Consider the following 71,136-nt stretch of genomic DNA (forward strand, 5'->3'; position numbering starts at 1 on the left):
TTTTGCCGTATCTGCACCTCCAGTATTCTGGGGAGGGCAAAAAGGCATGAGATGTAGGCTGAGCCTGACGTGAGTATCTGAGGAACGAGGGGGGAACCAAAGGAGGGGTGACCTATCCAGAAGCATCCCACCCCACATTGCGAGAGCAGCTGTCCTTGATCACTACCCAAAATGGGAGGGCAAAACTCTTTATCACAGCCTTTCTTCATTCCTTCAGGCTACAGAAAGATTTTTAACTGAAAGGAAAGGAGAATTTAGGACCAAATCCCTTTGTGGTCACTGAAACTGGCTTCTGCTATCGCAGACAAACCCCTTCTCAAGCGCTTTTCATAAAGCAATGAAGCTCCCTTTTAACTCAGACTAGGATTTTTGGCCTTTCATCTCCTGACAGAGATACCACTTTTCTGACCGTTAAAAAACCTGTTCCCATCCCCAGTGTAAATGTGTTCATTTCTCATTAACACCCATTTGTTCTTGTGCCAGTATAGTTCACACGCTTGGATAGCTGGGGGGATTTTGCTCCTGCGTGGCACTGACACCTTTCCTGAAATACTCAGAGACAATCACATCCCCTCTCAACCCTCATTTTGTTACCCTATATCAGCCAAAGTCTTTTAATCTCACACTGTAAACCACCACTAGCATTCCCCTTCCCAGCATCTGTTCCACTTTAAATTCACCATTCTGGGAATTATCGAGAACTACACACAGCATTTCAAAGGATGCTCCTAGCTGAGTTATTAGCAGTGGGGACCTGAGCTCAAGCAAGCCGGACATAAAAGCAGAAGGCTTTCCTGCCAGAGCTGGAAACATTTCCAAGCTCTGGCAGACTGAGAAATCTTTACGCCGTCTGGATACGAGATAGGGGCAGGGAGCCACACATCACCTGTACCCCCAGTTCGGCTGACAGATGTGTCAGACCAGTGAACGGGATACCTGGATGAATATTCTCTCCTGAGTTTGTAACCGGTTCCCTTATCCATGGCAAGCGGCACAAGCGTGGCTTTGCTGTGTACCTGGAAGAGTACCAGGCAGACCGAGGAGTAAGAGATTTATAGGAAGGCCAGAGCACTGAAACAGTACAAAATTATGTCCCATTAGTACATGCTTTGAGTGTGCCTTGAATACATCAGCGCCAGAACTACAGTGCTTTAAAAACCCATTACACGGGAGACACAGCCATTAATCCTAAACTGCGATCATGTGTATTAGGTAGAAATCTGGGGGTGAGGGGATGGAGACTTTAGCCTCTTCTTTAACTGCAGTGGACATTTGTTCTGGGAGCTTTTAACCTCTTTGAAATCATGTTTGAGATGTAATCGCTGTTGCTGGGGCAATAAACATGATGGCACATGAAGAAAAAACCGCTCTCAAGTGGGGAGCAGGCAAGAGGAGATGAGCCCTTATGAAACAAAGGACTCTCTCGCTCTCCAAGTGTCGTCTCTAACAAAACAAAATATGAAACAGAGTGACTGAAAACATCTTAGAAAAATTGACTGTGCTTAGCTACATTATATAATAGGGCATCAGCGAGTCTTTATCTAAATTACACAATCTGAGGCATTTCACCCATTCTGTGTCTCTAGGCTTCATAAATGATTTTTTTTTATCTTCCTCCCATTACAACAGCTGAAAATGTGTGCCTAAATCCTCGTGTATGTATTCACCATTATTGACTTACAAAGACTAGATTGCTCCCCAGTGTTCTTACTTAATCTCCTGTGGTTCGGGGAACACTAAAACACAAAGATTATTGTGCGCTTGATATTACAGATAATATCTTCATCTTTGAGGCTCTTGACTCTCCCGGGGCCCCTCCCTCAGGAAAATTGAATTGCTGCCACCGCTTTGCGACTCAAAACCAAAAAGCACTTTTCTTCTGTGTTCTGACCTTCGCTGTACGCATTGCAAAGGGCTGAAGCGAAGAAATGAAAGATCAGGAATCCTTCTGTGAGTACATGCTCTTAACCTCCACCACTGCTGGAAACAAGTCCTGCTTTAATCCGAGCAGGGACAAACACAAAACCAGCTCTCGTCATCAGACCTTGGGATAACAATTCCTGCAGCTGTGCAGTAATGACATTCTCGGCATGGCAGATCTCTATCTAAAACCCAGCTAATTGGTAGGAAGAGGAATGTCTGCACAAACATTCATGTCTTTCAGACATTCCTGAGCTCTACTGCAGCCCTGCCTTCATGTCATAAGCCCCAAATAAATGTCTCGGTCCTCCTGAGGGGTAGGGCACAACCGTAGGTAAAATATCAGGAACCTGACATGGATCCCAGGACAGCAAGAAAAAAAGGAGATCAGAAGAAAAAAACTTTGATCCAAATATTTGGCATTTGGACTAGATGATCATTGTAGGTCCCTTCCAACTGAAATATTCTATTCTGTTCTGTTCTGTTCTGTTCTATTCTATTCTATATTAGTGTAGGTAGTGAGAACACAGAGCAATACAAGCTAAGAGTGATTTGGAAGTAGCTTGTTCCACTGAAAAAGTTGCTTTTTAAGAGCTCAATCCAGCCAGGGCAACAATCCCCCTGAGCTTCAAAGCCCCATCTTCCAGCTGCAGTGGTGTTTCTTTCCATCCCTTTTGCTGTGGAAACATTGAACAAAAATAGACTTGCCATCCGCTCTTTTGCCTGAACCAAAGCAAAAAAATGGCCAGCTGTGGATTAGAAGAGAAAAAGTGGCTCATGGTGTAACCAAAGGAGAATTTGGTCCATGTGGTGGACTTCTATTTACACATTTCTCATATAATTGGCAGTGATAGCATGCACCAAGCAGAAATGGCAATTCAGAGAGATGTTCAACAGCACCTTCAGTGATCACACCCACTCCAGGCAGGCAGATGAAGAGCCCAGGGAGAGTTCAGCCTGCTTTTCAAGGATGAGAGGTGTCAAGGTGCAAAGGACACTGCAGATACAGGTCCGGGGAAGCACATAAGTTCCTGCATCCCCTCGGCCACATCACGTGTGCATCCAGCTCTGGACACACATGCACAATGTGGCTTTATCCCAACAAAGGAGCATTTGTGTGTTCACTGTTCACCCCCGCACTCATATCTGCTTCCATCAAAAGGGATTTTGGTGAAAATGAGGCGCATTTAGAATCATAGAATCATAGAATTGTTTAGGTTGGAAAAGACCTTTAAGATCATCAAGTCCAACTGCTAACCTAGCACTGCCAAGTCCACCACTAAACCATGTCCCTAAGCGCCTCATCTACACATCTTTTAAATACCTCCAGGGATGGTGACTCAACCACTTCCCTGGGCAGCCTCTTCCAATGCTTGACAACCCTTTCAGTGAAGAAATTTTTCCTCACGTCCAATCTAAACCTCCCCTGCCGCAACTTGAGGCCGTTTCCTCTTGTCCTACCACTTGTTACTTGGGAGAAGAGACCGACCCCCACCTCGCTACAACCTCCTGTCAGGTAGTTGTAGAGAGCGATGAGGTCTCCCCTCAGCCTCCTTTTCTCCAGGCTAAACAACCCCAGTTCCCTCAGCTGCTCCTCATAAGACTTGTTCTCCAGACCCCTCACCAGCCTCGTTGCCCTTCTCTGGACACGCTCCAGCACCTCAACATCCTTCTTGTAGTGAGGGGCCCAAAACTGAACACAGTATTCAAGAATTTCATTTTCTCTCCTTGCCTTGTCTTTGCTGAGCTTTGCTCCTCACTCCTACATGATGGTGAGAGCCTTTATAGCCCAGCAGTTATAATTTATCTTCCATAAGCAATTTTTAGGGCCATGTGTACTGTCCCCCTCATGTCCAGGTCAGAAAGCATGACTGCTAAGTGTCAAGCATTAGGGTAAGGATGTATAAAGCAGTGACACACGGAGGAAGGGGAAGAGCTCCCTCGCTGTCTTTTATCTGTCCCGAGTACGAGGTCACGGTGAGCTGCAGGTCTCCTGCACATAACACAGCGCACCGGCCTCCCTGCTACCCCATGGTCCTATAAACATAGCTGATAAGTGGATTAAAGGATCCACTGGCCGACTACCCCAGCACACACAGTCACCATGTGGGAGAGAGGCCACAAACCTGACGCTGAAAATGCCCGAAATGGGCTTATGCATGAGGCAGCATGAGGGAAGCCCCATGGGTCCCATCAGGGCCAGGAGCAAGGTGTCCTGCCTGCCTTCCGCGTGGCCAACCCCGCTCATGTACCAGGGCTGCCCCAGGATGAAAAGGGAACAGACAAAGGCAAAGAAGAAAAACGCACTCGAGTAGGAAAGATTTGGATTCCCTGTTCCTCTTCACACACCAAAGTAGCAAAAACTTGCAGAGAAGGGAAGAAGGCTAAAGCAAAAACAACAGCAGCAACAACAGCAAAAGACAATTACTATTTCCTAAATAACAAATAGCTCTTTCAAAATCAGGTTTATACCCTCAGAGAAAGATTCCAGGGGACACATCCATTTTTCCTGCTGTGTAGATTTGTAAAACAAATTATGTACCTAACCGAGTATTGCATAAGATGCCAATTAGAAACATTTATTTTGAGTAAAAGAAAAACTGATGAGCCACGCTGGTTAACTGCCATCCCTGAGAGATGCAGTCTTCTTTCATTTTTCTCCTCTTCCACTAAAACCAGAGGAGTGTTTTACGAGCAAACGGTAAAATCTCAGGTCTCATTTTCCAATTTGAAGTCTCAGAGATGCTCAGCACTGTGTTCTTACCCTGTAACTATCCTCCAGTCTCCTGTAACCACACTCAATGGTCTAAGCTCGGCTCTCACTGGCTTGCAGCAGCCCTTTGCAAAATACTTTATCATGATTTTTACGTCAGCTATCCCCCTCTCCCCCACCCATGATTTTCCCTGCCAGGTTTTCTCTCCGGATGGTGAAGCTGAGTGGCTCTGCCACCAGAGCCGAGCCCCTAATGCCTATAGGAGACAGCGCTCCTGACCCACGAAGGGAAACAAACTTTTCCACCAAACTCTCCCCACTCGACTGATAACATGTAGGCTTAACTCCACCGTTTCACTGCTCATCTGTAGAGCTGATGCGTTTTGCTAATGGTAAAGGCATCCCTCCCCTCTTGTCACAGATGCATAAAGTGAAGCGCTTAAATTGCGGAGGCCAGGGCGCAGGGTCCCTAGAGGAGGGCGCAGGGTCCCTGGGGTCTCTGACCGCCTGAGTGGCCTGTCCCCAGCTTTCGTGATTCCCCACTAACCTCCCAGCCCCGGGCCGCGGATTCAAGCCCCCTCCCGGAACAGAGAGGGACCCCTCGCCAGGCTCGGGGTGCACATGCCGGGGCAACGAGCAGCTCGGGCTGTAAGACGCCTCTTGCCGGGGCGGCAGGCAGCGCTTGCCTCCGGGATGCCCACGGGCGACAGGAGGAAGGGGGGATCCCTCCCGGGGGGGTCGGGACCCCTCTGCGGCGAGGGGGACGCAGCACGTTGGCTTCGGGGAGGCTCTGCCCGGACCTCTGCCAGGGCGAGCCCGGGGGAGGCGGCCGGGGCTGCCGTCGGGGTTACCCCCGGCTGGGCGCCGGGGCGGGGGCGGCGCGGCAGGATCCCTCGCCGGGCGGGGAGAAACTTCCCCGCCGGGGCCGATCCGGACCCCCCGCCCCGCCGCGCCGCCCGCGCTCCGCCCCGGAACCGGGCGCGGCTCCCGCGGGCGGGCAGAGCCCGGCGGCTGCGGGCGCCGGCGGAGGGTCGCTGCCCGCCGCGCCGCGCCGCGCCTCGCCGCCCCCCGCCCGCAGGAGGCCGCCGCGGTAAGGCTGAGCCCCGCCGGGGGCGATCGCGGGAGCGGGGTCCTCTCGGTCGGGAGAAGTTGGGCTGAATCCCCCCTCTCCCGGGGTTGCAGCCCGGCTGGGCATCCCCCCCCCGGGGGTCTCCCCCGGTCCCAGCCGGTGAGACGGGGTTGGTATCAAGGGAGGAAAGACCCCCGCCAGCTCCGCAGGCTGCTCGGAGACGTGGCTCGGCGCTGCAGAGAGGTGCTGGCTGAGCGGCAGGGGGGATTGCAGGTGCGACGGTAGGGAGGCGTAGGTGGGACCTGGGCTGGGCTGCAGGTGTGACAGTACAGCGCATCGCTGGGACGTGGTCCCGACTGCCGGTTTGACAGTACATCGGGTAGGTGGGAGTCGGTCCGGATTGCAGATGCAACAGTGCAATGTATAGGTGGGACGATGTCCAGATTGCAAGTGCGACGATGCAACATACAGGTGGGAGTTGGTCTGGATTGCAGTTGTGAAGATACCATGTACGGGCTGGATGTGGTTCGGATCGCAGGTGCAACTACGCAATGTATAGGTGTGACATGGTCCTGATTGCAGTTACAACGGACGGTATGACGTGTAGGTGCACCGTGGTCCAGATTGCAGGTGTGATGGTGTGATGTGCAGGCGGGATGTGGTCCTGCTGTGCCTGGGTGTGCCAGTGCATCTACTAGCATATAGCGTACGGCTGCTGTGTCTGCTCCTGGGGCTGGGCCGGTTTTAGGCTTTTATTTTGAAAGATTCTATTATCCAGTGGTTTTCAGACAAGGTCTCCCAAGTCCTGCCCGGGTTTACTCACATACTTCTCTTCTGCCTCATCCTCCCTTTTGCTCAATAGCTCTGCAATGATGAAGTGGCTTCTTGCAAAATCAGCACCCGGAGCTGAATTCCAGAGCTTGGGGGCAGGGAAGGAGTGCTCAGATACACTGATCTTAGGAGAAATGCCCCAAAACGGTGTTCATAGTCCTCCCTCCCCATACCAGATCAGCACTGTGAATTGTATCTTGTTTTTCTCGGATTCCTAAGACTGGGGAATTTCTCTGAGTAAACCTGCTGGCTGCAAAACACATCAGGCTCCCTGGTAGACTGTGAGGAAACTTCTGGCCTAAGTCAGTTAAAAAGAAAAGTTGGAGTCAGCAGAGTTACAGTAAGGTTGCAATCGTCCTACTGAACTTGCTCAGATTTTGGGCTGTCTGGCCACTAATCTCATTTCTCTTCCATCCACTTCAGCTTGTTTTTCCACTACATGAAGGAGCAGTGGCTGCCAAAATTGTGGGCAGGGGGGGGATTGCAGGAACCTATGAGCAGATGTGATTTTTTTTGTCCTGTTATAAGTTAATAATCCCATTCTAGGCTGTTGTCCAAGAATATTGCTTCAAAAATGCGAGCGTACAAGACCCATTGTGTAAAAGATAATCTAAATGTAGGACAGGAAGGGACCTGGCAGGTCAGCAAATCTAAGCACTGAATGATATTACGCCTTATTGCACACCACTGTAATTCATTTGTTCCTGGTCTCCTGGGAAGGGGAAGTTTCAGAACTTTACTGAACTGATACTATAATATTTTTTCCCAATATATGGCTTTCTCTTACTTTGTTCTTGCACTATGATTGCTTAGTTCTCCCAGTCTGATGCTTTTCTCTCTTATCAGTATAGAAATAGGAGTTGCATGCTTTTCTCTTCACTGAGCAATGCCAAACAAGCTAGAACTTGCCATCTGCTTTCATGAAGCAGGCTCCGGCTTCTGCTGATCCCTGGCAGTCCTACACTGGGCTTCTCGCTCTCTGACTTCACCGAGGATGAGCAGAGCTGCAAGGCGCAGAGGTCCATCCGGTGCCTCTCGTGCTTTGACACCTCACCTAGAAATAAATACCTCACCTGGTAGGTATTGCAATTAACCTCCTCCTCGGGCTCCTCCTGTCCTGTGATGAGGGTGGGAAATTGGGATTTTCATCCCCAGGTGTCCATCTGACTTTTGTTTTCTGCTGTCGGATCCGATCTTATTCCAGCCCTTTTGTTAATCCCTGTTTTATCGCATCCCCATGCTGGTGCGGTATTCTCCCAGCTTTCTCCCACTCGCTCTGTTGTGAAGGGAGACGTTAAGTAGGATGAGGTCTCCCTCACTTTTGGTGGTGACCCCTGCCAAACTCAGACTGACCCCTTCCGTGGGACTGGCTGTCCAATCCTTTTAGGTCTGTACCCTATTTATTACAAATTTTCATCTTTCATGGCTTAACTCCTGGTTTCACTGTGGGCTGCATAGCAAGTGGCTGCATTTCAAATGTGTTGGAAGCTGAATTCTACCCCCTTCTTGTGTGCCAGGTATGCTGGATAGGTTTCCCGGAGCAACTGAGTAGAAAATTGTTCTTATCAAAGCAAACTAAGCTGCATTTTGTCCCCCTTTCCCCTCCATTTACTTCCATGTCTTCAATTATTATTTTTTTTCCTGCAACAATTATTCTGTTGATGAGAGATTTTTAATCCTACCATTGTACCCTGACCAACCATGAGTAGAAGATGGGAGTAATTTGGCAGTGGGTAGCAACACAATGCCACAGATTAGGCAGTGAACAGTAGTTGTAGGGCTGAAACAGTTGGGGGAACTTCAGACAAACTCAGTGCTCATATCTGAGCTCAGATTTAACTCCCAGTTGAATATCTTCACTCTTAATATTTGCAATAAGGTCTATCAATAATGATTCAGAGGAAATACTACCCACTGAATCAACAAAGTCAACTCATAGGATCACACAGTAGCACTGAACAAATCCAGCTCTTCTCGGTGCAAAATACTGCAGTCGGTAGGTGCAGACAAACATATGACAAGAGTTATCCCTGTTCCATTCATTAACATTGTACATGGCTTTTTATCTAACTAGGTGAAAAATAGCTACATATTTTGCAGAAGGTAGATACAGCCCTGCAGCGTGATACCCCTGGTGTTCAGTGCAGGAGGGAGGCTCGAGAATGACTATGTGCTTCTGACCTAATATATTATAATCCCTTTGGTATTATCCGCCAAACTCAAGTTTATTCCAGTGTTTGTCAGCATTGCATGTGCAGCAGTTTATCATAAAGTGCTTGTGAGCGTTGTGCTGCAGAGGCTGCCTTCATCTCCCAGTGGATAGAAAAAGCACTTGGCGCTCTCAGTGGCAAACAATCTGTATTTTAATTACACAGAGAGCTCTTGGGTCCCGTGCTGTCGACCGAGATGCTAAGACCAAATTGGGAGAAGGAAAAAAAGTTATGTCAAATTTTGAGCCTCGGCTTTCTCCTAACGGAGGGCGGCATCGTGCTGGTAGGTCTGGTGTAGGGTTGTCATGGCATTCCAGTTGTTCCAGTTCTTCAGGCATGCTGTACGAACTGGAACGAAGTGCCATACAGGAATGCTTCAAAAAAGGGTTCATGACATTTGTGCGACTTCTCAGTGCCACTCAGGATCCTCATCAAGGCCAAGTATCGTCTGGTTCCTTTTTCCTAGGAAAAAATAACTAGTGAGCAATGGCCAAGCCTTATGATTGCTACCAGATGTTGTCAGTGGTAGACGAGGAGCCGATTTTACGGAACTGAATGTGCAAACAAATAGGAAGAGGGTGTGTGGAGCTCGTGAGCCCCTGAGTCATAGCCTGGCATCTGCAAGAGTGGCTGCAGTTAAAAGTAAGTGGTTGTACAATGTGGCAGGTGAACATTTGTTGCCGTTTTGTCAGCCTAGCCTTTCACATCTGCTGAAAGCATCAGGAGAGGGTCTAACAGCGTGATAGTTTTTCTATTTGATGTAATGAACAGGTATTGTTCACAGATTCAGTTGTTTCTACTAGTTTGATACCTGAGCTGACATTTCAAACTGCTGGGAATGTTGAAAACACAGATCAATGAAAATCTTAAGCAAGCAATAGTGTTTGCAAAAAGCTCTGTAGCATTTAATGGTGTACTTTGAGGTGCTCTGGGAAACCTACTGAGCTGATACAGGAGGTTGGGCAAAGGCAGAAGGAGGACTGAGAGCCAGTGGATGAAGTCCTCATCCCAGCATTAGAGTCACTCAGCCAATTCCAAAATGGTTTAGTATCCTAAAAGGAACAGCTCACTTCAGAAGGGACATTGCTCCAGCACTATGTCCAATAAAAAAAGTAAAGGCAAATGAAGAACTGCCGAATTTTGTAGTTGGTACTACACCAACTACTTGTTGGTGCCAAGTGTTCAACTTGGCATGGTTATAGTAGGTGTCACCAGGTGGTGCTATTTTGCATTGTCTTCCCATTTGTTTTTCTTACCATGACCATTATTTTGCCTCGGCTGAGGTGTATATGGTATTAATTTGGGGGAATGTTTAAGGGCAGAGGAGGAATTTGCTCTTTGCATTGCTGCTCCATTAGAGTCTGTTGTGCAGGTGTCCTCGTGCTGCTCCCTTGTGTCAGCCCTTGGTGCTAGGAGGACTTTCCCAAAAGGGACATGAGAGAAACTCCAGCTGATATGTTGCATAGCTGCTCAGAGAGTACCCACAGATTCAATAACACTGATTTCTCCCCAGATCAAACTTGCAAAGCCTTCTGTTGCCTCTGCTGCTCCCAAGCTGATGGTTAATGCCGAAGCAGGATACCACTAATGGCAGCAGGCCACCTCGGGACTGTGTTTGTCCCCACATTTCCAGCTGGGAGAGCTGAGTCACGTTTTAACGAGCAAGGACAGCGGAGGAATTTGGAGATCACTCCAGGAAAGTGTGGGAAAGGAGGCATGCTGCACCCATAAAACCTCTAAATTTAGTTCTAGTTTAAAATGGAAAATGTTGGTGATTTTGCCCTTGCGGAGGTCAGATGAATTTGGAGACCCGCAGGTCTGCTCAGCTCCCGTCTGCTCTGCAGCGAGCCTCTCCATGGGGAGTCGGGGCTGCCTGGTCCCCCTTACCCCCCGGCAGGGCTGGTGCCGCGCAGGGGACGTGCCAGCCCCGTCCCCATCCCAGGGGCTGCACGGTGAGCTTGGCCCTTGCTGGTGACACAGCCCCTCTCCAACCTGCCCCGGCAGGTGGAGGGGATGAAGGGAGGGAAGCGGCAGCAGCCCCAGGCTGCAGCAAAGCCCCTTTCCTCTCTCCGAGTCGATGAATGAGGATGGCATAATTTCTATTTATTTATTTATAACTTTGGTGAGCGGCTCTGTTTGTGTCAGTGTAGCTAGAAAATAACTTTGTTACCCTCCGCTCTATCAGTTCAATTGCATTATTTTTAATAAGGCAGCTATCTCCGTGCTGCTGCTGTTGTGCTGATTTCCCCTATCTGGAAACTGTCTACTTCTCCTCTGTCCTGCTTTTCTGTTAAGTCATTGCACGGTGTTCACTGAAAGCAGCGAGCTAAGCGTTAGTGTTATTTTCTGACAGAGGCCCCAGGTGGAAACAGAAGTTCCCCTAGTACAAGGGAGCAGCTTTTTGTGAGCGATGGTTTTCTTCCCACAGCCCACCAAGAAACCAAGCCGTGGCAAATCAGCTCTTTCCACCACCTGGCCCAGATCAAAGTACTTCACCTAAGTAAAAGATGGTCCCTGCTGCCAAGGAGTTTACTCCGAGGAGCGGGTGCAACCCCTGTGCGGGTGAAGGGACTGGCTATGGGACCCAGGGGGACTGCGGGAGGAGAGGCGAAGCCGCACAGCCCACCCCGTAACATTAGTCTTGCACTGGCCCGCCTCTTCCAGCCACGCTGCAGCGCTGCTGCCCAACGCTGAGCTCATTCCCTCTGGTGCAGCGGGTCCCTCAGGTGCATGGGGTGGGACCGGGGGGTTCTGGGGTCCGGCTTTGGGGTTTTGCCCCCTTTGCTGCCCACAGCTGTGGACCCTGGGCAGCTGCCTCCGCTGCGTTGGTTGTGTGAGTAAGCCTCCCTCCCGCCCCAGAAACAGCCACAATCTCCTCCTTTGTGCGTTTCTAGCTCAGGAAAGGCTGATTCATTCTCTGAAGCAGATTAATTACTTCTGCTATTTTTAAAAAAAAAAAAAAAGAAATCCTTTAGAGTTGGTCGGCTTAACTTTCAGCTGTGTGTACAATGCAGTAAAGCAAATGTGCTCTGAGCCGGAGCAAAAAAGTTTGCATGGAAAAAGAAAACATGGGTTGTGATGTTTACCTGGCAGTTCAGCGGTGGGGTCTGCAGTTTGGGAAGTGTTTGTGAACGTGTCTTGTTCTTGACTTATATGACAAGTGGTGTAAATTTGAGCCTGCCATGAAGGTGAACTGCGGAACAAATATTTTTATTCCCTTATACATTTTATAACTTGTTTCCCTTCTGGTTTACATCATGCTGATGTGGTACCCGGCTCCCCGAGTAGCTTGCATCTGAAGCCTGGCTGAGCTGCTCCATTTCTTCCGCTGAAGGCTGCTTTCCAGCCTGCTTGGCTCTGATCGCTTGTTTATGCGCTGATGGGCTGTAGTTCCACATTTCAGAACAAGCTGTCCAATATTCATGAGTTATTTTGTATTTACCCAGTCCTGAGGCTTCTTTTATAAGCCTAGGGATAAATTCTGGGTTTTGTGATTTCCATTACTGGAAATGCCCTGAACCTACATAACCATTACCAAGCCCTAAATATGGCCTCTATTTGTCTAGAAGAAAGGTAAGGGAAAGGACTATCACAAAGCTAAATTGATTTACAAGCCTGCAATTCCCAAACCCCTGTTCTGATAACACTTGTAAGCAAGTGTTGGAACAAGCCATATGTGTAGAGATGAATCACTTATAAAATGATATCCTAATATTAGTTGTATATTTATTTATCAGATAAATATAGTGATTTTTCTCTTGAAGATCAATGACAGCCACATGCTCGGCTGGCATAAAGCACTGCAGCTCTTTGGACTATGCAAACCTGAGGATATGACTAAACAACTGATTTCTTTGCACAGAAAAAAACACTATCAACTACCTGTTTCTAAAGTGATTTAAAATATTACATAGGAAAAACTAAAAGAGATCAAAGTGTTGGTATAAGATACCTTGCATGTAAGTTAGGCCTATGTATAGTAAGGTCATTTTGCCCCAGCATGATAATATCTCATCATAAACCTCCAGCTGATTGGGCCATATTAAAATCCTTTCACATTAATTCTAAGACTGGGGGTTAGAACTGGAAAGAGATTTTTTAGACTGACAGCTTTAGGTCCTCTCGAAACAGCTGGACCAAGTACTGTAGCAAAGTGAAGGGTTAAGCCAGCCAATGTTCTAGGATTACTGGATTATAAAATAGGGACTTGAAACTTTTTCACCCAGCAGTAGAGAAAATAGTCTGAAAGCATCTTTGGAGTGGATTAGTTTTGAAATCATGCTAAGCCACTCTTCTGCTCTGTGCAAGAATTTATTTTAAACGGCTCAAATGCTTAACTTTTTTAATTAGCAGCTAAGCATGTTCCCTGGTTACTCTTAATAACGTTCATATTCAGACAAGCTCGCAGGAAAGTACCTGGCAGTATCTGGGCCTGTTCTCCTTAACGTGTGCAATATGCACTTTGCCTGTGCCGGTAGGAATCCAGGCTATGCTCAGCCTTATCTGAACAAAAACATTCAGGATGTTTGCTCTTGGGCTGTTCACCAGGTGAGATACCAGCCACCATGATTCATCAGCGGTTGAATGGAAAAGCTGATCTCGATGGGAAGGAGTCGCGTTTGCAGCATGGAAAAAGCTGCTTCCTTGTGCACCGTTCTGGTGTCTCCATAGCTTTTTTCAGCAGGGACGTCCGTAAATGCTGATATGGATCCAAGCAGCTCTTTGGCTTAGTGGTGCCTACAACCCTTTCACCTGCGGACCTCCTCTGTCACACCGTTTTTCAGGGAAGAGCTATTCCCTGCCCGAAGATCTTCATCCTTGTGCAAGTGAGGAGGGTTTGTGCCTGTGCAGGAGGCGTATGGCTAAAACCAGCACAGGACCTGCCTGCCACTCTCCCTCTGGGGCAGGGCTCAAAAGGTCTTTTTTCTGTAATTACATCTTCTCACTACTGCAGCACCAGTATGTGTGCAAGGGAGCAGAGTTCAGCCGCCTGGGCAGCCTTCATCCTGGCAATTCCTAAGCGGTTCCCCTGCAACCTTAGCGTGGGTGTAATATACATACGCAGGATAAATAAACTGAATAAACATCAGGCTCTTTACTCAGCCTGTGCTTGGGAGCACATACATCCTTTAGAAACCCGTGCATGGGTCTGTGCCCTTTGCTCTGGGTAGAACTGCTGGTGCCGTTTGGGTTTTTGACAGAAAATTTTGTCGTTGCCCGTCCAAAGCAAGCTGCGAGTTCCCCACGGTTAATGGAGTAGTCTCCCTGGCTGGAAGCACCCTCCCCAAAACAGGATGTTTTTTGTTACAGAAACTGCCTACCAAAAAAGCTGCAGAGCGAATGTTTTGGATGTTTAAAGCAGATCGACCCCATTAAATACAAAGTTCCCGGAAATATGTGTGTGCTGGCAGTAGCAGAGTCCTTTATTTTCATTATCTGAAGTATCCATCAGATAAAGACTACTTCAGAAGGCTTTTTTTTTTTTTTTCTTCTCATAGCATCATCTAAAGTGAATGTATCCAGCAGAAAAGCAGTCAGAGAGTTGGTCTGTGACAAGAGGGCTGGAGGGGTGTCAGTCTCCAAGGAGAGCAGAGAAATTCAGTAAGCAGAAGAGCGAGCAGTCAGCTATGCAGCTCCCATCTTGCTCCCGTGACTTCCTGAGGATGCTCAGATGTCTCTGCTCCCCAAGGAGGGAGCAAACCGGCTGCTTTCACTGTGTTCTCCCAGCGCCTGGGAAGGTCATCGCTGGCGCACCCCATCTGCTCCCCAGCAGCTCCTCTGGCATTTCCTGACGTCCCCGTGGCACAGGATCATGCTGCAAAGGCCAGACATCTTCCCTTCCTTGTGGGCAGGGGGAGGATTGGGCTTTCCCCCTAAATTTGTGTGTCTTCATCTATCCAAACCCCCTTTCAGTGCCCTTTCAGCACTTTCTTTGACACTGGTCCTTCTGATTGCTTAACGCAGAGTTCAGTTCTCAGATTAACGAAGGAGTGTTGTTGAATTATCCAGATTCCTTCCTGGTATCTTAATTTTTCCCCTATAAAGACATGGTTGTCTTCACTGGCTCCATAGGAGCCGCGGTACCCAACAAGCTGGTCACAGAGATGTGGAAGCGAATATTATACCTGTAATTCTTGAATACTGGCTGTGCTGATGTTTAGTAATTTAGTAGCGGATGATACTAGGCATTTTAGGCAGGATCACCTAAAAAGAGCCATCGCAGCAGACCTCTGGCTGGCATCTCTTCCTGCCAGCCAGAAATGAGCTGGGTGTCTCCTTTCCAAAATCCTTGACACAACTTAAAAGCCACTGGGATGGGAGCTGATTTGTCACATAAATGTAGAGTAGCGAGAAGACACTGATTGCTGTAATTAGGAATAATCTAATTCCTAAGGGCAAATGGGGTGTATTTATTTCTATTTAATTAGATTCCTGCATTTCGTGGACCCACCGTGTGGGCAGGGGAGCCACTGCGCTGTGATCCAGAGGCAGTGGAGCAATGCTGGAGCTGTAGAGGGTCTCGGCTCTTCTTTACATAACATGGGACTAAACTTTCAGTTCTTGATTTAATCTGTCTGATTTTGATATAATACTGTTCAGAGGACCACCAAATCATCTGCTAGAAAATTGGGGTAAAATTGGGCTGATTTGCTGGGGGAAAACCATTAGCCCTCTCTGAGCAACCTGAAAGCAAAGTTGCTGGGACAGAAGCTCTGACATAAAGGGATGTATCCGTAAAAGGATTTACACCCTTAACATCCTACATCCTTGTGGTTTCGGGGGCAAGTCTTTGCTCCCCAGCACAGCACTCAGCTCTCCTGGGAGATAAGTCTTCGGACTCCCCACTGGCACCCCTCTCCAACCACATCAGCATGGGGCTGCCGCTGCTTCCTCCAGAGGAGGCCAGGGGTGCCGAGGAAACCCTCTCTCCCCAGGCGGTGCCCGAAAGCATTCAGTAAGAAACACAACCCCATGCGTGGACTCTTTCTGGTCGTGCCATGAAAAGCAAACGCCTTTGCTAGGGCCAAGTTACGGACAGTCGGGTCGATGGACCTCAGCTGGGGGCCGAGCTTGGCAGGGTGCAGAAGCACCCATCCGTCCGCAAGCTGCTCCCACACAGGCTGGCGTTAGAGCGTGGCGAGGGCGCGGGCAGCTGCCTGCAGCAGCCAGGCAGGGCTGCAAACACCTGGAAGCAGCACAAGTGATGCACGAGCTGGGAGCAGGAGCTGGGATCCAAACCCCCTCATTTTTCTCAGCTACTGCCCATTGCTGCTGCTGTTAATCTGCCATGGGACCCGCAGAGCAGCCCTGGAACTGTTTTTTCTGCTTTTTAGCCCGATTTCTTTGCTTCTGCTTATTTTTTATGTGGGAGACGACACAGCCTTTCTAAGAACACAAACATTTCTGGCATATCTCACAGGTCCAGGCTTCAGATGAAACATGATGGGAGCTGATAGCCCTTTAAGTTTCTTCCGTGGTTGCGAGGACAGGAATTTGCAACATCAACAATCCTTCCTTTGCAGGAATTTTTTTTCTCTTAACTTTTTATTTTTTTACCCAAAACCTGCTGTGAGCCCCATCCTGCTCCCAAGAACCAGATTAGTGACTAATCTTTTCAGGACTTGAGGATTACACATCAGCACTGCACGTAACGTAAAGTGAAATTCATTCACTGATGTAAAACCCATCATGAATTAATGTTTGTCTTGGATTGTATAAACACGCCCTCAGAGTGCTTCCTACAGCAGGATGGGGAGCTGTGCAGAGTCATTTCCCTGGACGTTGAATTGTTATGGTGAAACTGCCTTAATTAGAAAGCACGCAGGCAAGTTCGTCTCTTAAAGGCTAGCTGAATTTGGACCGAAGGGCAGAGAGATCAGTGTATTTCTAATATTGGTGGGGCTGTGCTCGCGTACACAAGGGTTGAGTTTCCCCACTAAGGCAGGAAAACTCTTGCTGTGGGCTCCAACTTTTGATCTAGGGGGTTCAATTCAGGGTAGAGGCCTCACGGAGAAAGAAAAAAAACAGTATTTGAAGTCTAACTGCTACCCTGAGCCAGGCAGGAGGTCTCTGCTCAAAAGGGCCATGTTGAAATAATCACAATTTAATAATAACTGGCTTTCGGTTAACACCTCCTGAGGGGCTGAATGGGTGCATTTTACAGCTGTGGCTCACAAACTAGTTTCCACATGAAATCTCGACCAGGAAGGCGCAGAGATGTTTTCTGTTAAAAAGAGCTTTTAAAGTCCTCAGAGCCTGCTCAGCCCATAAAAGCCAGGCTGGACCAAAGCTCAGCGGGACCATAGGGGTGCCTTGGTGAGAGCAGGATTCCCGTCATCAAGCCCCTGCCCAGGGGGTTGCTGCCTGAGCCTCCAACCTTTGCTGTGCCGCCCCTCTCCTAGCTGTCAAGCAGCCTTGGGTCAGACATCCTCCTTATTTTAAGCTGTCCTGGCTCTCCCAGTGTTTCAAAGACCTCTGAGATCTTGCAGTGTTTAAAGCCCCAGTGCCACAAAGCCAGAAAACCCTGCACGGCTGATGCAAGGCGCAAGGGGCTGTCCCCACCGCCTGCCACCCCCACGCTCTCCATCCCATCCACCCCGGCCAGCCTTCTTCCTCTTTTTTTTCTTTCCTTTTTTTTTTCCTTTCCTTTGCCAGATCATTTCCCTGCTTTGATCACTTCCCTGCTCTGAGTCACCCCATGCCAGGACTGCTTTCTCATGCTGGCAGATGGATGTGCGATGCGGTACAAGCCTCCCTCCTTCCCAGCCCATGGGGAACTGTTGCCCTCCCAGTGACCAGCGTGGAGTGAATGAGGGGGGTGACAAATGACATGCAAATGCCCTTCCTGGAGGCTACAGAAAAGTCCCTTGCTTGCACCTTTCCGAAGACTGGTATTTACATACTATTAGACGCTGACATCCTGTTGAACTTTCTTAGAGCGTGCAATTTGCAGACACGCTCATTCAGGGATTTAGACTTTATTGACTGAAGGTTGCTTGGCAGAGAAGGAGAAAATGAGCTGGCTGGGGAGCCAGTCGAGAAGGATCCTTCGTGCGAGAGAGATGAGAATAATTTGGCTTCAGCTCTGAGGTAGGAATTCTTTCCTCTGTCCGTTTTCTCTGTCCTCGTGGCATCCTGCAGAGGTGTTTAAAAACAAACAAAAAAGCAATAAAAGGTTTTTGGCTGTCATAATATCTGTTTGTGTGACAGCTTCCCATTGAGCGGGAACCGGGAGAGTCTTAGAAAGTTACCACGGCACTGTCCATGTTGCTGGGTAACAGTTTCTGCTTCTCATGTGACCCCAAAATCATAATAATAAATTGCATCCCAAAATGCCAAATGATGCTGGAATAGCTGCTGCAGGGTGGATGCCGGAGCATGTGGGCGCTGGAGCAGGGAGCGGGGAGGCCTCCGGACCCGCCTTACACCCCGTCAGGATTTTCATGGGATCCGGACCTGAGTCCCGTTCCTTTCCGGCTGGGGTCAGGACGCCTCGCTGGCTTCTGTGGTCCGCTAATGACAGCGGGGAGGAAGCCCCGGCAAGACTGGGGTGAAGCTTTTGCAGCCCCATTTGCTGCAGCGCGGCTGGGAGCCGGCACCCTCTGCATGGGGTGAGTGCTGGCTGCCACCTGGCATCCCTCCAACCTGAAATCCACCGTGCCTCCGAAGATTGTGGTAGCATGCGAGGATGCCGCAGGGCTTGTATCCACCATGGAAGGCTTTTTAAATTGGTTCGGCTGGCTTGGCATTCAAACAGGTAGGGAAGGCTGGCACCTTGCTTCTGGCCAGGTCTCCCCGATGGCAGTGGCCGTTCCTGCAGCAAAGGCCTGACGGCTGCAGCAGCCTGATTTAAACCTGGCTTACCAGGCTAAATTGGTTATTGAGCATCTCAGACAGAGTTACTGTTGTAACAAAGAGTGTTTTTAAACCCATTTAAAGGTAAGCTAGTGCAACCTTTAAATATAAATAAGGCTTTAGACCATAGCCACTGAAGATCCTAACATAAACATCCCTGAGCATCTCACTTGAGCTTGATTTGTATCAGCCTGATGATTTATTTACTTGTTTGTTTACTGGTGAGGAAGAAGGCACCGGTGATTATTTTTACCAGTGTAGTTAATCCTGGTGTAACCCCACCACTACCAATACATATTGAATGGACACACTTACCACTTGTGCAAGACGTCACATGATACCATAGCTTATATTTGCCCAGGAGAGAGAAGCTGTGCTGGCACACGGCACCCTAATAGTGGTGGGCGGGACTGAATCAGGACAATGTGTTTTTCCTTTCTTTGTAAAAGAGTAAGCTATACTGGCAAAATGCATATACATTTATACCGGTATGGCCATGGTCCTTTTTGTCTATACGCTGAAGTCCTTTTCTGGGAGTTTGCTGCCAGAAGAAGCCGTTGCCAGCTCCGTGCCACCACCAGCCAGCACGTGGATGGCACAGCTCCTGCCCACCGGCCACGGCGGGCTGCGTGTCCGTGCTCCCTTGTTTGCTAAGGACAAAATGCTCCCTGTAACGATGCAGCACCTCTGAGGACACAGCCGACCCAGGCTGCTTTGTGAGAGCTCCTATTCGCCTCACACGTGGGCTGTGCCGAAGCAAAGCATAGTGTGCTGGAGACTTCATGAACTTAGAATCATAGAATCATAGAATCATTGAGGTTGGAAAAGACCTCTAAGATCATCGAGTCCAACCGTCAACCCAACACCACCATGTCCACTAAACCATGTCCCTAAGTGCCTCATCTACTCGTCTTTTAAATACTTCCAGGGATGGGGACTCCACCACTTCCCTGGGCAGCCTCTTCCAATGTTTCACCACTCTTTCAGTAAAGAAATTTTTCCTTACATCCAATCTAAACCTCCCCTGGCGCAACTTGAGGCCATTTCCTCTCGTCCTGTCACTAGTTACTTGGGAGAAGAGACCAACACCCACCTCGCTACAACCTCCTTTCAGGTAGTTGTAGAGAGCGATGAGGTCTCCCCTCAGCCTCCTTTTCTCCAGGCTAAACAACCCCAGTTCCCTCAGCCGCTCCTCATAAGACTTGTTCTCCAGACCCTTCACCAGCCTCGTTGCCCTTCTCTGGACACGCTCCAGCACCTCGACGTCCTTCTTGTAGTGAGGGGCCCAAAACTGAACACAGTATTTGAGGTGCGGCCTCGCCAGGGCCGAGTACAGGGGCACGATCACTTCCCTAGTCCTGCTGGCCACACCATTTCTGATACAGGCCAGGATGCCATTGGCCTTCTTGGCCACCTGGGCACACTGCCGGCTCATGTTCAGCCGGCTGTCGACCAGCACCCCCAGGTCCTTCTCTGCTGGGCAGCTTTCCAGCCACTCTTCCCCAAGCCTGTAGCGCTGCATGGGGTTGTTGTGGCCGAAGTGCAGGACCCGGCACTTGGCCTTGTTGAACCTCATACAATTGGTCTGGGCCCATCGATCCAGCCTGTCCAGGTCCCTCTGCAGAGCCTTCCTACCCTCGAGCAGGTCAACACTCCCGCCCAACTTGGTGTCGTCTGCAAACTTACTGAGGGTGCACTCAATCCCCTCATCCAGATCATCAATAAAGATATTAAACAAGACCGGCCCCAGTACTGAGCCCTGGGGAACACCGCTCGTGACCGGCCGCCAACTGGATTGAACTCCATTCACCACAACTCTCTGGGCCCGGCCGTCCAGCCAGTTTTTGACCCAGCGCAGAGTCCACCTGTCTAAGCCGTGAGCCGCCAGCTTCTCTAGGAGAATGCTGTGGGAGACGGTGTCAAAGGCCTTGTTCAGTAACGCAGAGCAAGATTGGGCACTCATTCAAAGACCTTTTAATTTTTTAAGCATAAATCACTCATTCTTGCCTCTGATACAGCTGAGGATCAAGAATACCTAGATTTGAAGGTGACTGAGGCTACTGACCATGGCAGAAAAAGGACGGAGCAGCGGTTGGTTTGCATGCTGAGGCAAGGTCTGTTGGGCAAACCATGCCTTTTGTTTGCATGCCCCAATTTCCCACTATACCCTTACCGTCAACTCCCCTGGGAGACTATGAATGCTGCCGGTTCCTACCGACGCTAATGGCCCCACACTAAGGGGTCAGGTTCGTTTCTAAAACGGAGAGTTGTGGTCCCCCCCTACTTCTTTCGGTGCGTGGGAGGATGATTTCATTAGCCTGTACGTACACGGATGATTTCATTAGCCTGTATGTACGCGAGCTGTTCAGACACTGCACGGGAAAACACAATAGTACAAATGAAAGCAAGAGGAGAGGAGGAGCAAACCCATCACGCTTCTTGAAATGGTTTTGGAAAGCACAAAGCCAGGATGTTGTTTCTTTTTAGTGACTGAGTAGTCTGACATGTTGCAAAATACAAAGGCTCGGGCATATTCCCAGCAGCAGAGTGAAAACTGGAACTACCCAGAAGCAAAACCTATCATGAGCAGTCAGCCAGGCAGAATGGGCTCCTGAGTGCCAGGAACAGGCATGGAAGGGAGGAGGGGCTGAGCAGCAAAAAAAGAGCTTTTCTTAGGGGCCAGCAGTGTGCCCCAGAAGCCTTGCGGAGGGAGGCGGAGGACTGCGAGGGCAGCACATGGGATCAGTCTTCAAAGGGCAGCAAGGAGCTGCTGTTCCCCCTCACGACCCCCCATCCTGCAGCATGGGCAGCGGGTCTGCTCCCAAAGAATCAGAATGGTTTTGGCCTGTAATTTTTCTCCCTTTTGTTTTCACTTAGTTATACTTAGCTGCTCTTAGAAATCTCTTTTTACATGTCCTCCCAGGTCCTTGCTGTGATCCATGTCATCCTGGAGGCATGTAATAATTTAGACTGAAAGCTGTGCTGTGCAGCTCTGTTCTCCACAGCTTCACAGGATGGAGAAAGTATTGACGTACCCTGATTTATCTCCCACAGATGTCATCTCCCTAGGAGCTGACTTGAAGGACAGAGGGGCACAGAAAACTGAATCTGGGAAGCACCTGATTCAAAAACAAAGGAGGAGGAAATTTTATGAACTGGGTTGGATGGATGCAGGGAACATCACAGCTTTGCAAACCCAATGATCCAAAAAGTTAGCACCATGAACCGCAGTGTTGCTGTGGCCAGGTGCAAGAGGACGAGCCTTTATGATGCCTTTATGTTTCCCAAGGGAGTCTCTTCAAATTAAGAGTATTTGTACATTGATGCTTCTTTAGTTGTCATTCCCCATCAGGCCTAACCAGCCTCTGAGGGTGAGAAGCAAGATGAGGAGGGGGGTGCGTTTATCACGGTGAATGTTGTGGGCTGTGGGTGTCCCCACAGCAGGAAGCACAGATGCACCGTCAGGATGTGCCCTAGGGAGCAGCACTTAGTACCGAAGCCGAGCGCGTACCTGGGGAGGGCAGACCACGGGTGCTGCAAGCACGGTCGGACACAGAGGCTGGGGACATTGCTTCCACCATCACATCCTCCTCTATGGCCTGGACAGCAAAAAGCAAAGCTCCCCATGCCCTTCTGCTGGCAGGAGGCAAGATGTATTCAGCCTTTTAACTCTAGCACCTTGTCTCTTTTTGTCAGGGGGCTTTCCTTTCCTCAGCCAGCATAGTCTAAATGGCCTCTGTGAGACAGCCAGATAGATGCGTTCCATTTTAATCCCGTATCTGTCTCACTCTGCTGAGATCATTTACCTGCTAATAAGCTCCTGTGGTCAGAGATAAAAGGCGAAACTACCAGCCCTTTAAGGATGAATCTGAGTGACTTTGCAACACTGTGCTTCATGGAAAATATGGAAAGATGTTGCATTCATTATATATCGCTCATATCCATGTTTGTAAACAGATTTATCACACCATCTGCAGAATCGTACTGCGGTTTCCTCCATATTTATTTCCTTTGCATTTATATAGTACAGCTCCCATTTATTTTGTTCCCTTTTTGCAATTAGATACATTAGCCGTCTTTTTTTCTTCCCTACAAGAAGAGTGCACTCTCTGTGGGAAAGAATATTTAATCAATCCAATTTGTTCAGCTTAGTGCATAAAAACACAAGCCGGTACTGTTTGGACAGGTACCTGCCTGGGTTTGTTTCTCATCTCTTCACATCTGTGCGGAGCAGGTGGGGAGGAAAGGATAATTCAGAACAAATCCACCGGTAAACAGGATGCTCTGTCGGTATTTCCTGTCTCCTGTTGCACTGGTTGAGCTTAATTTTCAGAAATCAGCTAAGCCTGAGGTCAATAATGCTATTACAATCTCTCTGACTTTCTGTATCTGATACGATATATAATGAAGTATTTGTACAACTAGGAGCAAAAAGCCAGCCTGCTTTGTTATCATCTCGTTCAATAAGAAACATTGAGTCATATGCAAATAAAAGAAGTGATTTGCTGAGTATAAAAAGAAGGCATGCTGAGAGAGAAGGAGCTTGCGGTCGGCAGCTACTTCTGCAGCCTCTCGCCTGAACGGCACGAGCCCCAGCACAGCTCCAGGCAGGGCAGAGCCCGGGCATGAGCCGGGAGGACCGACCACCTCCAGGCTTTCTCACCCGGCGGGACCACGAGGCTCTTTTGTGCGCACACGGTGCTCAAAACCAGATTCTCTGCTTGGTGCATGTCGTGGTTTAACCTCAGTCGGCAACTGAGCACCACGCAGCCGCTCGCTCACTCCCCCCGCCCCCCCGGTGGGATGGGGGAGAGAATTGGAAGAGCACAGGTGAGAAAAACTCGTGGGTTGAGATAAAAACAGTTTAATAATTGAAATAAAATAATAATAATAATGTAATAATAATAATAATACACAAAAGCAAGTGATGCACGGTACAATTGCTCACCACCCACCGACCGATGCCCAGCCAGTCCCCGAGCAGCGGCCCCCCCGGCCAACTCCCCCCAGTTTATGTACTGAGCATGACGTCCCATGGTATGGAATGTCCCTTTGGCCAGTTGGGGTCAGCTGTCCTGGCTGTGCCCCCTCCCAGCTTCTTGTGCACCTCCAGCCTTCTCAGTCGGTAGAGCGTGGGGAGCTGAAAAGTCCTTGGCTAGTGTAAGCATTACCTAGCAACAACTAAAACATCGGTGCGTTATCAACTTTTTTCTTGTCCCAAATACAAAACACAGCACTGTACCAGCTACTAGGAAAGAAATTAACTCTATCCCTGCCGAAACCAGGACAGTGCACACTTTCACTTTGGGGAGGGGAAAGAGTGTGGGTTACAGCAGAGCCAAGAGGAGGGATGAGTCCCACCCAGTGAGCCAGGGCTTGGCCCTGCTGCCAGCCCTTGGTTTTGTGCCGATCCCCTGTGCAGAAGTAAAAAATCCAGGACAGTGGATTCCTCCTCCCAGGCAGGAGGCTGAAGGATCTTGGGTCTTTGGGGAAGCCACCAAAGAACGGAGCTGGGCAGGATGAGCTGTGCTCCACCCTGGTTGGATGGTCCTCAGCACTGCCCCGTGCTGAAGGTCTTCACCCGCAGGCACTGGAAGAGGACTGCTGGGCTCCATGCACAGCACAGGGCAGGATTTGACCGCAGCTCCTTAGGAGCACCTCTCCAGCCCGTGACTGTAAATTCACTGCAGTGAGAGGTGTGGGACGCTGCCCCAGCACCAGGGCTATGACCCTGGGGCAGGACACTTTTGCTTCTCTCCCTCCGGGGAGGGAGGATTTCTCTTCTCCTGTGCATTGAGCCTAACCCAAATTCCTGGGCTTGGGTGCAGAGGAGCGACTGGGGGTGACTAACTCCAACATGAATTTTACCAGGAGTGAGTAAGGGCTCTGGGCTGCAGGCAGTGGTGACAATCTTAGAAACTCAAGCCTGTACTTTGGCAGGAGGGTTTGTTGTTTGGGTTTTGTGGTTTTTTTATATGGCCCCTTTTATTGCTTTTCAGCTGTACAGTGTGTTCTCAGATGGTAAATTCGCAACTTCACGTTTTTCATCATTTTTTCAGATAACAGAACAGCGAATAACTGGGTGCTTGGCCAGTTCTTTCCCCACTGAAGGAAAGGGAAACTCTGCAACAGGGTTTCACCAGAGCTCTCTAAAAGGATTTTCTGTGACCATATCCGGCTAACTCCACCACCCCCTGACCCTTACTCAGCACAGCCTTTGATGCTGTGAGCTGTGAGCTGAACGCCCCTGCCAGAGAGTCCCACCATCACCTTGCCCCAGGGGAACTGTCTGAGCTCTCTTGAATATCCTATCCCACCGCACCTTTCATCTTTCCAAGAGGCATGTTTAGGCCTGTAATATCATGCCCTAAATGCCTACCACAAATTAGCGAGCAAACTTTTTGGCTGTATATTTGCCAAAGGGTGATTGCCAAAATGAGACTTTTGGGTAAACCAGAAGCCATGCGGCTCTGCTGCAGCGAAGCAGCCGGGACCTTTCTCAACAGTGCAGTGCCCAGGAAAAATCAGAAGGCAGGCTTTAACTGTCGTAAATGGTCTGTCCTTTATCTTTGCTTTCTGGGAAAAATTTCAGAGACTCTCAATTTAGGTTTTTCAAGCCTTTTCCCTATGCGCTGCAGGGCTAGAAGCCCTTGTGCTGGAGCTGGTAAGGGAAAGCAAGACTCTCCTATAATCCCGTAAGTCCCCCAAGTGCTGGGTTTTGGGGGCCAACTGGCCCCCAGGTTATTTTGAGCTCGATGCGGGCTCACCAGCTCAGGGAAGCAGAGGTCCCGGTGGCACAGCAGGGAAGGGAGGTAGCGTTAGCAGCTGGCTTTGGGTCCAGCAGCCAGCCCCAGGTTTGTCCCCCTTCCGTGGGACAACTGCCCTCTCTGGGGGCAATTCAGCTTTAAAATGATTGCATTCAGCTTTGAAAAGGACTTGCGTTGTATAACTTAATCACTACGGGTCTGAAAAATAAGGATCCTGCCTAAAAACGTAAAATTTGGCACCAAGGGTTAATTAGACTTGGCTTTGCTATTTCTCTGTGCTGAATCAGGACCTCACCCTCCTTGCTGCTAACAGCATGGCTGAGACAGGCCATGTGCTCCAGGGAGATGGGCCTTGAAGAGATGCTCCCCATCTCCAAAAAGACGCACTGCTGTTTTCATAGCCTTCCGCTGCTGTCCCTCCACTTGCAGCCTGTCAGGCTCTCACATTATCACGCACAAGCACCATATTTTGCAAACATATTTGCTATTACAGCAGACAGGAAGAGATTGAGTGAGTGCTATAAAACTAACCTCCGCATCAGTCAAAAGAAACAAAAGCAAAAAATAACGGTAATCGGATGCTCTTATGAGCAGGATATGCTCAAAATGACTTCTCCATCCCATTACAAATGCTTAGAAACTGCACAGCCTCTCCAGCACAGTGAGATTTTAAAGTGGTTTAACGGGCATAAGGAGTTCAGAGCTGATAATGCTGCTTCCAACCTTATCCTTTCGTTGCATGAAAATAGGTAGTGGCTATTGACTGGTGTAAATTGGCTACTTTTAAAGCTGTATTTGCTGGCTTAGATGGGCTAAGAGTCTCTCTACAGAGTTTTCAGGGCCTGCATGTAATGTGTGTGGTTAAGGAGGGGATATATTGAGTTTCTTCAACAGAAGACTGGTTCCAGTGTGTGCCCTGCGTGCTGGAGAGCTGGCCTAGGAGCAGAGACCTGCTGCAGTTGAGCTTTACGTCCCGATTGCTAGGAGGAAAACCAGGGCTGCCGGAAAGTTGTTGGTCAGTCCGGACAAACTTCTCACTTTGTCTTTTCTTTTTCTTTCAGGACAAACTGTTCACGATGTCAATCAAAAAGGAAGGTGCCCACAAGAAGTGGGCTGCCCTGAAGGAGAAACTCGGACCCCAGGAGACGGACCAGTCAGAGGCCAACCTGGAAAACGCAGAGCCGGAGCTGTGCATCCGTCTCCTGCAAATGCCATCGGTGGTGAACTACTCTGGGCTGAAGAAGCGGCTGGAGAACAGCGACGATGCCTGGATGGTCCAGTTCCTGGAGCTGTGCGGGCTGGACCTCCTCCTGGAGGCCCTGGACAGGCTGTCGGGGCGAGGAGTGGCCAGGATTTCTGATGCCTTGCTTCAGCTCACCTGCATTAACTGTGTGCGAGCAGTCATGAATTCCCACAAAGGCATCGAATACATTGTGAACAACGAGGGCTACGTCAGAAAACTTTTCCAAGGTGAGAAGACATCTTCCTGCTTCACCCATCACATGTGGTATGGGGCGGGACTTTTCTGTTGCTTATCCTCCCGCCCTGCACCAGGCTTCTTGCAAGTTGTTGCAAGCTGATTAATGAAAGAGATTGTTTTCTTCTTTAAAATAATATTGCTTGGAAATGGCATTGCCTTTGCCACTCAATGCTATTTAGATGGGCTCATTTCCACACAAATGTCTTCATAGTTCACTGAGAAGCCAGGGATAAACCCAGTCTTAGCTGTGTGCGGGCATGAGAAGTCCTCGACTCTTCAGTTGTCAGCAGACATTTGCTATTTAGACTTTGTGAGCCCCAAGGGCAGAGGGAGAGGAGTTGAAAGGGCTTGGAGATTTGTAGCCTGTAAAGAGGAGGGAGGGTGGCATGGTTTAGACTCAAGAGAGCCCGTTCTCTGTGCTGCTCAGTCTGTTCCTTCTAGAAGATGGTAGGTAATACCACTTACTTTCTCCTGCCATTCACTTGGCTCGTCATTAGGTATGAAACTCGTCAGAACATCTCCTAGAACTTATTATACAGCACTTAATGATGGTGGTGCTGGGAGGATAACTTCTGTGCTGCTCCACAGAGCTGAGATCACAGCTGTGCCCAGAAACCCTTATTAATAGCTCTTTAAAATGCATTTAGTCTGAAAGCTAGCTTGCTCCCCTCTTCAGTTTTGAAGTCCTCTTCCTTCCTCTCCACCCTGCCTTTTCTTAACCAGTGTGAAATACAGAGCTGGCATTTTTGTGCTGCGAAAAACAGGGGGGCACCCTGGGCTTTTCAGCGGTCGACCTTCTTTGTGCACTAATAAAGGAAAAATAAGATGGCCTAATCCACTCTCTCCCAGCTCCCAGGGCTCACAGAGAAAGAGTAGTAAAAAAGGGAATACATGGGGACTGGTTAGAACAATTGGCCTACTTGATATGCATATTGGGTGTTTCTGCACTAAAAATAAGACTCATTAATTGAGGAAAATGGTTCATCTGCTGTTCTAGAAAATACCCATATGTGAAAATGGGAAATAAAATGTGTGACTGTGAGTGCTGAGATCTTGGCCGCTGTTGCAGCATGCCACTGGTACATGGAAGAGATGAACAACTACAAGCAGCACCAAAATGCCAGTAGGGTACCTGTAGCATTTACTGTTCCCACTGGAAGTTACTATCACATAATGCTGTTGGGATGGGATATCTGTACATTGGGATATTTCTCTTCCCATCTTCCACGTAGTGGCTCCACTCCTTCAGTCTTTTTTCTACCACTGGTTATAAAGCCATGTAGCAGAAGACACTGAGATTCAGAACATTAGTGTCATTATAAATTCTTTTTTGTTTTGGTTTGGTTTTCCTCCAGCACTTGACACAACTAATGTCATGGTCAAAAAGCAAGTATTTGAGCTCCTGGCTGCACTGTGCATTTACTCATCAGATGGCCACGCTTTGGCTTTGGATGCCCTGGACCATTACAAGGCAAGTGTTGGGCTGCAGCAGGAGGTACGGCTCTGGTCTGATCCATGCAGATAGATTCATATACCACAGAAAAGGGCTGGGAATGAAAGTCATTTTGCATCATTTTGGTAAGAGAGGCAGGGATTTATAAGGTGAAAACTGTAGGAAATTTGGCCTGGTCAGCACAAGTCCATGGTGCTGCTCTGTGACTTGTCTGGACAGATGACTGCCAACCACAAGGTCCTTTCTGGCAGGAAAAGCACTACCAGATTAACAAAATAGATGGTGCCACATCCATGGGTTTCACTGGCCACAAGCTCAGGTAGGTGCATCAGTTATCAGAAGGCGTAAAGGGATCCAAGGGGAGTTTCACTGACTTTCTCTGCCAACCAGACCCTGCTACATAATGGAGGGGTGCTGCTTTTACCTGTATCTTCCTGTCTTGTGCACAGTGGGATAAACTGAGAGGTTTTAAGATGCTAATTCTTAAACCTGAGAGCCTGCAGCAAAGCGGTAGACATTTCTGAACTGTCTGAACAGAAATATCACTTGTGTTATTAACAGAGTGTGAAGAACCAGCAGTATCGATTCAGTGTCATAATGAATGAGCTCTCCAACACAGATAACGTGCCGTACATGGTGACGCTGCTGAGTGCTATCAATGCCATCATACTGGGGAAAGAAGAGCTAAGAACAAGGACACAAATCAGAAACGAATTCATAGGTAAGGATGTTTGTTGCACCTAACTTTCTCTGGGGAAAATCAGTTGCCAAGCAGTTTTATTTTCAGATGTATTCATAAGGTGACTAAAGAGGGCTGGGGAGCAAAACTGCAAATATTAAAGGCGGAGTCTTTTTTTTTTTCTTCTGGTATCTATTCTCTTCAACAGCCTTTCTGTAACCAGTTTTTTTTAACTTTGCTGCTTTCCCATAGCTTTGATATTTTCTGGAATCCCAGCAGCACTGTATCACTTGAGCTTCTTCAATACATTTCTATAACCAACCATCTTATGTAGCCACATTTCCATATGTTGCAACTCCTCATTAGAGTAGATAAGGTTTCTTTGCCCTGTGTCTACTCAGTTGAGCCACAGAAGCTGCCCTGAGATTCAGAAATACTTTCCAACTGCTTGAATACCAGGGTCCTAAGTACCATTGTTAGGTACCTCACGTAATGCACGCATCCGAGCTGGTGAGCCTGGGCTCCATTTCTCTCTGTGGAGAGCAAGGGACATTTGACCGCACTGTTCATCTGACTGATTTTAGATGTCTAATTTGGAATGAGGTGACTCGTGCCCCAGAAGTGCCTGTGTCCCTCAGTAACTCCAGGGGGATGCTGCAGTGGTTCACACAGCTGCAGACGTGTGTACTGTGGGTCTCTTCATTTACCAGGTGACCCTACCCACTTTGACAGATCCATCTAAAAATATTTTCACTTTTTCTCTCTGCAAAAAGTGTTTATGAGCATAACATTATATAAAGATCGTAATAGATCAGTGCCAAGTAGGTCATAATGCCAATATATCTCTTTTTTTGTTCTCCCAGGGCTTCAGCTGTTGGATATTTTAGACAAGCTAAGGTAAGGATCACTGTTTAAATTTTCTTTTATAAATGAGATTCACAGTAACGTAGCTGTGGAAACTTAATACTTATCAGCCTTCAGTTGTGTGAAGTGTACCTGGGTGGAGTGGACCACGCTAGTGTGCACCCGTTACACAGGAACCAGAGGCATTAGGCCAGCATTAAGACTCTCTCACCAACCACAGTGTCACGGGGACAGCTGTTGGTGTAGATGGCATTGACAGAGGCTCTGGGCACAGATGGAGCAAGGCTCAGCAACGTCCTTGTTGAGGCTGCGTTTCGGACTGAACCTGAAGTGATGCTGCAGGCTCACTGAGCAGCTTGCTGTATCCAAACCCCTTCACTGCTGGTGTTGGTCCCAGAAGCATCCAGCTAAGACACTTTACTAATGCATATCTGGACATACCTGTCTTCGCAGTTTCTTAATTTAAAAATTATGTTCTGTCAGAAACACCCATGATAAATTCTAAAATGCATTATATGTGAGTTGCAGTTATCCATGTAACTGGAATTGCTCCATTCAACCCCATAAAAATTAGGGAGGAGACGATCTTTCAATACTGACAACTAGCAAGGCTAGAGTTCCTGCACTGAGTGGTCTCAAGAGTGCTGAAAAAGTTGGCTTTAGAGTGTTTGGGGGTTTTTTAATCCGATTTTGAGTATCAGAGAAGGAAGTTTTTCAAACAGAAGCACCACTGGAATATTTTCAATTTGTCTCGACTTTAAAAAAAAAAAGAAGAAGGTGGCCCAGCTTCAAAAAGGTAGAAATGCCACTCTGTTGTTGCAGCTTCAAGGAGAAGTCCATACAAAGCATACACTGGGCCAGGTTATGCAATTAAAAGTCCCATTCATTTATATGTGTTGACTGTAGAAAGAGGTACATTCAGTTCAAGAAAGGATGCACTGATGGCATTTGATCCTTTATAAATAAGGTAGAGTTGGGTACTTTCATCACCGACTGGCTGAGTCTGAGAGGTAAAGAGACAAAAGCCATTTAAACAAAAACAATCATTTGAAAATCAGTGAAGGCCTCTCCAGTGAAAATGAATGCTGTAATATTGCAGAGACATAGAGGAGGAGGATCTGCTTATCCAGTGTGATACATTTGAAGAGTTCAAGATAGAAGATGATGAGGAATTACTGAAGATATGTGATGGGATAAATATGAACGATCATCATGAGGTCTTTTCATCTCTCTTCAATAAAGTAAGTAGGCCCTCATGTGGGGCACAAAGTCATGCAATGGCAAAGTTAACACACTTTGCTTGGGAACCAGCCTTGCTGTGACGGAAAGCTGCCCTGTTTTCCAGGTGAGTCGCTCTCCGGTCTCCATCCAGCTGCTGTCCATCCTCCAGAGCCTGCTGCACTTGGAACCATCTCACCACTCCAGCCTCCTTCTGTGGGAGTCCTTGGATGCGGTAGTGAACAGAGCCCTTTTGCTCGCAAATGACAGTAAGAATGACGTATCCATCCAGCCTTGCACTCTCCTCTTGTTTTCCTCGTCCCACCCAGTGCCCATAAAAGTCCTTCCCAAATGCACAAGAAATAATCTATGGGACTTGCTAAGAGCTGAAGCTGGGACAAAGCTACACCTGCTGCACAGGGTCAAGTCTTGATGCGAAGCCCCAGCCATGTGGATGCCAGTGAGAGCTGGCCACGTTTAGCAGTGGTCTCGGAATTCATGGTTATTAACCATCTCGCCCTGATGGTTAAGTCCTGAGCTGTGGGTCATGGGAGTAAGGGGGAATCTGTCCTCATTGGCATCTTGCTGCTGGTGCTGGCTAGTCTTGCTGGCAGGCATGCTCTAAACAGTGTTTATGGGCCAGGACCATGGGAAGGAAAATGCCTGGAAGCTAAAAGTGCAGTTGTGTAAAGTGACTCCAGGGAGTGGGCTCTGTGGCTCCAGATCTGCTGCTTGGCGAGGGTTGAATAGCGTGAACTAACCTTTGGGCCCCATGCCCTTCTCTGACCCCGACCCATTTCTCTAGTCCAAGGTAACACAGTTGAAGAAGTCATCGAGAGGCTGTTATCTATCAAGAAACATCCAAACAAGCAAAAGCGAGCTGAAAACCGGCTGTCCGGGAGTGCAAATGGAGGTGTCCAGGCTGAGCTAGAGCCATGTGCACAGGCAGCTCAGAGCCCAGCGGGATCATCAAACCCCTCCAAGGCACCAGCACTTCCCTCAGGGCCACCCGCCAACGAAAAGATCTCGTCCTCCCAGCTCACAGCCTGCTCTGCTTCGCCAGAGATATCTAACCCTCCACCCAACACTGCTCCTGCCCCGGCACCTCCACCCCCACCACCTCCACCCCTGCCCTCTGGCACAGCAGCCGTGACCCCCACGTCTCCCATGATGAATGCACCTCCAGCCCCTCCGATCCCTGGCATCCCTCCACCCCCACCCCCATCGCCAGGCATGGGGGGCATCCCTCCACCCCCACCCCCATTGCCAGGCATGGGGGGCACCCCTCCACCCCCACCTCCATTGCTGAGCATGGGGGGCATCCCTCCCCCTCTGCCCCCATTGCCCGGCATGGGTGGCATCCCTCCACCCCCACCTCCCTTGCCAGGCATGGGGGGCATCCCTCCCCCTCCGCCCCCATTGCCCGGCATGGGTGGCATCCCTCCCCCTCCACCCCCATTGCCCGGCATGGTTGGCATCCCTCCCCCTCCGCCCCCATTGCCCGGCATGGGTGGCATCCCTCCCCCTCCGCCCCCATTGCCCGGCATGGGTGGCATCCCTCCCCCTCCGCCCCCATTGCCCGGCATGGGTGGCATCCCTCCCCCTCCACCCCCATTGCCCAGCATGGGTGGCATCCCTCCCCCTCCACCCCTCCTGCCTGGCACGGGAGGCGATCCTACAGAAGCCGTGGTGGCCTCTCAATTCAGCTGCCCTCTTGGCTCGGACAGGCCTCCCTGGAAGACGGTGAAGACACCAACGTTGAGAATGAAGAAGCTGAACTGGCAGAAGCTGCCCTCCAATGTGGTGAGAGGTGGGTGCTTCTGTCATAAAGTCACTGCTGCTTTAGGGGTCATCCAGGGGAGAAAACACTATCTTTGAGTTTGTCAAATGTGGTTGACTCCATTTAGATACAGAACTTCCCTGATTTCCATTACATCTGACCTGCAGAGCTTAAATAGAAGTGGCCTGAAACTTCTAACATAATATAATAACCATTCCAACTAAATCAGTGGTTTGGAATAGCTTGTTTATAACTAAAATTCTTTGAAATTAAAAGAAGGGGGAGGGATGGGAATATTTCCCTAATCCACCATGATATGCTTTAGGCTTGAGTTCTCAACAGGCTCTGATCTGGATTCCCCAGACTTTCATTCTCCAGTTCATCTTTACTTGCGTCTGGGTATACTAAAGTTATGAGTAATAGTGCAGGCAAGGATCACATCACAGTTCAAGAACGACATTGAAAGAATTGGAGAGCCGTGAGAATCATTGACTTGTCTCTTGATTTTTGGGTTACATTTCCCTGTCCTAGTGGATCCAAAGAGAAGCATGAAATGTGAGAAGAAGCCAGGACAGGCAACGTCAGCTTTGTCCTAGACAAGCAAGACATCCACTGCATGGAAGCTGGCATAGGTGAAGTCTAAATAAGGCGTGTTTTCAATCACAGGAGCAGTTAATTGTTGGGATTATTACTGTAGAGACTTCTACAGGCACGTTTGGGTGATTTTTTTTTTTTTTTTTTAATTTTTAAGGAAGTGCAATGGGAATTAATTCAAGCAGTCCTATAGCCAGCATTATACAAGGAGGCTCGATTATAAAATTAAAAATGGAGGAAGGCCACAGTCAGAAAATGTCCAGGTTGTGGCCAATCCCTCAGCTAGCATGCAAGGAAGCAAAAATAACATCAGCCATGGGACTAGGAAATAAATGGACGAGGTCCTTCTCATGCTGATCTGGTTTGCCTACCGTGGAGGAGAATGCAGTTGTATAGGGAGGGATGGGGCCGTAGGGCCTCTGTGTGCCCACTGCTGCATCCCCTTACCAGCGCATCTTGGGGTAAAGCACCAGGTTTAATTACCCTTCAGGCCCTTTGGATCCTGTTTGTGGGACTTGTCCCTCCTAAATAATTAGCATTTGTTCAGGACTAATATGTCTCTTCTTATTTCATTCATCTTCTGAGAAGTGCCCTTTCTAGCAACTCACATCATTGCCCCGAAAGCCAGGAGCTTTCAGCTGTCCCTGTAGCCAGTCTGAATACCTTGTCTTTTTTCAGAAAGTCACTCAATGTGGGCTTCAGTGAGCAGCAGCAGCGAGGAAACTATAGAGCCCAATTACACAAGCATAGAGCAGCTGTTTTGCTTTCCACAACCAACCCCCAAGGAGAAAACGGCCACACCAGTGAAGGCAGAACCGAAGGAGGTGAGGAGGTCCCTCTCGTTCTTTCGCATAAAGATCACTGCAGACAGCTCATCTAATACGAGATATCTTCTTTTTCTTTAATGAAGATCACATTTTTGGACTCCAAGAAAAGTCTCAATTTGAACATATTTTTGAAGCAATTTAAATGGTAAGATATGGCCAATTTTCATGACAGTTGACAAAACTTTGAGCAGGTTTTGCATAGTATCTGGGTGGTCCTCATGAAATCTATTCTAGCCAATGTGCTTTGGTGGTCTATGTTACTGAAACATCTGAACATTTCCCAGTTTCTCCTATACTGTCTTTAAAATACTGGGTGTAGGGGTTTAATTGCATTTTTACCTACAACATCCCTGTAAGTTGGAAAAGGCATTACATCTCCATGTGACAGATAAAGTTGTGGCACAGACTCTTAGGGTGACTTAGGCTGTGAGACGCCTCTGGAGGTCAAACCCCTCTTCAAAACAGGGCCAAAGGAGAAGTTAAGAATGAAATTTTTTTTTTTAAGGTAATCAAATGCCCAGAGAGAGTCATCTGAGTTGCAGGATTGATCTCTGGCCTTGAGTCATTAGACTAGGGCCAGAAACAAAATTTGGGGCATAGCAGGGATCCAGGTCCTGATTCTGAGTTAATGACAGGGACATATCTTTCCTTCTGGATTATTGTGGCTCTCACTAGGGAAAGCACGGAGCACTTGCACAGATACTTGTCTCGGTAGTGTGCGATTGTGGAAGAGGGGCCTTCGGGTGACGGCTGACTCTGCTCCTCCTCCCTGCAGCTCCAACGAAGAGGTGGCTGCCATGGTCCAGAACGGGGACCGGACCAAGTTCGATGTTGAGGTCCTGAAGCAGTTGCTGAAGCTACTGCCTGAAAAGCATGAGGTCAGGAGGAAAAATGGTACCCTTACTTCACAGAGCTGAACACACAGTGCAGTCCTGCATACTTGATTCTTTATTTCTCATTAGATAGAAAACGTGAAAGCCTTCAAAGAGGAGAAATCAAAGCTTGCAAATGCAGATCAGTTTTATCTTCTCCTCCTTCAGATTCCCAGGTAAGGGTGTTGGTCATGAACTTCAGCCCAGTCTTTTTCTGGGTTTACTTCTGGGAAGTTTAAGTTTCTTTACAGGAGCCTCACAGGCAGACACTGATGGATATAGCTGGTGGATTCCCCCTTCCACCTCAGAGCCATCCATTCCCCCTTACTCTTAGATGAAAGGCTGTTGCTGCTCCAGCACCTCCTCTCCCTCTGAAGTAGCAGAAGCTGGCCCAGACCCAGGGTCAGACCTGCCCAAGGAAGCCACATAACAAAGGCAGTGCCAAATGCAATGCTAAGAAGGGGGACCCCATATCACACACGGTGGTCAGTCTTCTCTTTGCTGATCACAGTGCGTCAGCAGAAACTACATCCCCACTGATCCCCAAGGCAAGCGGCAGCCCCTGGTATGATGTGGATGAGGTTGGCAGCCATGTTGTGGGGTTGCCAGACTTACTGGTGATGTGGGAAGAGGGCCACTGTGCTGGCCAAGATCACAGTGCCCTTAAGCTTTGAATCAATCTCTGTCCTTAGCTACCAGCTGCGCATTGAATGTATGCTGATCTGTGAAGAGACCACCGTTGTGCTGGACATGATTCAGCCGAAAGCTGAAGCCATCCGGAGAGCCTGCGAAGGTAAATGACCTGACCTTATTTCTGGGTCTTATTTATGACAGGAAGCTGTAAACCCCACAAAAACTCCCTTGGAGCTCTGCAGTGAGTCTACACAGCCCCCAAAAAAGTCCCCTGTGGTCCATTCACTGGTTTGCTGCAGAATACAGGGTGCAGCTTTAGGTATCTCCACTGATGGTCAAAGCCCTTAATAGGACCAGAGATAATTTTCCCTCACCCTCAGGCCTCTTTTTCTGCAGCAGCTGTTTTCCTCTGAAACACTTGCAACAGGGAAGCATTGGAAGCTTGTCAGCCCTTTCAAAGGAGCTGAATTTAGACAGCGGAGCTGGCCCTGTTACAGCTAATTCATCCAGCATTATTTACCACGTTAAGACCTTCACACCGCAATTTTCTCTGCTGCCAGAAAAGCACACCCCAAACTTTCCCCAGAAAGTAGTGATGCTTTAGTTCTTCCCTGCCTACAAGTGGAACCAGAAGAAAAAGTTTGTTATTTTGAGAGATTATGCAATAGGTTTCAGCTTCCTGTGGCAGAAACCTCAGGTCCCACTCTGCTGAGAGCAGGATATCTCTCCTTGGCACTGTCAAGTGCTGCCTGTCCTACAGGACCAGTTACCCCAGCTCCTGCCAGGGGTTTCTTCAGCTGGCATTACAGCTGCCTGCTGGGATAAATTGAAGCTTCCCCCAGAAAGTGTTTTCCCAGCAGCCCAGTTGTCCTTTTGGAGCTGTTCCTGCCTCAAAGCTGAGAACTTCAGAAAGCACACCACTGCAGCACCCTGTCATAAGAGCAAGGACAGGGACTGTACCCTTCATGCCCTGATAATCACCTCCACCATGCGAGACCAAGAACAGGGCGAGCGTGTCTGGTTTTAGTGGCTGGCAGATAATGGCAGGGCTGTCAGAACTGGCTTCACTGCGCAGCTGAACGGAGTCTGCAAGATTAAAATTGCAGCCCAGTTACCCTCATCCACACCAGGGTAAATCGGGGTACTTCCAAGGAAGGCAACGAGTTGATGGCTGTTAGTGAGGAGGGTCCAACTCAGGTTATTTTCCATCAGGAATGAGAGACCAGATGTAAAGAAAGAAAGAAACGTAAGTCAACAGAAACTTTTACAACTCGTGGGATTGAATCTATGTAGAATCAGTTTCTCTGCAGGTTGGGCCATTGGGCTGCAAAGCTGAAATATCAGATTTGGTTTGGTGGAATTCAGAATCCCAATTTCAGTGCAGTTACACCAGGAAATGTTCTGGTGTAACAGAGGCTTTTGTTTAAAAGTCCTTTATGTTTTTCAGATCTTCTGAACAGTCATCGCCTGCCGCTCTTTTGTCAACTGATTCTCAAAGTCGGAAACTTTCTGAACTACGTAAGGACTTCTTTTGTCTTGTCCTCCCCCCATTACAGTATGTGGATGATCTCCTTTAGGGTTGTAATTTGGGTGGACACAGGAGTTACATCTGCTTTCTTTCTATCTTGTAGGGAAGTCACACAGGCGATGCCGATGGGTTTAAAATCAGCACTTTACTCAAACTAACAGAAACCAAAGCAAACCAAACCCGCATTACGCTGCTCCACCATATTCTGGAGGTACCACTGCCAAGTCCTGGGTGATAGGGAAGGGGGAGGATTTTGTCACAGATGAACCATTTCTCCTACTCTGCTTTCAGTTAGTGCCACATGCTCATATTCGTATCCTCCCTGGCTAGCTGCAGTGTTGCAAGTTGGGAGCGTTCGTATCACTTTGGCTGGTGGAGGCTGCTTGTGGGCACTACTCAGGAAGCTCCTTATTTTAAGATTTGTTCTGCTTTCCTCCAGCATCTTTCCCCACAATGTCCGGAACTTCCTTTTTTGTATTTGTGCTATCTCCACATCATCAGCTGCAAACCACAGAGCACATGGCTACCAAAGCTATCCTGGCTGGTCTGTACCCATTCAGCCCTTCTGCCTTTCCATGGCCTCTCCCTTTTCCACCAGACTATGTCCGAGCTTTTCATGCTCCTCTCCAAGCCCCCATGGCTTTCTTATTCCCTGCAATGCTGTTTTTTCCTTTTTTCTCCGTGCTCTGCTCTGCCACCTTCATTCATCAAGGTCCTTCCATTCCAGTTATGCATGTTCAAGCCCTGCTTTAGCTGGCAGTAGCTTCAGCAAGCACAACCATGAAAGTAAATTATGCAAATAAGATTTAAGCCCTTTTGATACTCTTCTGAGACTGTAGGAAGTGTCAGACTGCATCAAACCACAGTCCTGCTTCCTCCCATGGCCGAAAGTAGGTGTCTCAGAAGAGGGTAGAAGAAGAGCTCAGCAGCAGGTCAGCTTTGCTTTGAACTATGAGTATTTCTCAACATTCAGCCCTCTTGTATGTTTTTATAGCCTGGGAGCAATGCCTTCCCTCTCTGAACGTGCCATCCTGTTTTGAATGCGGCTTGGCTGTGCGAGGCAAAGCAAACTGCAGAAGGGGAGCAGCAGCAGGACATACCGCAGTTGTCCTTCCTGAGCACTTCTGCCCATGTCTCTTCCCCCCACCTTCCTCTCTCAGCTCCTACTACACAGCAAATAACACTTCTTTCTCTCTTGCGCTTTAGGAGGTAGAAAACAGCCACACGGACCTACTGGAACTGCCAAAGGATCTTGAATATGTTTCAAAAGCAGCAGGGTAAAATTGTGTGTCACTTCCTTCAAATTAAAAACAAAAATAAATTCCATACACATCAACAATGTACCAGAAATCAGGGGACACGCAGCTGGTATAGCACATTAACAAGATGGCATCTTATTTAGTTTTAACCGAAGGATTTGGTTGATGAATGTTGAAACCCCATCGTTCTACTACAGCTGGCAACACTTAGGGCTGAAATTTGCAGAGCGTTCAGTTAATGCTGCCTCCCAGGCCCTTCCAAAATCTGCACTGCCTTTGTGGTAGCAGGAACTTCTGAAGGCCAACTACCCAGAAGCATTTCTGAAGTGCCTTCAACCAGGGAAAGTGAGCTAATGCCGAGCTCCGAGGGTGGAGAACAGGTGGACTTTTCTGGGGGCATTCATCTACACAACACACAAAGTTGTAGGTAGACCTGGCAGCCTTTTCATAAGTGCTGTGGAGGGAGGCTGTTTTCCATGAGTTCGGACTGTATAGAGAGTTCAGAGCTCAGGTTTCAGTTCAGTGAAGTGGTGGCAAGCAGAGGGACAACCAAACCACCAGCTCAGACTTGTCCACTCTTTGGTCAGTGCAGGATGCTGGAGTGTCAACTAATATGGAGTTCCATGTGATTTCAGAATTAATCTTGATGTTATACGCACGGAGTCCAGTACCAATTTAAAGAAGTTGCTGGAGCTTCAGCGAAAGGTCTTATCATCAAACGATGATGTGAAACAACAGTATGAGAAACCTATCCAGGTCAGTAATGGAACTCCCTTATATCTCCCCCGTTACACACACAGAGGCAGTGCAGGGTACATATGCAGCTGAGGAGGCTCATGAAAGGGCGGAAAATATTGCCGCAAGACATGCTCTCAAATTTGGAAATAGGCTGTGATGCCACACAACCCATCGGTGTTTATTTGCCACCTCCACCCAAAACCTAGATACCAAAGGCCCCCGCCCCAACTGTTCTCTCCACTCTGTTGTGTGACTCCTCACTTTGAGTGAAGATGTTCACCCTCTGTGTGGATCACCAGAGTAAACCCCTTCTTTTGGGATTAAGCTTTGCATTGAGCTTTCCGTGTCTTGCTCAAGCCACCCCTGTAAACTGGCAATAGCACAGTCACCAGGAGCAAAGATCATCTGCAAATCTGTTTCTTCCCACCCCATAAGCTCTGCTGAAGTTAACCACCAGGGCTCCAGAGCCCTGCTCGAAGCTCTTATGTTGACATCCTTTTTTCTTTAAGTGCACTTCACTCATTGTCCTCTGGATGGTGTTTTACTGTGTATATTAAATGCATTTCAGGATAGCATTGATGCCTCCAGAAAGCTGGAAGAAGAATTTGAAACCATCGAAAAGAAGAGAGAAGAACTTGCAAATTATCTCTGTGAAGACCCAAGCAAATTGTCCTTAGAGGACATATTTAGCACCATGAAGACCTTCAGAGATCTCTTCATCCGAGCCCTGAAGGTTGGCATCTGCGCACATGATGCTGAGCATCCCTAGTACTGGTGCATGCCTCTGCTCCGACAGACAGAGGTGGGACAGGCACCCAAATCCGCTGGTTACAGCCCCCTCCTTTCAGCGCTTGGCATGAGGTCATCCGGGGAAGGGGTGTCTGATCCCTGCTCCACTGCTCCTCATGCAGTGCTGGTGCTCCTGGCCTGGCCCAGGCCCTGGTGACTTGTGATTTCAGTGGAGCTTTAGCTGCAGAGTCACAAAGATGCTTTGGAGTCAAGTGTGTAAGTTTTAGAGGAACGATCTTATGAAACTTAACCTTTCACTCCAACCTGAGCAAACAGGCTCAGAAAGAGGATGTATAGTAAAAAGGCCACCAATTTGGAGGAAATTGTGGCTTCAGTACCTTCCACTTTTGCCTCAGCTAATGGTCAGGCAGAAGATCTGCACGCTGGTAGGTAGCTGTGTTAGGCAGGTCACTGCTGCCACCTCCTACTGGGATGTGGCAGAGTCCTGGCCAAGGCAGTGGTGTCCCTCTCACCCTGTTGGCAAGACAGCCCTTACTCCCCATGCCCATTTTCTTTATTGCACAGGATAAGGCCAGAATTTCTCTTCCTCCTTTGCAACCACCTGCAGATCATCTTTCTCATCATTGACTTTTCTAGCAGACATTTAGCCAACCTTCTTATGTCCCTGTTACCTCACTGCAGGAAAACAAGGACAGAAAGGAGCAAGCTGCCAAAGCAGAGAAGAGGAAGAAACAGCTGGAAGAGGAAGAGGGGAAGAGACAGAAGGGAGAAAATGGAAAAGTCAGTGAGTATCTGAAAGGGCTTCAAAAAAGGGAGATGGACTTGCGATCCCAAATTGGCTGGGAGAGCCGACAGGAGCTCTTTGCTGGTCCTGTTTTAATGGACCAGTAGAGGTAATTTATTTTGTGGGTTTCCAGGTGCTGGCTGACTAAAGGCTTTTAGGTGTCTTACAGCCATAGCTAAGAATTGACTTTTCACAGTTGCAGCTGGGCAGAGAAGTTAATTTTAGGTTTGCTGACTGAACAGCAGAGAAAAAAAAATCAAATTGAAACATTTCAGTTAACTTTTTCAGTTTCTAAACATAACTTTTGAATCCCAAATCTAACAAGAAACATTTGATCCCCCCCCCCCCCCCGCAAAATCCCCATATACACTTGAATAGTCTGTCTTTACCAGAGACTACCGACATCCCAAAAATCTTGCAGATAACTTAAATCTGCCTTTCTCTGGATGAAAACAAAAGGCACAACTGAAAAGTACAATCGGAAGAAGCTGAGAGGAAAGAAAATTCAAGGTCCTTTTCCTTCCCCCCACCCCACCCCACAGAAAAAAGGTCCCCACCAACACGGATAGCAAACAGGAGGTGTTTCAAGGTCTTGGTACAACCGGGCGCAAGGACGGGCAGAGCCAGTGCCACTGGTGCCAGCCTGTAGCACCCAGGCTTTCGGGTAGACCCTTTGGCTTCAGCCAGGACACGCTGCTGCAGGGGCACAGAGCATGGGCTGCTCCCAGGCCTGGCATCGGTGCCTTGCTTTTGCCCAGTGGTTGCTTTTACCAGGACAGCAGTACCTGCCCCAAGCAATAGCGTCACTGCAAAGTGTCCTTCTGCCCCATCTCATGGGGCACCATTCTCTCCCTCTCTCTCAGTTAAGAAGGGAGTGGTGAAGCAGGAGGAGGTGTGCATCATCGATGCGCTGCTGGCCGACATAAGGAAAGGGTTCACGCTGAGAAAGACAAAGAACAGACACGAGTCGGATGCAATTCCTAAAACCTCACCTGCAGAGAGCCCGGAGGAGAGCCAGTCTGGTAAGGACACAGACCCGACTGTACCTGCAGCTATTCATTCCCATCTGCCCCTGAGCCTGAGCCAAGCACACAAGCAAGAAGCCTTCACATTTGCATTTGGGGCATTTTATTTAAGGACACTCTGCAGCCAGTGCTGTGGAGAAGAGGAACAGAGAGCCCTGAGCTGTTGCCAGCCAGGTCTGCCCTGGAATTAGCAGCAATTTGGAGCAGCATGGCCTTGCACCCATGCTGATAAACCCTCTGAGAGGCACAGCCCATGGGTCAGCCACAGTACCATGCTGACGGAGCGCTGGTGTCATCCCCACGTGAGTCCCCTCTGTGCTATCGAGTCTCAGTAGCACAGCTTGCCACTGCCTTGGAGACTGCTGCGCCCCGTCTTAGTCTACATTTGGGAGTCTAAAGCAGCCCTTAAAAAAAGATTAGAAAACCCTGTTTGCAGAAGGACCTAAGTACTTTAGGTGCTTTTTAGGAGACAGCCCATGGGTTTAGCTTTTCTTTGGTCTCTTGACCTTGGTGTCAGTGCACATTAGATAAGTTGAAGGACATTGGCCTACCACAGAGCCTGACTTGTGCACTGTGGCTCCCCTAAACATGCTTTGCAAGGACAGGATTAGGCTGGCTGATGGGCAGTTTTGAAGTCCTCATGCACCTAAGCCAGTGGTCCCACCTGGTTCAGGACCTCGCAGGCAGGTTCCCTCTTCCTGCCATGGGCTTTCAGGCACCCTTGCAAGTCTGGGGGCTTCCATGGAAATCAGCTGGTTGGCAGCAAAGACACATAGATACCTGCTGAAAACAGAGCAGGGGCTTTGCTGAGCTGGAGCCTTGGAGTCCAACTGGGGCGACCACAGGGTCACCCACTTACACCACTGGTATAAGGAGGGGAGGTGCAGGGAGGATAAGATGGTGCTGCCTCTGCATAGCTGCTTTAGTGTCAGTGCACCCTCCACAGGCAGCTGCTAGCTTGTAACCTCTCCCAGTGGCAGAAACACCTTGGCTGATCCCAGGTGCAACTCTGCAGCTGTGGCTGATTGCATGTTTTTTGTTTAAAGGAAAGAGCATTAAGGATCCACAAGCAGCAGGAAAGCAAATTGATGATAAGGCCAAGCAAAACAACGATGGTCATCCCTCAGAAAGCACTCCCCCTTCAACCACTGCCCTGATGGAGATGAGTGGAGATGTTACAAATGCCTCAGCTTCAAACCAGGCGTTATCTAAAAACAATGCTGGAGGAAATTTGCCACCAGAGTCCTGGACAGAAAGCCCCTCAGTAAGCTTGGTGGAAGCTGACGGGGCCAGTCAGCCCATGCCAGGTGCTGGGATGGAGCCGGCAGACAGCTGGGCAAGCCTCCAGCCAAGCACGAAGAGTGGCTCCATTGCCTTCTCTGCTGCTAACATAGGCACAGGGATAAGGTTTGCAAGCAGCAGTTCAGGCACTGCTCTGAGAGACCAACTCAATGGATCCATCTCAGAAGGCCAGGACAATGAATGCCCAGCTGATGGCTCGGAGAGCTATAGGCTGGTGCAGGAGCCAGAAACCCAGCCGAGCGAGACTGGAGTCGACACTGGCAGTGCTCAGTCCACTCCCTGCAATGAGGCTCATCGGGCAGAGTCGAAAGAGATGGCGAAGGAAAACGAAGACCCTGGTACAGACTCGCTGTTGGACACCTCTCAAGAGAAGTCCTTCTCGGAGGAGCCAGCCACCGACTCCTCTTGTTCAGCAACACTCCCCCCAGGGCAAACTCACACCGACAGGGAAAAGCAGAGGCCATCTGGGAAACGGAGGAAGAAGAAGAGGCACAGCAAAAGCTACTCAGGTAGCCTATTTCATATATAGCCCTCAGGGACTGAGTTAAACTGGGGAGGCTTCCTCGTATATTTGTATATATCTGTTCCTCCCCACTTCGAGGTTCAATGCCCCCTGCCCCTAGAGCAATGCTGTTTCATGGAGCTGTTATTTTTTTAAACCTGAAAGAGATTTAAAAAAAAAAACCCACAAGCATAGTTCATTCTCTTGACATTTTTAAGTAGTTTATAAAAGGGTAATGATGAATCAATAATTAAAAAATCCATTACACATACGCAGTAAAGATAGCAATAAGCACATCTGTCAAGTGTGCTAAAGACAGCTACAAGGCACAGTTATGTGCAAACAAGAGCTCCATTAGACTCCAGAGCAGTGATTAAGAGCAGTTAATACTGGGTACTTAATCAGTGATCATCCCCTCTCAACTACTTATAAACACATAAAACCAGCAACATCAGTGCTGCAGTGGGGTTGTTTGTTTTTTCCTCTCCTAAGCCTTGTTGCAAGAGCACTTTGCCTGCAGTGACTTGACAACCTGCCCCAGGGGTACTTCGGGTGGCTCCTGAACATCAGGCCCTCAAGCCATCGCTGCAGGGTGACGGGAGTAAGTCAACAATTGAAAAAGAGCATCTTGCTGATGCTTCTGCGAAGGATCATATTTGGCCGGCCAAATCGGTCCCTTGTGCTGGGCTGCTCCACTGGTGCTGGGAGAGAGCTCAGCCCCCGGAGGCGTGGAGCCACCCAGGTCTCCGTCTCACGGCGAACGTCCACAGCCGGTCCCAAACCTGGGAAGTGCATCCAAGTCCCTCAGGCTCTACCGAGCTGAAGCCACCCTTGGGTGGGTACTTTAGTCGCAAATTAGAGGTGCCTCATAGGGAAGACACATGGGTCTGTCAGCCTTTAGAAGGATGCAACATACTGTCCAAAGCCTGGTTTCTGCAAGATTCTAGGGTCAAACAAATGGGCAGGAAAGTGGTGGAAGTCTCTTTCTATCAATGATGTTTAATGTTTTTCCTTCCAAGGAAGGTGGAGGAGAAAGGAAAGGAGGGTTTGAATACCCACTGCTGAGAAAGACGGCATGGGTTGAGCATCTACCACAGAGGGACTTACCCTTATAATGCCGGCATACCCTGGGGCTGTAGTTATTTACATTTCTAAACACGCTACTTTCACCTAGTTAAAAAACAAGCCACAAACCAGAAGTGGTTTCCCAGAGCAGTGGTTCCCAAACTTGCTTCCCAGGAGGCAGCAGGAGGAGCTGCAGCAACGGGAGCACCCCACACTCCCAGCCGTGGCGATGCTTTTCTGACATCTGAAATTAGTATTTCTGGCTTAAGGAACTGACCCCCCTTAAAAGCCACGGGGCTCCCTGGGCATCCAGGGATGGCATCTTAGGAACCTCTCTGCTACTAGACAATGTTTTCATCATAAAAAAATCCCTGTTGTTACATTTGCCTTGCCATGATCAGCTGTATTTAGTGTCTCTCTTTTGTTTAAAAGCAGAGGTTGAGACTGATACTGGAGATAATAAAACAAAAAAAGGTTGTGTGGTACAATGAGGTATGTAAACTCACAAAGGTGTTTCTATGTGAACTAACCACAGCATTGGGACTTTACAGACCTAATCAGTATTCAGCATATCAGCTAAGCTTTTTGTCTTTGTATCTAATCACAAATACATGTAAAATAAATTTGTTACTCTGATTTTTACTCTCCAGGGTGTTGATCTTGTGTTGAGCGGAGTCAGCGCTGATCTCCCCTCGACACAGGGTCACAACCCACATGTCTGTCCTCTGTGTCAGCAGCCAAACTGCCTTTCCCTGCGGATAATTAAAAGTCATTATTCTAACCAAGTGAATCCAGCTTCATGTGATAAACAAAGTCCTTGCTTTGATCCCATTATTTTCTCAAAAACTGTAAAAATGCAATTTCAGTACCTACCTCCTGCGAAGAACAATGTTTGCTTTGCTTGTGGGTAGCCACTTCCTATAGCACTGTTTAAATACAGGTATCTGGAAAAGAGAATAAAACACTGGACCCAGGGAGAATTACTAGTTGGGGCAAGACACCAGCTCCAACTCAAAGCCAAATTCAGTTCCAGAGTTGCACACGAAGTAGCACATTGGAGCAAACAGACCGTGCATACTTCTTACGTGCATTCATGCAGCTTTCTGGGATGGGGGCGGGGGGGTGTAATTTGGCTTTTGTCCCCTCAAAAAATAACATAGGTAAGCCTAATTTCTAGTGAAACTGTGTACCAAGTTCCCTGCATCCTTCATTGATGCTGGCAACATACAGTTGCCCCTCAAAATAAAAATTAAGGAGTTTCAGGATGAGACTTCCATTTGCAAAACTTTGCCTGTTTTTACAGCAAGTAGAAAGAAAAGCAAGAAAAAGAAACAATCAAAACACCCACTGTACTGAAATTGCATTGTTATGCGTTGTCCTTTCCATGCTGATGAGTATCTCTTATGAACTGAATCAATAACGTCAAGTCTCTCACTGTCTCATTTCCTGAAAGGAAATTCATTCTCCAGCATCCCCAGTGCCCGGGGCTGGAAGCCCAGCTGGGAGCCCTGCTCCCCTGCAGCCTGGCAGCCCTGACCCCTTCCTGGCCTCTGGGGTGGCAGAACAGAGAAATCTCTGCAGGATTTCCACACAGGGTTGCTTTTATTCCTGCACCTGAAGCATCATTGCTAGCAAGAGAAAAGGAGGTATAAATTGGGTAGTTACAGTCCTGACTACTCCTGCTCTCCTCTTGGCCCTTTCCATGCCGTACCACAGAATTACATCAAGTGGAAAAGGGAAGTAGCTCTGTTGTTTAAAAATCCTAAGGAAGATTTGCAACAAGAGCAGAAAATAGTAGCAGCGAGGCACAGGTAAGAAATATGTCAGGACCAGTGGTCGTGCTGTACAGGGAGGGCAGCTGAAACCGTGAGTTAAGTGTAACTCGGATTATGTATGTTTTAAGCACAGCGATTCCAGCATGCGGGCTTTAAAAAAGTCATATTTGAAAAAAATAGAGACAGAGACAGCTTTGAATTCCCCTTAGAAGACATAGGAAAGCAATATAGAGGAATGCATGGACAAACAGTATCTTTATGAAGTGACCGAGTCAGGCAGGATTTCCAGCACATGCTTGAAATGCAGCGCCTGACGCAGCCGCATCGCGCCGGCAGCACCCGGCTGTGCTTCGGGGCCGGGAGGGCAGAGACGAGCTGCACCTTGAAACTTGCAATTCCCTTTTTCCTCTGCTCCCATCTTTATGTCACTTGGAAAGGTTAGAGGAAACAAAAATCCGTTTGCTTCTCTTAGTGTCCAGCCACAGTGCTTCCTCACCCAAATGCAGCTCAAGTCCGTCCCTCTTGATATGATAGACTCAGCAAGCCTAGAGCGCCCCGTCAATATTTTTTCCTAGGATGTTCCACCTCTTTTTTTTTTTCTTTTATTTATTGTCCCAAGTGCACGTGGTCTGTTCAGGTCACAGCACCAGTTCTCTTCTGGTACAGGATATTTCTCTCTCTGGTGGATTTGCTGGATGTTGAAGTTGCTGGGTCTCAGTGAAGCCGCAGGAATCTTATTCCTTCTTGTGCAGATCCAGCTGCGGGGATCAAGACTCCATCCCCTTATCAGTTTTTAGAGCTTCTGTAACAGCAGCAGAGTAAGGGCAGGAACAGCCCGTGACTCTATGAAATAATATTAAGGAGCAGTAAAAGAGCGTTGTAATCAGCTACTGAACTCTTGCCTCGCCTTGACTATATCTTGGTATGCAGCAATTTCTGTATCAATGTTCTCTGAATGTCAGCTTTTACACCCAAAGAGTGGTATCCCACATTATCTCCTTGCTCCTGAAAGAAATGGTTAAGCCTGTTTTCCCATGGAATCGAGGCACTGGTGGTCACACTGTGTTCATATGTGCGCTGGTAACATCTGAACTCATTTCCAGCCAAATCTGAAAAGAGCTTGAAGAAGGACCATTTAAACAAAAGGTGACGGTCAGACAGAGAAGGGACGGTACAAATGCGTGGACTCAGGGGAGATGCTGTTTGCGTTCCCTTGTCTTAGACCCTAGAGAATCACTACAGACAAATGTTCATGTCTGTTCGTGCAACTCCCTTTTTCCTCTCCTGCCATCTTGATGTCACTTACTAGGGGAAACGAAAGTCTTGAAAGCGCAAGTCCATGAGCAACCAGGCTTTGGCAATTTCCTTGCTCACAAATCTACTTGATTTATTCCCTAGAAGATAAAAGAACAAATCAAACAGGGAGCACAGGCCAGTGCTCCAAGACCACAGCCTGGTGAGGAGGGAGGGAAGAGGCAGGAGGGGGACACAGCGCTGCCTGCCAGCAGCTATGACATGCACGTGGCACAGCGGGACATCAGCCTCTCCCTGCAAAGAGACAGCAGGGTTTGAGAGTCAAGGTTTTCCTTCTTTTTTTGTTGTTTTTCATTGTTTTTCTTTAATTCTAGAGAACCAGATGCTTCACTTCCCCTTCTGCAGACTCAGTACTGTCTGTGGGCAGTTTTCTAATGGACCACAAGAATGTAATCAAGCTAATGCTCATCTTCCTATATGGCCTTTGCCTTCATGTCTGTCATTAGAAATGGTATTTGCTTTGGTTATGGAGTGAGACAGGCTCTTAAAAATGACAGTGTGCCACCCCATCCTTCTGACAGTCCTGCTAAATCCTCTAGATTTAGTAAGTTCAGCAATTTAATATCTAGATATTATATATTCTGCTTGGAAAACACAGGACTCATGTTGTTGGACTGAACTAGTGCCCAGCTCAAAAGCAAAGTTGCGCAAACTCTTGAACATCAGGATCAGTTCTGGAAACATGAAGTTTTAATTAAGTACATAAAGATTTAGCTCTACCTGTTTTTAGGTTATCTGAAACCGGTTTCCCTAGTAGCATCCCGACCATTAGATACACACACATGTAAAAACACACCGCTTTTGTTTTATAGCTGCAAATAATTTGCATTTCCCCCTCCTCCCGCAGGTGTCACGGCAAGGCAGAAGAAATAACAGAGACCCAGTGAATCACTCACGTGTCCCCGGAGTGCTGCCAGCTTCTCAGAAGCCAGGCTCTGCATCGCCAAAACGCCACCGTGGTCACCTCTGCCCCACCAGGACGCACCGCTTCTCCTCGCGCAGCCTTTCGCTCCCCTCCCCGAGACCCAAAGAGCCTCCCCTGAGACTTCGGCCCCCTCGGCCCGTGCCTTACGCTGGGGGCCCACGGGAACGGGGGACGGTTCTGCGCCTGGTGGCATGAAAGGGTCAGACCTCTCACCCGCTGTCCTCAAAGCCAAGTCTTTGAACCTGCTCTTAGGCCAAACTCGAAATGACAGCTGAGTGTGGCCCAAGAAAGGACCACAGTGTTTAGCGCTCAGAGAAATTTTAAAAATAGCAGTGCCTCAACTAAATTAAGGGTATAAATTAAGCAGTGGCTGTACCATCACAGGTGGAAGCATGTTACTCCCTCTTCTCATCGCCCACTGATGATTTATATTGGACCAGGTCCAAGACCCAGATCAGACAAACGTATTTTTACTCTCAATCATTTAAAGCAAGGGAAATCGGATACAGGGAAAAAAAAGGTTAAAAAAAAAAAGCATGTATTTTAGTAAGCATATGGCCATATAAACAGTGTCTGGTTCCTACATGACGCTTATGTGCAATTAAGTTGAAGCTCATCAGTAGTCTTCTCACATGCACAGATGCGTCCATCAACTTTTGGAGAACCAAGGCCCCGGTTCCTGTTATTAAAGCACCAGAAATACATTTTCCAGAGTGCTCTATTGGATGCATTTTCAGCTCATCCTATAGTAAATCTCTGGGTTTGAACGCCATTGTCAGCTGCTTGCACTCAAAAGTCTTTGTGTTCAAGCTGCAGAATGTGTAAATTCATGTTACTTTTGCTTTAAAACTGGGAATGTGCAGTATTGTGTTTTCAAAATTCAGAGCTTTATTTCTCAAGTTTTGTAATAACATTGTATCATAGTTTTGTACATAGCTGTCCATTTAAAATGATCTATGTTTGTTGAATCTGTGGTGTGATACTGTGCTGAAACATGAATCAAGTGGAAGAGCTGGGTACATTTAAGAACTATGCCTTTATATGGTAACTCACTGTGGCTAGACTAATGTTCAGGCTAAAGTTTATTTTGCTTTGCTTAATGGGACTTGTAATGTCCTTGTAATACTAAGAAGTTAAACCAAGAATTAAATCACTGGTTTATTTTAACGGAAGCATTGCTATGGCCATATTGAGAATCGGTTAACAAAAGCAAAGATCAGCTGAGAGCAGGCGCATGGGCAGCTTCAGTTCAGGAGGCCCCGCAGAGCGGCACAGCCCCGTTGCCGCTGAAATCCCGTTCCCGGCTGGCAGAAGCAGGCAGAACCCCACCGTTTCCTGCAGAACCACGCAATCCGCCCAGGTTTGACTTGCAGGACTCTCTCTATCACGTTTACAGGTTTCCCCTTTTTCTTCCCCTTTTCCAGTCTCAGAGCACATCACCCAAAGCATCAGTCCTTTTGCTCCCATTAATCCAGCTTCTCTGCTCTCACATTAGACCCCAGGCTACAAAAATCTGAGTATCAAACACGTTTTCCCAGCAGCTTTGCAACCTCCGTGTTTCCAGCAAGAGCCTTCCAGCAGCCAGCCTCGTCCTCCCCACCCCGCTGTTTTATCGATAGGAACATCATCATTTTGAGATTCAGGACTCGCGAACAAACAGGCTTTCCGGGTGTTACCTAGGGAACCTTACCTGCTGATGCCCCGCAGGCTGCTCTCTTTAGATGCTGCAGCAGGTGTCCACTTCTCCATCTGGGTCTTTCAGCTACCCCCAATTCCACCTAGAGAGAGCAGCTCTTTTCACACAGCCAGAGGTTTTATTGCTCTGCGTTATTACCTCGGCCTTCAAAGAGAGGGGTTTTGGCATTATCTTTCCACTGCCCTCAAGAGTTTATGGAGAAATGGGTTATTTTGAGCCACTGCCTGTTCTTTGTTCCATAGTCATCTGTGAAAACTACATTAAATTATGTATACAATCACATCCCAATAAGCAGGCTGAAGCTCAGCATTTATAATTTATTACTCCAGAGCCACTCTGCTTCCATTACAGTGATTATTTAAGAACAGGGGGACAGAATTGGAGCAGGTCAAAGAAAGATGTTCAACTGGGATGTGCAGTTTTGCTCTATTTGTGACCTTGAAATAAAGCTCATGATCCTGAAGATGTTTCAGTGGTTGCAAGGCCAATTTAATTGCTGGTAAAAACAACATCACTTGCAGCTACTTCAACAGGTCTGCGGTCATTTAAGCCAACAGTGAGTTTGGGCCTCAAAAAAGAATTCTTGTGGTATATTACAGTGACTGCACATGGAGTCCAGTATGTAAACCAGCCTGTGAACACCACAAGTTTCTCGCTGCCAAATAACTGCATGTTCCTTAATTAAACATTGGCTATATGATAAAATGAAGCTATGGAAGAAATCAGCAGAAGTCTTTTCCAAGTATTTCACATCAGAATTCCGATATGTTTAATGGGATGGATTTTCAGGGTTTGTTTTTTGGTTTTTGATTTTTTTTTTAATTTATTTCAATACTGAAAATATTTCAAAGTTTAGAATAAAATAAGTACTTGACAAGTTTCCTTTCTCTTGTGGGGATGGGGAAGGCCTATGATTCACCGGAATATGTCCATCAAAGTCCTATATTTTCCACATAGTTTATAAAGCACCTAAGCATACCATTGTTGTATATGCTTACCATTGTTTTCTCTCAAAGAAATATAGATGTACAAATGGAGCTATCTCTAGTACATGAGCACCACAACAGCGTTGCACTGTACTTAGAGCATGGCTGAAATCTCTGTGTCCAAAGTTATGCCAGTACCTTTCAGTTTGAGTGTACCGTTTGGTCCTCTCCTACATTCAGTAGAGCAGAGGGGGCTGAGAAATACTTTCTGGTTAGAAAGAGAGAGGATAAATTGAAATAAAAGAAAAATGCACGAGCCCGTTTCAGCAAAATTAACCAGTTTTCATTCTGTCTAAACATAAAGCCTGGATCTACAGCTTCATATTTCTGGTTTTCTGTACACAGTGGTCAACTGAGTACAACATACAAGCTTACCAATAGTAAAAGTCAGCACCGTACCAATCCTAGCTTGCTCTATCTATCTATGTGGTAACAGTCATAGCCGTGAAATATGGCAGAACATGTTAGTCATGGGGTTATGTTCACCTAATGCATCTGAAAGCAAATACAGTCATGAACCAACTCCATCACGAACCACATTTTGTTTGGTCACCTCACAATCAAGCTGTGGGCAGGATAAGAGAAACAGCTTTACCATGTCTAGAAGCATGACTACAGAGGGTTAAAAATGGGGCAGTGGGAGCAAAGGGACCTCGCTGGGTGTTTGCAATTACTACACAGTGACAATCTTGCAGAATAACCTCATTGTTTGCAGGATTTGCAATGCAGGTCCATAGTACAGAAAAAGGTTTCCAACTCCTTAGTGTAGAGCAGGTCCCAGACCTTAAATAACAGTGGAGAATTTGATCACTGCAAGTTCATCAGCATATTCAGCACTGTAAGTGTAACTCACTCCTTCATCCATGCTGTGCTAGCACTTAATTCACATTAGGGACTCTGTAACGCTGTCTTTGCTGCGGCATGAACAATTCTTGCAAGAACCGTGTGTGACAATCTATACAGAGCCAGGTGCCGGTAAGAATTAGCAGGAGCTCTGCTCTTCCCTAATGGAGACTTTAAGCAGACTCAGCTTACATCACTTAAAGTCAGAAGACAAGAATCACTCTGTGACAGTCAGCTCCTATCAAGTCAGTTTAGATACACTCCCAGCCTGTCAAAGTAGGTTTTTTCTAGGATTAGCAGTCTTTGCTGATGACACCTACATTATGGTTATGGTTGGTTTGTCCTGCTCTGAGCATGCAGAACCTGATGTGTTTGTTTAGTACTTAAGCAGCTTCATACAATATAATCTGCAGTGAGTTTAGTCATTAATTGGTGACAAGTAATTACCAAATCCATCAGTCAGAATAGATGGAGAAAATCAGAGCTACCACAGCGAGAGAGGGTTTGCCCAAAGAAGAAGAGGCAGCACAGGCAAAAAGTGTAACAGATCTACGATGTCTGCTGCTGTGATCCTTCGAAACCCACAACTCGATTTTGTAATCTAAATGAAACCCCCAAGAGCACACAATTTCCAGGAGCCTTTGAGCCTTTTTCTATACACTTTGCAATGTTTTATAGTCTCCATTCTTCAAGGTTTTCACAGCTCAACTACACAAAACAGCTGATCTGATCTACAGTGGTGGTGATAGTCCTCTGAATGGGAGCTTGGACAAGACCATTTCCAGGGTCCCCCCCCATCCAACATTTCTATGATTCTCTGTTCAGCAAGAACCAGATACAAGAGAAGCAGAGTAGTTCAGAAAAGAGGAGTAGCAGGAGTTCAGGAACCCTTTCAGGTCTATACATTAATCCTCTTTGGTGAACCGGTATCATACACTCAGAAGAATATGCCCCAGGAGCAGTGACTATATTCACCACAGTAGCAGTCTACAAACCCATCCTGAATCACAGACATACGGTTTGCTTCTCTAAAATACCTCCTTAATTGGAGAGACCCCACGGAGAACAGGAGGACAGAAGGTTTTTCTCCCTCCAGGTACTTTCAACTGCTCTACTTCACTTGCAGAGGTCTAGAGGACAGAGGAAAGACCCTGACCTCCACAAGGCAAGTTCTGTGACCTCTCTGCCTGCAGAGGTCTGGGTGCAGACCACAGCATAACTGCATGTAGATTAAATTACAGCCAGCATGGTAATCTCTTCCAAACCATGACCTATCTCAAACCTAGCAAACACCCAGATTAAAGCTATTATATCCTGTCACTAATCCCTTCAGCTATACAAGCCCCAATTAAAGTAACTGCCAAAATTCCTTTCCATTTTGAAGAGTTCATCCCTACTCTCTACAAAGCCCTCAGTTAGTCCTACAACCCACCTTCTCTCAGCCTCCAACCTTTCACACGCCATCCCCGTACTCTACGTACACCTTTGCATGGTTCCTTGGTTGAACTGCCTCACCGCTCTGCTGCAGGGCACAAAGACCAGAGAACGGGTCTCAGCAGCAGTCTCTCCCAACATCTGCCACCCACAGCTGCTGCTGCTGGTCCAGGCTCCATCTGCAGCAGATCCCAAGGCTCCTGCCTTCCCACCAGCTGCCAAAAAGTGCAGCCAGTTCCCTTAGAGGGCTTTTTCATTAACTCCATCACTAGGATGGAGCCCATAAGCATTAAGCACATAGACTTCACAGCCACACTCCAGACAGCAGCAGAGGCAGTAACGTAGTGAAAAGTGAGCGCTTTTACTTTGTTTCCAATTGGTATGAGAAAATGGAGGCACAGCAATAGCTGGATCTTAATAAGGGAGAGGTGGGTAACTTGCTAGATTGCAAAGACTAAACAGGTGTTTGACTGCCGGAGCACTGAAATGAAATGCCAGGGACTTGGGTTACTGGAATCACCCATTTTCTGCCACTGGCTTCCTGAGTGGCTGTGGGTAAGACATTTCTCCATGCCTCAGTTTCCCCATCTGTAAAATGGGGGCAATAGTATCCTTTGAAACACTTTGACAGCTGATGATTAAAAACACCACAAAAGAAATACTGTTAGCAATAAGCAACAATAAAAACATACTTCTCTTTTTCTCTTTTCTGACATAACACGTTTGCAGCCATATCAGAGTCAAAACAAAATGAAGAAGGTAACTTTTAAAGAACTACTGTTCCCTAAGACCTCTCTGAACCCAGATTGCAGAAAACCCTTGGAAACCCCTAGGAATGTATCTGAAATGAAGAGGGTGACCCTTAGAGCAAGAAGATTGCTTATGCAAGAAAGGATTAAGATCTCTAATTTCTTCTACTTCTTATTTTTATTCTTGTAAGTATCATAAACATCAAGAATAAATTACACCTGTTGAAAAGTCAACAGTGAAGAATATCACACTGGGAGCCTCTTAATGCAAGCAGGTCCCTGAATCCAAACCATAGCAAGTGTAGCCCATTGGGAGGTAACAAAAAATAGCTTTGTGCTAGTTAGGGACCATCTATCTGCATAACCAAGTGACTAACCATCTCCCTGGTTGGGTTATACGTCCTGTAGTTCACTTCCACCCATTTGGTAAGCAGTACATCTTCTTGCCATCAAAAATGTCTTGCATTGCAGATACTGACTCTTGTGCTTACACTTTCGATGGTTACCTTGAAAGTGTATGGGGCACAGTTTTTAAGCAACTTCCCCCGCTCCAAAAAACCCTTTAGGAATAGCACACAAGGGGAAATACCAGGTTTTCTGAAGCATTCATTGAAATCCCTGTTTTCAGCATAATAACGACCAATAAATGAGCTTCCAGCTACAAAGAAAATCAAGTTTTACAAAATAATACAGCCCCATATCAGCCCATCGGCAACACTAGAAATGAAAAAATGAGAGTGCTTACATGGCCCAAGACACAGAGGTAAGATGTTTTTTGGATCTAACTTAAAAATCTAAACCCCGTGCCATCAAAATACAACTTATCTTTCTAGGCTAATGAGAAGTGTGCCTATTTTTAGTGTGTCAGTAAGCAGAAGAAAACAAAAGCCTGTATTGTGTCAGTCCTCAAACATCAGCAGCTTTTCCAATAAAACAAAAGGTAGAGTAGCAGAGCACTGAAAACAGCTTCACAGTTAATTGCAAGTTAATTGATCTCAACTGGATTATCAGAGTCGGGCTGGCGTATTGAATCAATCTCTGTTCCCTGCCTTGCCCAAATGGTGCCAGCCAATTACCCAGCTTTTGGAGCTTTCTGCAGTATGCTAGTCCTTGTCTGGTTGCATTGAGCTGTGGGTGTATATATGTATATATTTACTAGAGATGAATTTTTGCACTTTCTAAGAAGAAATTTCATGCAGAGATTTCTTTTTTTAAATATACCCACAAGCTTATTTGAACAGTATCAGCAATGTAAGTTACAGCTGCCTTGAAGTTATACCAAAGCTTTAATCTTCCTAACAGCATGGATTTCTCTACACAGTCTCAAAAGTATGATCTTTGGAGGTAGTTATTATAAGCCTATTTATCATTCAAAGCATATTAGCTGTTTCTTGTGTAGTATTCCTGGTTTATTAGGATTTTTAAAAACATGACTTTTCTTTACACAAACCCTGCAGCAATTTAGAAGAGCACTCTGATTAAAAAAAAAAAGCTTCCGAATTAATAGACTTTTACTGATTCTTCCAATAGCTTAATTAAAATAAACAAGCAGCAGAATTTTAACGTGATTATTTCTAATACAATTTTTTTTTTTAATCAGCTCATTTTACTCCTAATATTTCTAGCAAAAAGTGGCATATTTCTCATTAGGCTCTTTCATAGTGCTGAATCCCTCACTTGTCCTGCTAGGGTAATTACAGACATCTGTACAAGTTTAGCACAAAGATTGTGAAGTCCTAAAGGGGATACGTTAAGTTGTTGACATAAGTTAAATGCAAGCCTGCTTTACCTTTGGGAAAGTGTTAGTGCTTGTTTGTGGGGAAAAAAAAAAGAAAATGCTTATGGAAACCAACAACAAATTAATTCAAGTAAACAGCAAATACAGTTAATACTCATTCTCTGTTATAGGCCTTTGGCTTAGCTATTTTAATTGTTTCCATTTTGTATGTAAATCAAGTGTTATTATCTGACTGATTTAACATTTAATGTTTTTAATGTAGGTCATTCTCACTAAATTAAGATTAAAAACACAAATAAAAAGTTTTATTGATTTCTTTTTCCTTGGATCCACTGGTTCACAATTTTACTGAGGCTGTTGTAAGAGCTGGACACTATCATCAGTATGAACTGCTAGGTTTCAAAGACAAACTGTTTCAAACTATAGGAGATGCTTTAGAGGTGTACTATGGACCAGAGATACATCAATTGTAGGTTTCAATGCAGCTCCCTTCAAGTTTTGTCTGCGTAAGTCATTACTTAAAATTGCTGCGTCAGGAGGAAAATGGTCATTCATAAGTATTAATCTAGTCCTTTGGGAACATAAACATGGTGTATATAACAAATAAGGCTGATCCTGCACTAAACATAAAAATGAAAGTACCCATCCAGTTAACTCCATTAAAGCCGCTGGTGCTACTAATGTATGTTTTGTTAAAGACTTGTGTAAGGGCTGGGATGATGGGGGTCTCTGTTTCTGTTTACATGCAGTCCCTAAAAAGGCTGCATCTGCTGTGTCATTTCTGGAGCATTGACAGTTTGCTCATTGCTCCTTGTTTAACATGTGGTGTTTCTACTGTTGCTGATAGACATTGCTACGGAAGTTAGCTGAAGAGAGAAATCACAAGGCAACTACAGCTGCTGAGATTAAGCGTCCCAGGACACCGTTCATCCACAAGAGATGCAAGTGTTTGCAAAAGAAAGGTTCGCTCACTCAAGCAAACAAAACCAAGTCCTGGGCCAGCAAGTACCTCTGCTGACTTTGGTAGGTCCGCTTCCATGTTTATAATTGGGCATATGTACAAGATGGGGACTTCTGCTAAGTCTTTTGCAAGAGGCTCCGAGGGAAACAGTATAGTCTCAGAGAAAATGTAAAGATTTGTCCTAGATGAAAATTTGGTTAAAGGGCAAAGTAAGACTATCTTACTCATTTTAATGCCTACCACTCCTTTCCCTGTGTGGTCACAGGTCCCTAAGCAGCTCAGCCTGAGTCCTCCTCAGCTGTAGCTTGTTTAATTTATTAGGCTATTTGAGAGTTCCTCTCAAAATCCCCACCCTTCTGCACTCAAGGTAAGTTGTGGTAACGTGGTTTATCAGGAACAAGTGACCGTGTCCCTGCTGTCTGAGAAGTCCCCTGCATAGAGCACCTGTCACGACTTCTGTAGGAGGCATCCATTTACCCCTTCAAAAGAAAAATCCCACAGAATGGCTGAGCAACAAAGGGAAAAGAGCAACCAGGTAGAGATTTACAATGCTGGTAGTGTTTGCTCTTCCTTTCTTTATGTGTCACAACAAGAAGGTAGAATGATCAAGAGGAGTCAAAAAGGAGCCTTGTGGTCAGCAGTACTGACTCACACAGCTGAAACCACCGTGAAATGCCACTTGTAAAGCAGATAGAAATGTTTCTGCTGTTTACCTTAATGGGAAGGTCACTGTTATTTCTGCTTCTCTGTGGGAGTTAGCGGTAGCCAGCAGTTGTGGGGAACACTGCTAACCAATGCACCTCCTCATTGTCTTGTAGAGCAGGAAAATGGGACCAGGGCAAGCCACAGAGAACCTGCTAGCAAGCATGCAGTGCCCAAATCACCACAAAACAGCATCCAGAAGATCTGTTCAAAAGGCGAACAAATGCATTCAAGTTGATGTGGACTTGGAAGAGGAGAACCCCAGTGCAGACCTGAGCCTTTCTCCAACAACTGGCTTTTCCGGGAAGCCACAGCAATCTCCAGGGAACATGTCACCTTCCCAGCAAGGTGTTTCCTCATCCTCCCAAGGACAGTCTGCCATGCCAGCTCTGCTACCACTGCTGCCAGCCCCTCCACCCCTACCCCCCGGGCATAAGGTGTATCCTCCACCCCTTCCCATGCCTGGCATAAATGCCCCGTCGCTCCCACCTCCCCAGCCATGCATTAATCCCGAGTGCAATCATCTTTCTTGTGGATATGGAGGGCAGCCCCACCCTAAGAAGACACCAACGTTGAGGATGAAGGTGTTTCACTGGCAGAAGCTCCCCTCTGACGTGGTGAGACGTACGTGCTTGTTTGTAACACTGGGCTGATAGGTTCATTTACTTTGCATCCAAACAAAAATGCTTATGTTGGGGGGCTAAGCCTTGACTCAGTAAGTCAGGTCACACAGGTGGTCACATTGCTCGCTCTCAGTCCTACAACAAATTAGTAATCACAAATAAATATGGAAAGCCAAGTCTTTGCCAATAAATGGACAAAATAGTAGTTTGTGAAAAGCACTGAACTGAGGCTCTGTGGCTGCTAAAATTATCTTCTCTTAACCTCTCAGTCTCTATTTGTTACTTGTTAAAGTGACGTTGTGAGTCTGCACTAAGATTTGCAAAAAGCTCTGAGTGTGTTGAGTGGAAAGATCTGTTGAACAGTCATGCTCTGCAGCTCTTCCTAATGAGCTCCTGGCACATCACTGGTGAGTGTCTTCTCAGCTGAAGCTTTTACTTTTTTTTTTTTTCCTTGCACAGCCAGAAGATACATCAGACAAGATCCAAGGCTGAAAACCCTTGTTAATAGGGCTGGGGAACATGTACCCTCAGGGTAGGATGTAGCCTCCGACTTCATTACATACTCACCACAGCCACGTGATTTGCACGGGGTTTTTCCCCCCCACAAAATAACGCTAAGGTCTGTGGTTAACATGTGGTCTGCCAAAAGGGTTAGCAAGTCCTGTTCAACCTTCAGCAAGGAGACCGTGAACACGTTTCCATTTATGCTGCAGCTTTTAATACTCAGTTCACACAACACAGATCTTGTAGTTGTTCTCCATTGTGCTTATCACCAAGAAAGGGGGACGTCAGGGGGTAAGAACTTGCTGCTATGATAAAATACATGAAGACGCATGTAAAAAAAACAGTTTGAGCCACAGTCTGCTTTCTTGGCCAGAGATACTAATTCAGATTCAGCTCCAGTGTCTTCAGTGCCACTGTTGCAATATCTCCTAAAGAAAAAGGAGGTGAAATCCTTTGTTAAAGATTCCAGTGTTGTAGACAAGTTCATGTTTTGAAGTGCCATGTGTTATTCGGATGGCTCCTAATGATTCTGGCAATAACGCTGGGCTTGGGAGTCCTTATCTCTTGCAAAGAGAGACGTTTACCTAATTGGACGCAACATCCCCTGTTTGGGTACCACAATTCTGCAACGTGTAGCTGGTCTGCAATAGCAAAAAGAATTTGGAGCAACCCATTAAGTTAATCTGCTGCCTTCAGTTCAGTGAATTGAATGTGGTGGTAGTTTTCCAGGTTTAATTAGCCTTCAAACCTTTGAGATGCTGTCTGTGGGACCTGCCACTCTTAAATAACCAACATTTGTCCAGGACTAATGAGCGTCGTATTTTATTCATCCTCTAAAGTGTTTTCCCTTCCACAAATCACACTTCCTTGAAAGTGCTCCTCTACCTCCATGGTCCATCTTGAAGTGTTACTCTCTTCCAGAAAGCCGCTCCATGTGGGCTGTGATGCCAAGCAGCAGCAAGGAGCTTGTAGAGCCTGACTACACAAGCTTGGAGCTACTTTTCTCTGTCCCACCAACAGCACCTAAGGAGAAAACGGGGCTAAAAATAAAGAAAACAAAAGAGGTACTTGGACTGCTCGCCTTTTGTAGAGCCTGGCAAAATTCTCGGAAGTGAAAAGCTTATTCACCCTTTATTGTTGTCAATCATTTATAATAAGGAAGTTTGAAATATTTTTATATCCATTGCCTAAGATTACCTAAAAAAAGCACAGGACAGGTTTAGAATTAAACACGTTGAAGTAACTCTGCTGAGGGACAGGTCTTCATCTGAGAGAGGGAGGACATGGGAATTTCAGTATTAATTCTTATAGATTGGAATATTCTAGACAAATCAATTCCCTTCTCTATGTCTTTGCCTCTTTCTCTTTCTAAAACAGATCTAACGACCTGTAATGTTGTAAATTGCTCTGAGTTTGATCAATGAAGATTGTTGATAATGTTATTACCAGAGAAGAACGAATCTTGCCCAACAAACAAACAAAAGCTCTAAAATTTCTGTTAGAATCAAGGTAAATGTATTTCTAGCTGACTGCTTTTTTCTTTTCACAGATCACATTCATAGGTCCAAAGAAAAGCCTCCTTCTGAGTATATTTCTGAAGCAATTTAAGTGGTAAGATTTGGAGAGTACCATCTGAATTACTTATTCGATATGTCTATGTGTTTATTCAGACATTAAATGAAAAAAATTCAGCAGAAATACTTTACAACCACTATCTTTCTTTAGCAGAGAGTCAACTTTTTTTTTCCTTTTTTTTTTTTTAAACTAATGAGATGTGGCAGTCTCTTTCCAGAAAATTAATATCATGTATCAAACTGGTATTAAATCTAAAATGGACCACTAATTCCCAAAGAGACAATGTTCATAAATAACAGCAAAATCATGTGGAAACATATTTTTCTTTGGTATTATTGACATAAGTATCAGCTGCTGGCAGCAACTGTTAGTGAAGATTCCTGATTGGAAGTTTCAAGTTACTTAATTGATTTTAAAGAGACATCTCTAGGGGTTCAGATCCAAAAGCATATATAGTTTTTATTTGCAGTTTTTCTATAAATAGCAAACAGTTTCTATAATTAAAGAAATGGAAATTTACCAAGTCAAAGTCCTCACGGGTGGGAAAAAAAGCAAAAGAAAGCAATCTGTACTAGTTTTTGGCAAAATATCTTTACTTCTAGATTTGCTGAAACTACTGCAGGATGAAGAAGGATTTTCTGCTCTCTCCCTGCCCTTTGTGCAGTGGCCCATGTTACAAGGGCTTCAAAAAGAAACTCAGCCTAGAAGTTCCTTTGTGTTAAGAACAAATCAGAATCAGTCAGAGGGATTTTTTTTATTTTCTTTGTTTTCCGTTGCAAACTGCTTCTTGGTGGGGAAGAACTGTGCATAGCCTAATCCAGTTGCTATTTCTTCTCTCTGCATGATTCCTTGGGCAGTGGTTAAGCTCTCCCGAGAGCAGCTAGTGACCGTGGAATCAAAGAGTTGAGCCCCGCTTGCACTTGTGAGGGATGAGGCTGCTCTGCAGCCGAGTGCTGCCTCTGTTAGTGCTGGTGGCTGCAGGGAGTCGAGCTCTCCAGAGCCCAAACCAGAGCAGTCTGGACTCATTTCAAAGACACATTGTCTGCCAAAGTTTCGGGCAAGGATTTTGGGTAAAACCTTCTGGGATCTTTATAAATACTTCTCAGCAGGAAGAGAGCCATCGGGTTTAGCCTTGGCTTTGCTGTAAGCAGTGGAGAAATTCAAAAGTAAATCTCTTCTCAGTGACACTGGACACCCACAGTAAAAGGAGAGCCTTTAGCGTTTGTTGTGTAAAGATGAACAAAGCCCGGAAAGCACATGTAAATTATGAGGAATATTGCTTTAGGCTTAAAAAAAATCCTTTGCTTTTTCATATCTCCACTGTACTCCTGAGGACTAAGATCCAAAATGTAATGGGAGGCAAGTATAGCAAGAATTGTTTCGTTTACTCCTACAGGGCTAGCTGAGAGATTGGGGTCTCTTCTGTTTGTCATGTTACGCCTCCCTACGCTGTTGCTCCCCAGTGCTTCTCTCTTTCCTACAGCTCCAATGAAGAGATTGTTGCCATGATTCAGAAAGGGGATAGATCCAAGTTGGATGCTGAGATACTGAAGCAGCTACTCAAACTGCTGCCTGAAGACCATGAGGTATCGATTAAGTGTGTTATTCTGATGGAGTTCAGTGTGCTTTGTGCTCAGCTTGAAACGCTTGCACTGCTAAAGCAAGAAGCTTTGACCAGGTCCCACTTCCTCCCGCACCATCTCAGTCCAAGGTAGAGCGGTGGGAAGTCTTCCCCAGCAACAGTCTAGCTTCTTCACACAAAGGTTAGGCAACAGCACGTTGGGAGACTCAACACAGGTGTAGACCAACTGCTGCTCTCTATTCCCGTTATTTTAATTAGATGGATGAGGTACATTAGCATTTGTGGACTTAGGTGAATAAAGAGTCCTTCAGAGCGGGTTTCAATGAGGAGAAAGGACCCATCTTTTTAAAGGGGTTGCTAGGCTTGGATGCATTGTAGCTTGCTGAAACCCTGCCTATAAATTAGGGATTCATTGTACAAGGTACTGTACAAATGCAGATGATCTTCCAGTCAAAGCAAAACTTACGTGTTTGCCTTTGCAAACCAGTTCATATATGCAATTTATTGTTCATCTGCCTCAGTCCCATTGCCTGCGCACACAGAAAGTTCAGAAAAGCCAGTTTCATACCTGTAAGAAGCGATGGGCACCAGAAATAGTTGTGCAGTTATTTTACTGTTTTGTTCCCCATTAGATAAATGGCCTGAAATCTTGCAAAGAAGAAAAATCAGAACTAGAAAATGCAGATCAGTTTTACCTCCATCTCTTGGAAGTTCCTAGGTAAGCAAAATTTTCTTTGTCTTCAACCTATGAGTGTGGTTCTTATAAGATTTGGCCATAAGACTTAAGGCCTCTGTGCTAGAGGGATGTTCCTGACATTCAGCCTTCAGGATAAATCATCTGACTGCTATTTGTAGAGCTGGTTTGAGAAACTTTTCCTTCCCGAAGGCCAAACAGGCTTTCAGACACCTTTGGCAAGCCACAGTTAAATTAACCTTGGTATTAATACATTAGTGAGAAAACTCTTGACTGTTGTACGGCTACTATCTGTATGGTATGAAGTTGCAGACTGAATCCTGCCACCAGGCTGCTGATTTACTCCACCCCTGGTTTAGAGATTCTAGTCTACCAAAGAGAGCCCACAAACCCACGAGTGAATCACAGCAGTGCCAATACTTTCACCAACTCCCTGATTTTTACCAAGTCAGATGAGGTGTGCACAGAGAAATCTTTATGCTGCTCATAAAAACATGGTGATGTGTCGTAATTCATTGGAATATAGCTCTCCATAAATCTGATCAGTTGCCATGCCACAGCCGGAGACACTTTTTTGAAAACGTCATGGTGAAAATGTGGCTTTTCATTTTCTCAAACTTATAGCTAGCTTTAAAAGTACTTTAGAAAATGTTTTCATGGGTCTTCCACAACATTAATCCATGGTGAGGCGTAAATATCATTAAAGGACATGACTGCAAAAATATTTCAAATTCCTCTTTGGGAAGTTAAAAGGAAGAACAAAAATCCTGGGTAGTGCTGCCCAGGAATTGTCAAAAATTATGGCCTCATTATGCTAGGAAGTCACTGCCAGATGTCAGCGCAATGCTGCTTTCTGAAAGAAGAGATGATAATTGTTTCTAGGACATCTTTGGAAATATTTAAGTGTTTGATTTATTTATAATCCAGTTTTCATGTCAGAGCATTACAGAGAACATAACAATTCTGGTACTGCGCTTTGCCTAAAATGGGTAATTCTCTTGCTGAACAGAAGTCAATTAATCAGGCCTGTGGGTTTTGTTTTTGTGGTGTTTGTTGGGTTTTTTTCCACTGATCTCTTTTAGTTACCAGTTGCGGATTGAATGTATGCTGATTTGTGAGGAAACAAAAATTCTGCTGGAGTGTCTGTGGCCAAAAGCACAAGCCATCAGGACAGCCTGTGAAAGTAAGTACCTCAGTGCTGTGCCTATGCCCAGGCTCAGTCATAGGAAGCCTCTCTTCTACTTCAATAGCGTCAGTGGTAGCATATGCTATAATCTAACAAAAATTAACCTTGTAATTGCTGAATATGTAGCAAACGTCAAAATGATTCTGCAGATTCCTGCTTCCAGAATTCATTCTGCAGCATTGCAATTTGTGCTGTCCCGCTCTGAAGTGGAGCTTCTGTCGACATGAATAACACAAACCTCTCTATCAGTGGTTCTGCAGAGGAGGAGGAGATTTCCTTTATGTCAATGCCAGATTCTGTTGGAATATAGGTTAAATTGTTGTGTGCAGTGGAGATATTTGTCCATAACACTGAATTGGTTCCAGTTTTTCCTCTAGTGCACACTGGTTGCAGTCCAGCTTAGCTCTGTGGTGGAGCAGGCCACAGTGACATACCAGAATCTGGTTTGGCTTCCAAAACGTGTCTCCCAGATGTTGTTCACCAGTGTTTCAGGAACCCCCTCCACACAAAATTAGCCTTGGTTTTAGTTTTAGGTCAGCTCTTTCTTGAAGTTGCTCTTGGACTCTAGCTTCAGTTCAATAGTTTTAGAGTCATTGACCTCCTGTTGAACAGTTAAACTGCAAAACTTCTGTTTATGGTTGCACATAAAATTTGGCTATACCTGGCTGTCTGACGTCAGTGCTATAGTTACTCTTTACTGAGTTGCAATCAACACCTCTCTGCAGTCCCACCCTGTCATCCCCGTCCCCCCTCCATCCCGTTGCGTGGGTCAGCGTTTCTGTTCTAGTTCTGCCAAAAACCTTATTCTTACCCCAGATTCTCCTGCTAAAATGCACAGCTTCTGGTTATCACTCTCACTAACAATGATAATGAGGCAAAAAGCCCTTTGCTTTTCTTAACCTAGAATAATATGTGCTGGAAATGGGGGCTATAGACTTTCACAAGTTTGTACACTTTCTTTTCATATGCAGTTCTCCCTCATAAGCAGCTGCAGGGATGACACATCTATACTCCAACTTGATGGGAAAACTAGTTTTCCATCTATTTGTAGAGAAGAGACCACAATAGAAACTTACTCATTCCACTTCCATTCAGCTGATTTATTTCTGTACTGGTATATTTCCAAATCCATAACAATGACTTAACATAATCTTGGATAAGAATTTTGTTACCCACACTGTCAAACTTAAGGAAAATCCTATTTCAGATAATTTAATTTAATTTATTGAAAATGTCTCTCTCTTTATTCTTCAGCACTTCTTACCAGCCACCGACTGCCAGTTTTCTGCCAATTGATTCTTAAAGTTGGAAACTTTCTGAACTATGTAAGTAAACCGATTTCTTTAACTGCTGTATTTCTAAAGATAACAGAAAATACAAATGCAAGACTTGGAAACTGAAGGAAGGAACTTTTTTCTGTATCTTCTAGGGGCATCACACTGGAGATGCTGGAGGTTTTAAAATTAGTGCTTTGCTCAGACTAACAGAAACAAAAGCAAACCAAAGCCACATTACTCTGCTTCACCATATTTTGGAGGTACAACGAAACTGTAAAATTATTCCTGCATGCATTATTCTCAAATATTCATTCCCCAGAAACTAAGGGGCTTTGACCTCAGTAGCACCCCACCACAGGTATCTGGAGGGTACCAGATACTCAGATACATCCAGCTGCTCTCTCGTGTGGACATGTCTCCCAAACGCAGCTGTCAAATGAAATTAATTTCAGTGGTATGAAGACAAAATCTCAGGTCAGCTTGTGCGCTGTGGCAGCACATGGGATGTAAGCCTGAGCAGTTAAAAGAGCCTTTTGCTTTCTTTTTAACTCCCTATGGGCGCCAACATTAGAAAAAGAATGAACGAGTCTAAATTTACCCCTATGCTTCTAAGAATGAAAACTGAAGTGTTAATTTTTCAGTCTTGATGTTGTCCTGCTGAAAATCTTTCACGCTTTTTGACTGACTGTACAAGGTAACCATTTTTCACTTCAATTTTAGGAGGTTGAAAAAAACCACACAGATCTGCTGCAGCTTCCCAGAGATCTTGACTTTGTTTCCAAGGCAGCGGGGTAGGACATTATTGTTTGTTTTTGTCATGTATGAATTGCCAACCTTTTTAAAGCCAACAAGAAGCTGAGTCATTTTATGGTGGTGTAATAAGGTCACAGGACTTCTCTGCTGTGGGAGAGAGAGGTTCCCTTCTAACACCAAAGAGTTTTGAGATTTATAAATCAACCTGGTTAAGACTTTTTATGTGGAGCTCAGTGGGATTTTTACTTTCAGACTCTCCAGTACTACCTTAGAAGTAAAACTGTGTAAATAGTGAACTCCCTCATTTTCAAGGACCAGATTCTTCTTCCACATACTGCAATAGAAAAATATCTTCCCTGAAATTTCTCAGTCATACTAGTGTGCAAGTCCGTCAGGAGGTACATCCACAGAGCTGGTGTAAGGAGGGAATGACTGGGGCCATTTACTGGCAATCAGGGGACCTCAGGAGTCCCCAGGTTGAGTATCAGCACAAGTTTCCAATATATGCAGGTAGAAAGAAAAAAAATCTATTTCTGCAGGCTTTCCTCCATGTACCTGAAAGCCTCGTGAGTCTAACACCAGCTCTTTTTGTTTAGCTCAGAAGAACCACATGGAGATATGTTAAATTACACTAATCAGAATCCAAATTTAGAGCACCAGGACTAATATTTTTTAACCCTGTTATGAATGCATAGGAACCCTCAGTGTTCTAATTTTGCTTGTATTTAGAAGCAGGGGTAACATGTAAATCTGGAGATGGATTGACAGTGTTAAGTAGCTGCTAAATAATTAAATATAAAAAGTATTTTTATTCAGTAATGCAACAGAAAGTATTATGGCTTTTGCGAGTTATCTGTGCAGAATTTAAGTTGGATGTCATTTTGAAACATTAATTTCTTTTTGAGTTGTGTGATAATAGAAATACTTTTGTTACCTGAAACTAAATCTTGCTGGTTGATGATATAAATGTGCTCTTTTTTTATAAAGTAATTGCCCTCTAGTTTAGTCAAACTCTCAAACTTACAAAATTGATTCACTAATCAACCTCCGGAGAGCTGTTTACAATGCAAATCCTGCATGGGACTCTTCTAATGCTGCTCACATCTGGATGCACTGTGAAACACCACATCAGGTTTTGCTGATTCAGTATTTTTTGTCCGGCACAAAGAGTAGGTCAGAACCATAGAAGATGCTGGTTCGGCAGTGTAACATGTTTGCGTCTCCACGTAAGCTAAATGAACTCTGAGAAGAGATACAATTTTGGACTATAAATATATTAGGGAGAAAAAGCAAGGAGGGAAAAGAACCAGCTAAGTAAGGACAGTACTGGCACAAGGGAGATGAGCGTGTGTGGCCTATGAATAAAAACAGGTTGGAAATTTTGGAGGACTTCTTTGAATACTAGAACAGTGAGGTTCTTCCACAGTCTGTCCAGGGAGGTAGTGAGGGCAAAAGCACAGCACGTAGAAAAGGATTTATATAGAGGAGAACTACCTGAAAAAGGCAGGGTCTGGGTTGGACGATTAATTCTACATTAATTTGCAGAGATGATATTGTTTATAATAATCTTTTAACTTAATGAAAATAAAAGATTCACCCCTTTAATGTACTGTTCCTTTTGTGGACCTTTCAGAATCCACTTCGATGTTATGCAGGCTGAGGCAGGTGCCAATCTGAAGAAACTGTTGGAAATAGAGAAGCGTTTATTTTTGTCGACAGACGATTTAAAAATACAGCATGCAAAATCTGTTCAAGTAGGTAATATGGGTGTGACACACCTCCCATCCTTCTTCCTAAACACTTTAAATCTCTTCTCAAAGGCACTGTAATTCAGGTTGCAAATGGACATAGAGGTCTATGGGAAAGGCGTCACAACTACACTCCCCCTGCGCCCTGGTGGAAGGAGCATCCCAGATTTTCCTCCACTTCTGTAACGTGGTATTGTGACAAGGAAACAGCTGAGGACCGGTCAGCTTTGTGCGTGGGCAAAAGAGAGGAAGGCCCTAAAAATGACATGTAGGATGCAACTATAAATGTGTACAGTGCAGTACAGAAACATGTTTTGTCTCACTGTTCTTTGGGGGGGGGGAAGTGAACAGATTTGCAATACGGGTTTTTTTGCACATATTTCCAAACATCCTAGCTTTTCATGTTCTCAAAACAGGGTCATGTAACCAAAGCTAAAAGGCAGAAATCCTGGTGCTGTGTCTCCCTTGATCAGTCATCCAGGTTATACCAAATTTCCATGTGGTTGTATGATGAAAGTGGCAACACACAATGAGCTGCTTTGGGCCAAATGAAACCGGGGGAAATGCAGGTGGTTCAATTAAGAAGAAAATATCACACATCGTGAAACAATCTTAATTGTCAGTTTTTTAAAAACTGATTGCTCTGTGTTAACGAGTCTTCTGGGCAGCTCAGAATATGCTACTTCTTAATATGCACAAATTGTGTTGCAAACTGTGTCTCAGGGCAGTCTCGATGCTTCAAAGGACCTGCAGAAGGAGTTTGCCACCATTGAAAAGAAGAAGGAAGAACTTGCTGATTATCTTTGTGAAGACCGAAAAAAATTGTCTTTGGAAGATGTATTTAACACCATGAAAACCTTCAGAGAGCTCTTCCTCAAGGCCTTACAGGTGGTTTGCATTTGTGACTGTTTAGAAATAGATTGAGAACTTTTTTTTTTAAGCAAGCAAGAATTTCTTTTTTCTACTGCAAGCTGGGCTACCTAAACACTGGCTGCAGGAGTAAATGAAAGTAACTCTTTATTTGCTTGCAACTTGCAGCAAGAAATGAGCATGTGGGCAAATATAAAATGTGATTTATTTTTTTTGCTCTGGAGAACTAAGAACTTTCCAAGTTGTTGTTCCCACTGTAAAATTATTAATCAGGCCTCAATGCAATAGGAGCTTAGTGGCGTGGTAAAGAATGAGCAACCTGATATGCTTTATAGGCTTTGCCAATAGGCAAAAGGTAAATTTTCCAATAGGCAAAGCCTAATTGGAAGATATGTTTACATGCAGGTATTTCATTGTACTAGTTAGTTCAAAACAGTATGTTTTGTATGCCCTACAAAACTACGAATCTCCCAAGAGATTATATTTGGCACTTTCTTAGTTTATAAGACTTTACTCCTTGCAGTAAGGAGTAAGAAAACAGCAACTTCACCATAAAAGTTGTGTAGAACACCTTCAATTAGTAAGCTTCCAGTGAACATCCATTTCGCATCCCCTACTACATACTTCACACCTGAACTAATGTACTTCCTCCAGGGTTTTCCTAATGCCAGGTGATAGTGGCTTCACATTTATATATTTTAACAGCAACAGTCACGCACTCTTGTGCTGACTCCAGCAGAGCCCCCGACTGGATTTGCCATCTGTAGAGGGAACCATCCGCATTACAAGCAGTATTGCAAGCATACAGACAACTGTGCTGGGCAACGTCAAGGCAAGAGAGGGTGAAGGAGTGCTTTAGGGCAGATCCTAATTTCAGATCAAAACAAAGGAGCTTCTGAGGAAATGTTGGAAGATGAAAGATGAAAAATATATCCTGTAATGTTCCCACTACCTGCTTCTCCTGTGAGGCATTTGACTTCAATTTTGCAAGCAATACAGCTAGCCAGGCTCCAAAACAATGTGATAGCACCACAGACAGTCTGGAAAATAAATGCTACAAACCACAGTTCCTTTGGCAATACACTTGACGCTCAGAGTTCCTAAAACTCTAGGCAGGAAAGAAAGAATTAAGAGAGTCAAGAACATCATGGCTCAGCATCTGTGGAGAGCTGCACTGGAAAATTCCTGTGAAGGGTAAATACAGCAACTGCAGTTCTTCTAAGAAACAGTCCCAATAAAGGTTATGTAGTGTCCTAGTACAGCTGCAGAAGATTTAAACTACTTTTTTGGGTGCTGCTTGTTCACAGCTGGGCTGGAGCAACTAGAAAAAAGCTTCTTTTTATCTACTCAAATGTAAACTCCCTTTCATCCTATTTTTGGTTCCATTTCTCAGCAGCACCTCACCTCAAAGGTACCACAGCTGTTAGCCACATTGTATGCATCTCTGTTACCTCCATTGCAGACCTGTAATGTAATCTCCTCTCCCTTCCTGCCTTGCTTTTTCTCCCTATCATCGTAGTAAAGATACTGTCTGTGCTTGAAACAGCAACATGCTGAAAAGTTGAAGATTTTAATTTTTAAAGCATCTTTTTGTTCTGTGATTTTGACTTTTACACTAGAATCAGCCACATGCAACATCTCTTTCCAGTGCCATTTGATGTAAGCTTTAAGGCTAAGGTGTAACTTTTATTTTGAGATGAGTCTTCTGTGCAAAGCAGGTCTCTTAGCACTACCAAAGTTGTTAGTGCTATCTTTCCATTCTCACATCAAATGAGAAGCGAAATAATTTTGATAAATAGTAATTCTTCACGGCTCCTAAGCTTACCTAGAGAGATTTTGATTTTGTTACTTGTTTAAACAAAACCCTTCTCCATTCCCTGAGGGTTCTTTCTGGTCTCTTATCCTTCAGGTAACAAAAACTGAGCTACGCAAATGAAATCACTGTAATAAGAATCTGCCCTCTTCTTCTCCATCTACTTGAAGAGGTGAAAAAAAAAAAGCTTTTCAAACACCCAAATGATCCCCAAAACTGACACAGTGAAAAGGAGCTGGTTCGTCACCCAGGGCTGATGACTGTTTCTCGAATTCTCAAAAAATAAAAGAAGCAGATGGCAGGAGGAAGGAGTGGGAGAAAATAGCTTCCCAGCTCAAAGATAAAAAAACAGAATTGGAGATACACCGAGAACTGAGTTGTAAAATTGTGGGGAAAAGAAATACTGTGTGATTATAGGGGATTGGGAGAAACATTTGATTTCCCTTAGCACTTGCAGCTGGTGAAAGAGGGGAGCTCCCCACAAAGAGGCTGTCTAATCTCAGGAAAAGGGAGAAAAAAATTTTTAAAAAATCTGCTCTAGGAAGTACTCAGTTGATGAAAGAGTTTATACAGACAGCTCTGCTCAGGGACAGTTCCTCTGAGTGCTCCCCTAGGATAACCGAGCTGGAGCAGCTGCTCCTCAGTAGGGTGCATATGGTGTTGGAACAGG

At 46.2% G+C, this 71,136-nt stretch overlaps 1 protein-coding gene across 5 annotated transcripts; it reads left to right on the plus strand.

Annotated features, from left to right (window-relative positions):
- The first annotated feature begins 5,687 nt into the window (after positions 1–5,687).
- Positions 5,688–50,891, plus strand: INF2 (inverted formin 2). Of its 5 annotated transcripts, none has more exons than XM_076345562.1 (23): positions 5,688–5,723; positions 26,427–26,835; positions 28,201–28,316; positions 28,860–29,019; positions 29,841–29,874; positions 30,941–31,082; positions 31,187–31,328; positions 31,865–32,869; positions 34,112–34,257; positions 34,344–34,405; positions 35,036–35,138; positions 35,223–35,308; positions 35,825–35,925; positions 37,213–37,283; positions 37,397–37,504; positions 38,500–38,570; positions 39,188–39,308; positions 39,859–40,023; positions 40,722–40,824; positions 41,688–41,846; positions 42,896–43,660; positions 45,151–45,210; positions 48,655–50,891. In XM_076345562.1, exons 2-22 carry the CDS (start codon positions 26,442–26,444, stop codon positions 45,207–45,209), a joined length of 4,113 nt encoding a protein of 1,370 aa, XP_076201677.1. In that variant the 5' UTR covers positions 5,688–5,723; positions 26,427–26,441; the 3' UTR covers position 45,210; positions 48,655–50,891. The 5 variants fall into 5 exon arrangements, with proteins under 5 accessions (XP_076201677.1, XP_076201679.1, XP_076201680.1 ...); XM_076345564.1 differs by having other exon boundaries at positions 45,154–45,210; XM_076345563.1 differs by lacking the exon at positions 5,688–5,723 and adding an exon at positions 7,549–7,609.
- The last annotated feature ends 20,245 nt before the right edge of the window (positions 50,892–71,136 follow it).

Source organism: Aptenodytes patagonicus, chromosome 7 (genome assembly GCF_965638725.1).
Source record: "Aptenodytes patagonicus chromosome 7, bAptPat1.pri.cur, whole genome shotgun sequence".
NCBI lineage: Eukaryota > Metazoa > Chordata > Aves > Sphenisciformes > Spheniscidae > Aptenodytes > Aptenodytes patagonicus.

Excerpts from the sequence above, each read along its gene's own strand:
- INF2 (XM_076345562.1), top strand. The coding sequence starts at position 26,442 with ATGTCAATCAAAAAGGAAGGTGCCCACAAGAAGTGGGCTGCCCTGAAG. Across the intron at positions 26,836-28,200 it reads CGTCAGAAAACTTTTCCAAG|CACTTGACACAACTAATGTC; the intron begins GTGAGAAGACAT and ends GTTTTCCTCCAG. Across the intron at positions 37,505-38,499 it reads TGCTCCACCATATTCTGGAG|GAGGTAGAAAACAGCCACAC; the intron begins GTACCACTGCCA and ends CTTGCGCTTTAG.